Source organism: Melospiza melodia, chromosome Z (genome assembly GCF_035770615.1).
Source record: "Melospiza melodia melodia isolate bMelMel2 chromosome Z, bMelMel2.pri, whole genome shotgun sequence".
Classification (NCBI taxonomy): Eukaryota; Metazoa; Chordata; class Aves; order Passeriformes; family Passerellidae; genus Melospiza; species Melospiza melodia.
The window spans coordinates 22236895-22308983 of NC_086226.1; the positions used below are offsets into that span (position 1 = coordinate 22236895).

General features: G+C 40.3%; 1 protein-coding gene across 1 annotated transcript; it reads right to left on the minus strand.

The window, feature by feature from the left end:
- Positions 1-28672: 28672 nt before the first annotated feature.
- Positions 28673-56131, minus strand: LOC134431744 (solute carrier organic anion transporter family member 4C1-like). Its single transcript, XM_063179896.1, has 13 exons — positions 55795-56131; positions 50717-50980; positions 46780-46974; positions 44092-44188; positions 43078-43199; positions 42117-42232; positions 41692-41836; positions 39611-39806; positions 36319-36472; positions 34575-34762; positions 32957-33021; positions 31040-31177; positions 28673-29506 (listed from the first exon to the last, which is right to left on the minus strand). Exons 1-13 carry the CDS (start codon positions 56027-56029, stop codon positions 29382-29384), a joined length of 2040 nt encoding a protein of 679 aa, XP_063035966.1. The 5' UTR covers positions 56030-56131; the 3' UTR covers positions 28673-29381.
- Positions 56132-72089: the final 15958 nt, after the last annotated feature.

A 72089-nucleotide genomic window follows, 5' to 3' on the forward strand; every position in this document is an offset into this window, starting at 1 on the left:
ATGTCTTGATTTTCTGATATATGCTGGTGCAGTAGCAAAACACAAAGCAGAAATATAACGTCTGCTGGTGGTCCTCATTATCACACTGGATCTAACACAGAATTTTAGAATCAATTTTTTTATACATGAGGGAGAACATCAGTTGATCTGCTGACTTCAGATCTTGGCCCCTTAGTCATTACAAACACAGTGAAAAGACATCACTGCTTCTTCCCAGAATGCTTGTGTTGAATGAGGCTGAGAATCTGGTACATAAATTCAGCCATGCAAACCATGACTAATACAAAGAAGTTATTGTGGTTCTCTTACCCTTTTACAAAAGAGATCTGTACTCACCACTGTGGCCTGCCAGCTGCAGTGTCTGTTAGATGTTAACCTATAGACTTGAATGATGGTAAAATTGATTTTCAGATGACAGTAGGGCCTTTAAAAATCCATAAAATGCAAAACCAATTCATGTTATGACCTAACTATTTATATATTATTTGACATAAATAATAGCCAGCTACTTTTAAAATATTCAAAGTACTTATGCTGTAAAGTTGATAGAGAAGTTCAGTTAAGTTGCAATTAGGAGCACTATAACAGTATCTTGAGATAGCCTGAATGGACTGCTTGGAACTGAGCCAGCTACCAGCTTGCAGTGCAATCTATTAGAGTTAGCTTCATTACTGCATTTCTGTTTTACTGTCACAGTAGAGAATGCAAAATAATTCACAAGATGTGGTATTTCCTGGGGTCGCCCGTGGCAGGAAGGAATGACTCTGACTCCATGCTCTTAGAAGGCTAATTTATTATTTTATGATACTATATTATATAAAAAAAAGCTAAACTAAAACTATACTATAGAATAGAGAAAGGATATTTACAGAAGGTTTAAGAAGATACTAATGAAAAACTCGTGACTCTCTAGAGCCTCGTCACAGCTGGACAGTGACTGATCATTAAGTTAAAACAATTCACATGAAACCAATCAAATAATGACCAGTTGGTAAACAATGTACAAACCACATTCCAAAGCAGCAAAACACAGAAGCAGCGAATCAGATAATTATTGTTTTCATTTTTCTGTGAGGCTTCTCAGCTTCCCAGGAGAAGAAATCATGCCAAAGGGATTTTTCAGAAAATATGACAGTGACAACAAGACTCATACTTTCATTCAATTACCTGTGCAATCCATCTTCACTAGAGACCCTCCTGTGCTTTAAACTAATGCAAAGGACTTTTATGGAACCTCATAGAATTATTTATGTTGCACAAGACCTCTAAGATGATCAGGTTGGATTGGTAACTCAGTACCAATTCATCTGTGTTCATCACTAAACCATATGGCCAGGAGCCACATCCACATGTTTTTAAAAACCTCCCACAATGGTTATTCCACTGCTTCCCTAAGCAGCCTGTTCAAATTCCTTACCACCCTTTCAGTGAAGAAACTTATCCTGGTGTGTAATCTATACATCCCCTGACATAACTTAAGGCCATTTCTTCTCATCCTGGAAGGCCCTTGTAACTGCTTAAAAATACATCTGTTATGTTCATAAATGCCATTGTCTTTTGCTTATTAAAAGTAAAACATAATAAAAAAGTTAAGACAAATTTTCTATAGTTTTCTACTAGTGTTTCTCCTAACACTTTCTTTATCATTTAAATTACAAAGTCATTGGATTATTTCAGGTCAATAAATGAAATCATTGCTAACAAAGGACTGCTCAAACTCTGCTTAAACGCTCTGTCAGCATCATTTAATCTTGAGGGCAGTTAATTGTTTTTAATTCAGTGGTTTTATGGTCTCTGAATATGATAGACATGTCAGCTTGTTAGATTTTGCAGTGCGTTATTCAATAATACATAATTTTATACAACAATTATAATAGTATAAACCCTGTTTCTCGGAAGTTTACACACTTAAAAACATACAAACCATAAATAATTACCCTTTTAAAAATTAATTTACTTCTGTGCATTTGTACAAGACTTCAGCCTATAAATCTAGTCTTAGTTTGATGCCAAATTGATTTTTTGCCTTTTTTGCTTTTATATATTCTCTATGTTCTTTACACATATTTTGTACCTCCGTGGCCCCTTACTGTATTTGTAGATAGCCCCTGTACTTTCCCCTACCATCTCCCTACCCTGATGTGGCAGAACCACAGTCCAGAGGATCCAAGCTAAAGGTCCAAGGCCTCCCCAAGAACTGACCTTGCTTATTCCTGGGAGCCAAGGTTGAAACCAGCTCTTCAAGACACATATTCATAAACAAAGTTTAGTTCCTATCTGAGGGAGGAGGATTTAGAAGAGGGTTGAACTGGGAGGGAATTACTTCACCACTTATGCGTCTAATTGGGGATTTTTGTCAGTTATGCTAATTTGCTAAACTTTAAAAACTTTATTCACCTCCTGTGGGGATGTGCATTTGGGTACTTTCCATATCTTCTCCTTGGAGGTCTCCAATAAAGACCAGCCTTAGTACTACCTCCTGTACTAATACTATCTTGAAAGTGTATTGTTTAATTTCTAGGTTCTTTAAGGCATCAAGTTACTCTAAAATGCCACTCCTTTGACAGTCTGCAAATACTATTTCAGCATGCAAATTATTGCCAAACCATCAGTGTGAATGTTCATTCTTCACTGGCACTGCCTGAAAATGAAAACTCCATTATAAAATTTTCCCTTTTAGAGAGTGTCTTAGGTTGCAAATCCAAGATATGGTTGGGGGTGTGTATTCTACTGCCGTCTGTTAGAGCTGGGGGAGTTATCCTCTGTTAATTGGGCCACCTGTTAAAACCAGGTGTGGCAGTTTTCTTTATCTCTTCCACAACCCATCCTCCCTCAGGGGAGATACCTTATGTTAATGGTGCATTGAATCTCACTGCTTGACTGACAAAATTACATAGTGAGATGTAATCCCAGGGGGAGGAGACAAGCATTCCTACCTGGATGTAAACTGAGATTTGTAACCACAGTCAGCCACTGGATTCCCAGAGGGGCAGCTATCTTTTCCACTGGATTCCCAGAAGAAGACCAGGCCCATCTACACCACCACTGAATCTTCAGAGGAAAACTACAACTTCTGCAGGATCACTGCTTCAACAGAACCTCATCTGTCACTCCAGGAGGACTGCAGCCATCATTTAATTGGGCTGCTACCAACACCATGACCAAGAGGGTATCAGGTCATATCCTGACTATGTGTTTTTTTGTACTATTGCATTTTTATTTAAATTTCCATAATAAAGAACTATTATTCCTATTCCCATATATTTGCCTGAGAGTCCCTTAATTTCAAAATGATAATAATTTGGAGGGAGGGGGTTTACATTTTCAATTTCAAGGGAGGCTCCTGCCTTCCTTAGCAGACACCTGTCTTTTCAAACTGAGACAGATTTTGGTGCCTAACCATGGGGCCCGACGGCATCAAGAGAAAAACAGTGAAAAAAAGGAATAGCAGTTATTGAGTAACCTAATTTTTGTGTGCTGGATATAGAAACCTCATTAGGTGTCACCATGTGGTCTACCTTACCATGGTTTGGGTGACACATGGTCGTGGCTATATTTCTCCTGTTTGCAGACCCTTATCTAATCTTGGGTCCTATAACTAAGGCCGCTGTGGCTGTTATCCAGTTTTCTTTATGGATTAATAAGCTGAGGAATTATTGGATTTTTAACTTTCTGTGGAAGGCGGGTGCAGGGATTCAGAGTTATCACACATCAACTGTATGTTTTTGGGGTTACTTTAATAATGGTACCTACTGTGAAGAAATGACACTGGGCAAAATTTTCTCCCAGTCCTTCAACCAGCTCTTTGGGTCTGACACACCAGTTTTCAAAGGGTTCAGATCCTCTCGAAATGCTAATGTTATCGTAGAGTAGTTGGTGTTGCTGATACACCTGTTAGGCTTGTTCTATTTAGCATTCATAGAGAAGGGGAGATTGGCTTGGATAACCACCCTGATACCAGAAAATAGGGATGCTGCCCCAGAACCTGACACAGCACCAGAGACTAGGGAAGCTGCCATAGAGCCTGACCCTGCCCCACAGCCCACCTCAGAAGTAAACCACTCAGATTGGTGTGGGATAATAGAAGATACACCAGATACTGAAGGAATACATCTCCCCAGCTGGTGGAAAACCCTCCCCCCTGCCTCGAAGAGGGATAATCTAATGGTGCAGCAATGGGATCCTCAGATGTTACAACCGTCTAGCTTCCAGATGAATCACAAAGGCAGTCATAGCCAGCAGCAATTGCCCCTGTGAAAATGAGGAAGTCTAAGATGAAGTCAAAGACCCCACATAATAAGTACAAGAAAGGAGGACCCTCACAACTCGCAGGGGAGGCAACGGTTGAGATCATCACCAAGTCCCTGACGTACGAAAGTCTCTGTAATCCGCACAAGGACATTGTGTGACAGAGGTGTGAGGCATGTACAACCTTGATACTTTGAGTCTGGGAACTTAAGGGTACAGGCATGCAATAGGATGCTGATGAGGTAAGGAATCTGGGACCCTTGACCCAAGATTGAGGTGTGAATCAGGTATTTTTAAGGGAGCCAGGTTCCCTTTCCCTCTGGGAGTGGCTTTTAAGGAGTGTAAGAAAGAGGTTTTTCCACAGAGAGAATGCAAGACCATCATCATAGAATGCACTGGAAGACCCTTGAGGAAGGGATCCAACAGCTGAGAGAAGTGGCAGTATTGGAGGTACTCTTTGGGAGGAACGAACAGCATGAGAATGAGCCTGACAAGGTCAATACACCACCTTCATTGCAATTAATGCCAATACCAACCAAGAGACAGTGGGTTCTGTTGTCAACAAGCTTAGAAATTACAAGAGTATGATCAATGGCCTGAAGCAGGCTCATGTCTCTGCTGTAATTAAGAGCCTCCAAGGCAAGATGAGGGAGGAAGTGAGGAGGAACAGTTCTCATATGGCACCAATGTGAGTCACAGGCTCCAAAGTCAGAACCCAATGTCCCCCAGCCAGGGAGATGGTACACCTCACAAGCTGACCTGTGGTTCTTCTGCGTGACCATGGGGAAGACATGGAAAGGTGGGATGGGAAACCCACTTTTGGCAGCACAGGTGTATCAACCTGAGGGAACCACTAACCAAGGCAGTTCCACTAAAGTGAAGGTAGTCTCAACCTCCCATAACAGAGCTGCTGGGTATGATCTGTCAGAACCCCTTGAAGGAGCTTCTAGTATGTATGCCCAGGAAGAAAGTTATAACCAGGGCTAGAGGGGGCCTTCCTCTAGCCAGGAAGAGGCACAGGAAAACTGGGTCTTTTGGACAGTGTGGATCTGATGGCCTGGCACATAAGAGCCACAAAAATATGAAGCGTTAGTTGATACTGGTGAGCTGTGTACCCTAATGCCATTGGGACATGCTGGGGCAGAACCTGTTTCCATGGCTGGGGTGACAGGGGGATTGCAGCAATTGACCCAGTTGGAAGCTGAGGTGAGCCTGACTGGGAAAGAGTGGCAAAAACATCCTATTGTGACCAGCCCAGAGGCCTTGTGTATTCTAGACAGAGACTTCCTCCAGAATGGCTATTACAAAGACCCAAAGGGACGCAGGTTGGTGTTTTGAATAGCTGCTGTAGAGGCAGAGGGCATTAAGCAGTTGAACACCTTGCCTGGACTATCAGAAAACCCATCTTCAGTAGGACTCCTGAGAGTGGAAGAGAAACAAGTACCAATTGACACCTCGATGGTGCAGCACCGACAGTATGGACAATAGAGATGCCATGATCCCCATCCACAAAATGATCCATGAGCTAGAGAGCCAAGGGGTGGTCAGTAAAGCCCACTCAACCTTCAACAGTCCCAAGTTTGACAGAGAATGGAGATTGACAGTGGAATATCGTGCCTTGAATGAGGTAACCACCGCTGAGCGCTGCTGTGCCAGACATGCTGGAACTCCAGTACGTGCTGGAGTCCAAGGCAGCAAGGTGGTATGCCACTATAGACATTGCCAATGCATTTTTCTCCATTCCTCTGGCAGCAGAATGCAGGCCTCAGTTTGCTTTCACCTGGAGAGGCATGCAGTACACCTGGAACTGACTGCCCCAGGGGTGGAAGCACAGCCCCACCATCTGCCATGGACTCATCCAGGCTGCACTGGAAAAGGGTGAGGCTCCAGAACATCTGCAATATATTGATGACATCATTGTGTGGGGGAACACATATATGGAAGTATGTGAGAAAGGAGAGAGTAATCCAGATTCTGCTGGAAGCTGGCTTCGCCATCAAGAAGAGCAAAGTCAAGGGACCTGCTCAAGAGATCCAGTTTCTGGGAGTGAAGTGGCAAGACGGATGGCGTCAGATTCCCACTGAGGTCATCAATAAGATCACAGCAATGTCTCCACCTACCAGCAAGAAGGAAACACAGGTTTTTGGAGAATGCACATTCCTGAGTACAGCCAGATTGTGAGCCCTCTCTACCTGATCACCTGTAAGAAGAACAGTTTCCACTGGGGCCCTGAACAGCAACAAGCCTTTGCCCAGATCAAGCAGGAGATCACTCATGCAATAGCCCTTGGTCCAGTCAGGATGGGACCAGAGGTGAAGAATGTGCTTTACTCTGCAGCTGGGAACAATGGCTTGTCCTGGAGCTTGAGGCAGAAGGTGCCTGGGGAAACTCGAGGCCAGCCACTGAGATTCTGGAGCCGAAGTTACAGAAGGTCCAAAGCCAACTACAGTCCCACAGAGAACAAAATCTTGGCCACCTGTGAAGGAGTTCAAGCTGCCTCAGAGGTGATTGGCATGTAAACAAAACTCCTGCCACCTCGACTACCAGTGCTGGGGTGGATGTTTAAAGGAGAAGTTCCCTCTACCCACTGTGCCATTGGCACCACATGGAGCAAATGGATTGCTCTCAGCGCACCTGTATTAAAAACCCAAATTGCTCTGGGATTTTGGAAGTAATTACAAACTGGCCAGAAGGTGTAAACTTTGGTCTCATTGATGAAGAGAAGCAGGAATAAGTGATACGTGCTGAAGAAGCTCCACCATAGAACCAATTACCAGCAGAGGAAACACGCTATGGTCTTTTCACTGACGGTTCCTGTCGCATCATAGGGATGAACCGGAAGTGGAAAACAGCCGTATGGTGCCCCACACAACAGAAGCCATTGAAGGAGAGGGTGAATCAAGTCCGCTTGCTGAACTTAAGGCCATTCCAGACTCAGTGACTAGAAATACTAAAGGTAAACCAGAAAACAAACAAACAAACAAAACCCAAACCAACAAACAAAAAAAGAAACCAATAAATCATCTGCATACAAATGATCTCTCACAATGAATTGTAAGACAAAGTTTTCCTAGGCAATATTCAGGATCTCCTCCTGCATATGAGGAGCACAGCCTGCAGGTTGCTCAGAGAAATAGTGAGGTCTCTGATAAATGCTTTGGAAGGTGCTGGGGCCCATCATTGCTGGTCACTTTTTAAGCATCACTTTCCATTAGGACAAGATTTGGCAATTCCAAAATGCTGGAAGTCAAGCAGGTCAGAGAGAAGGTCTGCTTGGCAGAGCAGGGATCTTTGGAGCTAAGGTGACAAAAAGGAAAGTGAAAACAAGGTTGGATTATGTGGGAGGAGTACAGACGTGTGCTGGTCACCACTACAGCAAAAAAAACAGTGTATCCAAAGCTCAGTTGGAGTTGAAGCTGTCTAGGGCTGTGTCTTGGTTTACAAGAAAGGTGTCTGCTAGGGAAGGCAGAAAATTTCCCTTAGAATGGAAAAGGTAGAGTGTTACAGGGCTTGCAAGGGTTTTCAGGGTGAAGAGAGAGACGAGAATGTTAATTCCATGTTATGAAGGCTTGATTTATTAGGTTATGATATATATATTACATTATTACTGTACTAAAAGAATAGAAGAGAAAAGTTCTCAGAAGCTAGCTAAGCTAAGAATAGAAAAGGAATGAATAAACAAAGGACTGTGTCTCAGCAGAGAGTGAGACCCAGCTCTGCCATGAGTGGTCAGTAAATCCAAACATTTACCCAAGACCAATCACACATCCACCTGTTGCATTCCACAGCAGCAGATAACCATTGTTTACATTTTGTTGCTGAGGCCACAGCTTCTCTGAAGGGGGAAAAATCCTAAAGAAAGGATTTTTTACAAAAGATGTCTGTGACAATAAAGCCCCTCCCTCCAAATTATCATAATTTTTAAATTAAGGGCCTCTCAGGCAAAGATATGGGAATAGGAACAACAGTTCTTTACTAGTATTTATAACAAGGCAAAACAAAATGACAATATTTATGACATTAACAACAAACAGAACCAGGGACCCGGTAACAGTTCCCTTGCCGGCAGTCCCTCTGCCCCTTGGTACAGTTGCTATCAGAGCCGGCAGCAATGAGCAAAAATCCTGGGCAAGATATATCAGCACTTTCGCAGTAGCTGGAACTGTGGGGACATGCCAGCAAGGCAGCACGGTACAGGCTACAGCATGGAGAAAATGCAGAGCAGTAACGAAGAAACAGCGGAGGCGGGACAGCGGTGGCCCGGCTCTGAGAAGAGTAGGGAGAGGTGAAGTTCAGGATTCCACAAGCAGATAGTGATCAGTCATTCAGGGCTGAGATACAGTGGTGCTGGTGAATTCTCCTCACAGTAAGCTGTAGTAGTGTGTTTGTTAAGTTTATCACATAGCTCCCCCATTTTGTATTGTTCCTCCCGTTTTGTGTAAATGGTTTTGCCCTTCCCAGTTTTCCCGACATTGGCATTAACTGTCAGTTAAGTTTTATAATTCCTCCTCCCCCTTATTTCCTTATATGTGGACTTTCCCTCCTCCCTGGGCCCAGTCAATCACCCCCCACCCCTCCTAGCTTTCCAGAATCTTCTTCTCTCTGGGGGTTGTGGTTGGCTGTGGTCTTGGGGCCCCTCCTTTACTTTGTATTTATTGGTTTCCTGTTTATGTCAGTTATGTTAAGTTCATCCCTCCACCCTTCCTTATTGGTTCAGTGTAAACCCCTCCTTTGTACACCCACCCCCTTTATAACCTTGTTTCACCCCCATTTCGGGGTCTCTCCCTGGGGTTTCTCCCTGGATGTCGTCTTGGGTTGTTCATTAAACTGGACTTGACCCCATCGAGAGTCCAGCTCCTTATTCCAGTTGCGTTGGTGGTGAGATCGGTCTGCAGGCGAGCACAGCCCGAGGCCCTCAGACGCCGAGGGGTGCTCGCTTTGGATTGCAGCTGGGTGTCGGCCTACCCTCTGCTAGCCGGAGGCTGACCACCCAGGCCAGATACACCCCCGCCGCAAGTTGGTGCCCAATGTGGGGCCCAGCTGGACAGCTGGACGACTGGACTCCGGGTCACCGGACCCCACGGACCAAAGTTACAAATTCCTTTGGCCGCCAGCTACCCCTGGTAGTAGCAGACCCCGTTCTAGGGGTAGCGCTCCCAGGGTACCCGAAGCCGCAACTCCAGGCACCTTAGGAGGGCTTCGGCGACTGTGATCATCTGCCCGAGTTTTTGTTGGCAACACCGCTAGATCAGGTAAGCCCCGGCCCTGAGCTGGGGACTCTCAGGGCTTCCCCCCTGTCTTTTTAAGTTTCCCTAGGAGTCCATGCCCTGCTTTGGGGACCGCTCCCAACCTTTTTTCCTTTGAGGGCTGATCCCCCGGTCTTCCAGGGACAGTCCTCGCCCCCTATCATTTTTTGTTTTCTCTTTCCTGTGGGGTCTGTATCCCCAGACTTGGGGCCAGATCCCACCACCCAAAAATCCTTTCTTTCCCCTGGTTGAAACCCCAGACTTGGGGACAGCAGGGGGAGCAGGGGTCCGGCGGTGCGTGTCTCATTGTTTTAGTTCTCATTTCCCTCAGGTGGGTGGAGTTTTCCATCACGGGATCTTGCTCCTCCTAAGGCAACCTTGCTTTGAGATACCTTAGGAATAACCATGGGTGCTGGTTTGGGCAAATCCCAGAAAGGAGTTTATTACGTTGTAAAAGGTTTGTTGCTTGGGGGAGGGTTTGCTGCCCCCAAGAAAGAGTTGAAGTTGTTAAGTGGACTTTTTCTCATTTTCCCGAAGTCACCCCGGAAATTGTAAAGGAGCCACAGTTTTGGGCAGCTGTTGTGGCAAAATTAGATAGCGAAGTCAATTCCGGGGAGACACATCTATCCGCTGTGGCATATTGGGCGGGCAAAGTGCTAACCACACTGCACCCACCCGGGAATTTGAGGAAAAGCCCATCACGTTTTAGTTTGCTCCCCAGTTCTCCAGGTTTGTGTGTTCCTACCCCCCGTTCCTCTCCCTCTTCCCTTTGGCAGGAGCCCTCTCGAGGGATTCTTAAGGCCAGTAAGAAGCAGGGGGTCCACCCTGCCCCTGCTCCCTCGCGACCGGCTAGGCCTCCCCCTCCAAAGAGCCCTGGCCAAGCTCTTCGGAGCTCTCTTCCCGATCCTCCTGTTCCTCTCCCCAAGTCCCCGGCTGTAACTCCCAAGGTTGTGAGGTTTTCTGAAGTTGCCCAAGATGGCTCCCATGGAGTCCAAAATGGCAGAGACGGCATGGTCTTTCCTGCCTTTGCCCCTTCTTCTACCCTGAATCCCTTTCGCCCTAAAGCCAACCCCTTCCTTTCCCCTGACCCATCCTCTTTTCCCATAGCTCCACCCTCGGTTCCTCCCTCTGTTCCAACCCTTTCTCCGCCCTCGGTTCCTCCCTCAGCTCCTCCCTTCGCCCCGCCCACGACTCCACCCTCGATTGACCCCTCCCAGGTTCTACCTCGTTATTCCACTCTGCCTCCCAACTCCACCTTGGAGGCAGAGAAAAAAGAGTCGCCACACCCCTGCTGGTGCCCTGCCCAGGGACCAAGCCCCGCCTCAACCTCCTCCAATCCCGGTTCCCACGCTCCCCCTTCCGGTTCCCACGCTTCATATTCTGGGGGTGGGGGTTGGATGACCGGAAGCCGGGACAGGTGCCTTTATTGAAAGCCGCCCCGGTTACATACCACCTCAGCGGGGAGGGGAGTGCTCAGGCCCAATGGGTGCCTATCACCCAGGCCCGGATCAAGGAGCTGTGCAAGGCCCAGAGGGAGCACTCCCGGGAATCTGAGTATTTCCAGGGGCTCCTTCCCTTGCACAGGGAGTTCTGGTGCCCGCGGACCTGAGGGCTCTCTTCTCCAGCCTTTTAGGCCCAATGGAATTCAGGGTCTGGGCGGGAGAATGGAGGAGGGAGATTGTGGAGGTTCTCCCAATACTTTGGGTGAATCCCTCCACATCTCACGACACCAAGGGCTTGGTGATTTCTGAAGATCATCTTGTGGGCACCGGGCGTGGGTGAGCGGGGCAGCACAGGCCAAGGCGTTGTTTACCGAACAGCTGGTCGAAACAGGGAAGGCTGCAGAACATGCATTTTATAAACTAGCTACAACTACCTCCCAGATGGAGGAGGAAGAGATAAGGCAGGGCGCGCAGGAACCTTACCTGGCGTTCATGGAAAGGCTTTACAGGTTCGTCGAAGCGCAGGTTCCGGGGGAGAGGGAGAGAGAGGAAATGTTGAGACAGATGGCCTATTACAACGCCAACACAGCATGTAGGCGGGCCATCCGATCTCTCCCTCAAAACCCCTGACCTACTGTGGAGTAGATAATAGAAGTGTGTGCCAGGGAGGTTCCACTGCAAGATCTGAAAGTGCGCCCTAAGAGAGCGTCCGTAGCCTTTGCAGATTTCCAACGCTGGAAGATCCCAATGCCAAAGCTGCCGCCACCACCGGACCAATGACACCAGGGTCCGGCAGAAGAACAGTGGCGACTCTCCCTTGCTCGTTCAGGAGCAGCTACTTAAGGGCAACATCGTGGAGACTATGTCTCCCTGGAATTCTCCAGTTTTTGTCATCAAAAAGCCCAATAAAGATAAGTGGCGGCTCCTGACCGACCTTCACCAAATTAATGAAAAAATTGTAGATATGGGGTCTCTCCAGCCAGGGATGCCCTCCCCAGCAATGCTCCCCCGAAATTGGAATCTGGCTGTTGTTGACATCAAGGATTGTTTTTTCCAAATTCCTCTACACCCTGACGATGCCCTGTGTTTTGCGTTCACGGTTCCTTCCATCAACCGTGAGTCCCCAGACAAGCGCTACCACTGGCAGGTCCTTCCGCAAGGAATGAAGAACTCTCCAGTGATCTGCCAGTGGTACGTTGCTTCTCTGCTGTCCCCCATTTGTGCAGCCCTCGGAGATGCCGTCGTGATTCATCATTATATGGACGACATCCTCGTGTGTGCGCCCGATGATGATCTGCTTGCCCATGCGCTTGACCTGACAACCAATGCGTTGGTTGCGGCAGGGTTCGAGCTCCAGCAGGACAAGATTCAGAGGATGCCACCTTGGAGGTACCTGGGCCTTGAAATCACCAAGCAGACCATTGTTCCACAAAAATTGGCTATTCGGACAAAAGTCCAGACCCTAGCGGATGTACACCAACTGTGTGAGTCCTTAAATTGGGTGAGACCTTGGCTGGGCATTTCTACCGAGGACCTGGCCCCCCTTTTCAATTTGTTGAAAGGGGGAGAGGGGCTTAGTTCCCCTAGGGCTCTCACCCCAGAGGCCCAGGTAGCTTTGGAGAAGATCCAAAAGGCTATTTCAGCCAGGCAGGCCCATCGCTACCATCCGGGCCTGCCTTTCAAATTTATCATACTGGGAAAGTTGCCACACCTCCATGGCATAATCCATCAGTGGGACAAGACTCTAAAGGACCAAGGCTTGGGAGACAAACTCTTAATCATAGAGTTAGTCTTCCTGAGTCACCATCAGTCCAAAAGAATGACAAGGCCACAGGAGTTGGTAGCTGAACTGATCCTCAAGGCAAGATCGAGGATCAGGGAGTTGGCAGGGTGCGATTTCGCGTGCATTTACATACCAATTGAATTGGAATTGGGCCAACTAAAAGTGAAGACCTTCAATGAACTGCTGCAAAAAAATGCAGATCTTCAGTTTGCATTGGACAGCTACACTGGGCGTATAGCAGTCAATCGGCCGGCCCACAAATTATTTAATTCGGAATTTAAATTATCTCTAAAGAAGGTCCAAAGCAAGGAGCCCCTGGATGCAGTGACAGTTTTTACAGATGCGTCCGGAGCATCCCACAAGTCAGTGATGACTTGGAAGGACCCTCAGACTCAGCAGTGGGAGACATATGTTGCTGTTGTGGAGGGTTCTCCACAAATCGCTGAGTTGGACGCAGTTGTCAGGGCATTCCAGAGGTTCCCAGGACCTTTCAATCTGGTAACAGATTCTGCGTACGTTACCAGTGTAGTGTCCAGAGCTCAATTTGCGGTTCTCCTGGAGGTCTCCAATCAAAGATTATTTGACCTACTCACCAGGCTCGTCGACCTAGTGTCCCACCACGAGCATCCCTTTTATGTTATGCATGTGAGATTGCACACTGACCTGCCTGGGTTCATTACTGAGGGCAACCATCGAGCCAATTCCCTGGCCGCGGCTGCAGTCACAATGGGCCTACTCCCAGATGTGTTCGGCCAGGCTAAGATCAGCCACCAACTCTTCCACCAGAACACGCCTGGCCTGGTCCGGCAATAACACCTGACCCAAGACCAGGCCAAAGCGATCGTGGCCACATGCCCACAATGCCAAAAAGATCAGATGCCCGCCATTGCCTCGGGGGCTAATTCCCGAGGTTTGGCGAGCTGCGAGGTGTGGCAAATGGACATGACACACATCCCTTCCTTTGGTCGATTGTGTTACGTCCATGTCTCAGTGGATACCTTCTCCGGAGCTATCTACGCCTCTGCCCACACAGGGGAAAAGGCCGTGGATGTTCAGAAGCATCTGCTTCTGGCATTCGCTGTCTTGGGCATCCCTAGGGCCATCAAAACAGACAATGGCCCGGCGTACACGTCCAAGGAACTGCAGAGCTTCCTGCAGCAATGGGGAATAGTGCATAAGACCGGCATCCCCTATTTCCCGACAGGCCAAGCCATGGTGGAGAGGGCCCACCAGAGCCTGAAGATCTTGGCACGTAAGCAAGCGGCTGTGAAGGTGGAGACCCCCCACGTCCGGTTGTCAAGGGCACTCTACACCCTCAATATCCTTAATTGTTCCTTTGACAACCAGAATCCTCCAGTGGTCTGGCACTTTGGCAGTCACCAGCAGCTGCAGCCTAAAGCCAGGCCGCCGGTCCTTACTAAGGATCCGGAGACCTGGCAGATGGAGGGGCCCTTCGACCTGGTGACCTGGGGGAGAGGATATGCTTGTGTGTCCACTCCCTCAGGCCCACGCTGGATACCATCTAAATGGGTCAGGCCCTTCGTCCCGAAGCAGAGGACTCAGAAAGGGGCTGTGCCACAGGTAAAGGTAGCGTGTTGGCGGCGGTGAAGGAAACCCTCCCTCAAAAGGTCGTCTTACTCCTCCGGTCTTCTCCCTATTCCAGAAGAGCCCTCTCCTCCTTCTCCCCCTCCACCTACAGACCTTCCTCTGATTTTTGAGTCCAGACCCTCCTCTCCCGTTTTGTCCCCATTTTCTTCAGACCTAGATTTATTTTTCGGGGCAGAACCACGTGAGTGATTTCTTTATACTTTCACCGTTTCTCTTTTGTTTTAGTACATCTCCCTGATGGCCCCCACATCATCACCAATGGCTCCCAACTCGGGCATTCTGCTGCTACTGCTGATGACCTACGGACTCCTGCTGCCATCTTTGGAGCCATGGGTCATCCCCCAGCCAAAGGTCAGTGTCTGGCATGCCTTGGCTCAGTCCTTGGGACAGGACCATATTTGCCTCGACACTGGCGCAGCAGAGGACCCGATGTCGTCTTGCCTTGTGGGGATCCCTTTCTCTCCAGGCAAGTTCCCATCCGCCTTTCAGTCAGCCCTTTCCCCTATTTTGGCCCGGAGCCTTACCATCCTCCCTAGTTTTGATTCTAGCAATGCCTGGAGAGACGGAGTGGTTAGGCTGGATCCTTTACCCTCCGAGCCCACAGAACTACATCTTCTCGGTTCTGCCAACGCCTCTGTTTGTTTTCAATTTGATTACACCTTTGCCCCTATAGACAAGGGCAGTGATGTGGTCCAACAAACCAAAGAAGAATATCAAGCAAATCAGTGGTGCAGGGCCGTATTAAAGATCAGTGGCCCCACCACCACTGGACGGACCCCATATGCCCTTCCTAGGGGAGCATTTTTAATTTGTGGCGACTGAGCGTGGGCAGGCATCCCCTCTGGTCTGATCGGAGGGCCATGCACTTTTGGCAGGCTGACACTGTTACCCCCAACATCACCCAAATTGTCAATTGGAAAAAGACAAACATCACGTCCAAATTGGCCAGGTCTAAAAGAGATCTTAAGGATCTCACTGAGGACTGTGATGATGAAATTACTCATTGGTCTCATTCAAAATCCGTTGCTTTTACCATCCTATTACCATGGGTATCAGTGGCGAAATCTCTGGGTGAATTGGGCCGCCTGGAGTGTTGGGTGGCTAAACAAGCCAATCTTACCTCAACTGCTTTATACAACCTCCGCACAGACGAGGAAATAACAAGGAAAGTGACGCTCCAAAACAGGGCAGCAATAGATTTTCTATTGCTGCTCCATCACCACCACTGTGAGGAGTTTGAGGGCCTCTGCTGCATGAACCTGTCCTCCCGAGCCGAGGATGCCAGGCAGTCGGTGAAGCGCCTACAAGACCTTCTTCACAAAGAGAAGCAAGAAACATCTGATTGGCTGGGGGACATCTTCAAGGGTTGGGGCCTTAGCGGGTGGGCCAGTTCAATAATAGAATCAGTATGTAAAGTCGTTTTAAATTTGATTATACTTCTGCTTTTGGTTGCTGTGATCTGCGGACTGGTCAAAAGACTGATAACAAAAGTGACAGTGCCGAGAGTGAACCACGCCACCATTCCTTTAAGCGAGCCCATCGAGTTGGAGGACCTCTCCTCGGAGGCAGGGGAAGCCGTGGATGTGGAGGGGGCTACCGCACCGCCCTTTGACCACCTATCCGCGGATGGACTCCAACTTGAGGAGGGCGAGGCTTGGCCAGACCAGCCGCGGGTCCCTGCGTTTTAAGTTTTACATGGACTTTTCCGTTCTTTTCTATTTATTCGGTAAAAAATGGGGAGATGTAGTAGTGTGTTTGTTAAGTTTATCATATAGCTCCCCCATTTTGTATTGTTCCCCCCGTTTTGTGTAAATGGTTTTGCCCTTCCCAGTTTTCCCGACATTGGCATTAACTGTCAGTTAAGTTATATAATTCCTCCTCCCCCTTATTTCCTTATATGTGGACTTTCCCTCCTCCCCCTTATTTCCTTATATGTGGACTTTCCCTCCTCCCTGGGCCCAGTCAATCACCCCCCACCCCTCCTAGCTTTCCAGAATCTTCTTCCCTCTGGGGGTTGTGGTTGGCTGTGGTCTCGGGGCCCCTCCTTTACTTTGTATTTATTGGTTTCCCGTTTATGTCAGTTATGTTAAGTTCATCCCTCCACCCTTCCTTATTGGTTCAGTGTAAACCCCTCCTTTGTACACCCACCCCCTTTATAACCTTGTTTCACCCCCATTTCGGGGTCTCTCCCTGGGGTTTCTCCCTGGATGTCGTCTTGGGTTGTTCATTAAACTGGACTTGACCCCATCGAGAGTCCAGCTCCTTATTCCAGTTGCGTTGGCGGTGAGATCAGTCCGCAGGCGAGCACAGCCCGAGGCCCTCAGATGCTGAGGGGTACTCGCTTTGGATTGCAGCTGGGTGTCGGCCTACCCTCTGCTAGCCGGACACTGACCACCCAGGCCAGATACACCCTCGCCGCAGTAAGCAACAGCCTGGCAGTCCGCCTCTGATACTGCAAAGCGAGACAGGACTGCCCCCAACCCCGTCTCCTTTTTTACCTACTCCCATTCTCGCGGTGGTATCTCTGCCCTCCCCATCACCGCCCCCTGCGCCCCCCTACCCCCCCCCCGCCAGAGAAACTCCCAAAACCCAAAGGAGTTCCCCCTCCTCGCCATCTGTGCTTATTAGCAACTCAATGGGAACAAAAGTCCATATTTAACAAGGAAAGAAGGGAAATAAACCAACCTCCAACAGACTATTGCAACAATAAAAAGAACTTTTAAAAACATGTTAACAGGTAAATGTGGTGTAGAAATAGATATTAGAAATAACATTGACCAGTCACATCATGGAGAGGGTCACTTCACTGAACAGGGACTTACACAAATCAGAGATGGTTAAAGCCTTCTTTGCTTTGGAACCAAGGGAATAACACAAAGCTCTGTCAAGGAGGGTTAAGCTGTGCTGGGCCAGGAGTTGTCTCAGTGTTACCAGCCTTGTGATGGTACTGTAATCTTCTGAGACTGAGTCTGATTCCCCCTGTGTTCTCAATACCTTTATGAAACAGGAAAATATATTTCTGAATTACACTATTAAGGCATTAGAAATCATTATGGTATTAGAAAAGCTGAACTAGTGTTTTTATTATTTTTCTTATACTAAAGAGAAAGTGAGTATCTTCATCAATATACATTTTCATAGATATTATATCTACAATCTGGCATGAAACATGAAATTAAAACAGACTATCACTGAACTGAGACAAACACTGACCCATGGCTGCCCCCATGGTATTGGAAGCCTAGATAGTATTTCCACAAGCAAAGCATGAGATGTTTGAGTCACACTAAAGAATGAATAAAATTATCCCTAATCAAAACACAAATCTCTCCTCTAACTTTGTTTTGCAATGTGGAAACAGTGTTGTCTGCTGTAAAATGTAGATACTATAAACTTGTCTGTGGTAAAAGTATAAAATTATGCATCAATAGATGACTTAAATCAGCCAGGAATTAAGGTGGTCATTAGAGAAGGTTGGGAAAAAAAAGACAAATCCTGACTTTTCTTTAACCTCAGTCTTCAATCATGTGGTTTCACAGGAAAACACAGGACCAAGCAAAAGCAAAAATACTTCCAATCGTACCCAGAGATTGTTCCAACCTTTCAAAACAAGTTGATAATCACAATAAATTTGAATACACTTTCAGTATTCTGAAGATAAAACCATGAAAATACAAAAGTATTGAGAGGGAAGAACTAAGTGAGGGGGAAAAAAGAAGAACGTAAAGGGTGAAATGGCTCATCTCACTATTTTGAGCGTGGTAAGAACAGCTACAGATTTGTATTTTCTTGTCAACTTAAGGCCTATTATTCAGAATTCAACAATAATTTTAATGCAGAACACCAAACCTTTTGAATCCCTGCCAAGCATGCAGCATCAGGATGTGATGCTTTCCACAGCTTTTCAAGAGCCATTTGGACCCACTATATACACAGCACCTGACAGTGACTCAGCTTCCTGCTGGGAATGGGAACAGGACTATTGTGTGGTACTATACCCTTGTCAAAAGTTCTGGCACCGGTGCACTGTACGCCACCAAAATGTTTTGATTTGCCAAGGGAAAAGAGGCTGACCTGCCATGTTTCAGATTTTGCTTCTCTTCAGCCTATGAAAATAGTAAATCTCATTTGTAAGAATCTTTATAGAGGGAAAATCTGAGGCTAATACTGTAGAAAGAAAAGTGAATTTTGTTCAAGCACATAATTTTTTTATAACAGGCAACAGGGTTGAAGTGGAAGTATTAGAATAAGTAATCTTCATCATCACTTTCCCCGTGCAGAGAGAACAAGAAGATATAATGGTTACTGGTATATTGCTCTGCATCAGATGCTGACAGTTACAATTTTACTTCCATTTTAATTTTCTGCTATGAATATGCTGCTCTCAGCAAATGAATTTTCTGTTTGAAGAAATAAATTCCCATTAGGATCATATTTTAGGAGAGCAGCAACTGCATATTTTTGTACGGTTAAATTATGTAGTCACTACAGTCTAGTTAAATTAATAGTACAGAAGTATATGCCGGGGGAGGGGAAGAAGGGGATCTCAGTGCCCCTGTTTGTCCATCTCAATTACTCTTACGCTCTGAAGCAAGAGAAGAATATCCTTTCTGAAGAGAATTTACTTACTTCAACAAGACCTGGCTCCCTGTTATAATAACAAATAAACACTTAGAATGCCAGATAGTGGAATCACAGAAAACTTTGCTTTTAAATGGAAATTAAAACTCAGGATTACCTGAGATCTGCATTGAAAACTTCACCTCAAGTTGCCTGAACAAGCAGAAGTTGTTGGATAAATGCAGTTGCTTCTACCTTGAGTATTTAAAATGGAGCTCAGCTACCTGCATGTACTCCAGTTGGACACACACATGGGTAGTCCCTTCAGATATCTCATTAAGTGAACTTTATTTTTCAGATTGCTGAGGACATAAGTCTTTCAGTAGAGCTTCACCCAAACACTCTGAAGAATCTCCACAGGAAAACATGGCTCATGTTAAAATAAGCAATATGCCATTTTCCTAATGATGTTATTTAACCATCTACAAGTGATGTTAAGTACTATTCTAAAAGGATGTTATTGTTCAGAAAAATAATAATGGACCTAATGAGCACATTTTTCTAATGGTCCTTCTTCCTCATCCCAAAAAGTGAATTTTCACTTTCTAATCCAAATCATAAAATAGAAATGCAAGGAAAATATTTTGTCTAGCACAATGTGAAAAAGTTATGACATAAAACGAATAGCTAGCACTTTGCTAGTTTCAATATGAAAGTGAAGAACAGTAGAATACATATTGGGTGGACCAGGCAATTCATGCAAACCACCGTGGAGTTCAGGATGAATTAAATGTCTTCAAAGTAAGTCTAAACTATTCAAACAACAGAGTCTTATAAACAAGATACTACCTACCATTCACTATGTATAAGATTTCACACTTTTTCACAGAGCGCAGAATAACAGCATCCAGCCATATTGAGTCCAGGTCAGTTCTGCTGACCACAGTACTGGAAGACACTGACTACATATAAACAAAGTAGACAAACCAAAAAATGGAAAAATTAACTACATTGCTGTTGTCAGTCTGGTTTAGCTTGATAATTTTTCAAAATGAAGCAAACCTAGTCACTGTGACCGTACCAACTTCAATACTGCCCTCTATGTACACAAGGGATATAATCTTGAATTGAGACTTTAAGTATCAAATGCCATCACAAAACAATGTGCAAAACACAAGTTTCCTCAAGCACTGAAATTGAAGAGTAAGTTCCAAAAGACTCATTAACATGTAATTATAAAGATGCAAGGTATTACATACCAATGGAATATTCACCAAAACTATAACACAGTTTTTTTCCATAATCATTCCTGCACCAATTTAATTTCTTCTTTCTGTGACTTCTCTTGAAATTTACTTCATGGTACAATAATCTTCATTAGCACGTAGCAAATAATAGTAATAATAATATATTCTAGCAGAATAGGGAACAACACTAGTGTAAAGCTAATTGAATACAAACACCTAACTGGAATGTGTAAAAAAATTTCCTCCTTTTTACTCAGTTTTATTATCATGGGCATATACTTCTTGTATTCATGGACACTAAGTACTTTGACTAAGTAACAATGGGCTATAACTTACCTATGTGTTTCCCATTCTCCATTATTTATGTGGCTTTTGTATTTAGGTGACAAATATGTTTAAACTCCAGCATTTGGGACAGATGTTCTACTAGATCAAATTTTATCCAGTCCACATTTCTCATCATATTCACATGTTCAGATATCCATGTACTCTCACTGAAATCATGAAACCCATAGAAAAGACTATGAAAGCTATTGAAACCAATTGCAAAAGCAGTTAATTCATTTGCAGTAGTAGTAAGACTGCCCTGCCTTATGGATCTTACTGCATTTTTCAGTAGAAGAGTTTTTGGGATATATCTGTTTTCTTGAGTACTTGAGCTGATAAGGAAACTCTCAGAGCCTTTTGGAGTTAGAAATTTTTATTGGTATAGTAGAAAAACTACCCTTTTTTTTCATTGCCTGTTTTGCTAAAAAGCTCTATTGGACATTTTCTGAATACTGAAGTTACCATTCTGGGAATAGTTAAACAGACATTTTGTTTAGTTTTTGAATTATTTTTTTCAAAATTTTGATGCCAGTTATGTGAGCAGACCTAAGCAAGTGAGATTTATTAGGTTTCAGAATGACACAAGCCTAATGAAATTTTTTTCTCTTTAAAAGTTAGAGTTGGCCACTAAGGTGTTGAAAAAAAACTAAATGTCTTAGCTCAGTCTGTCTAAGAAGCTACTCAAAAAGTTTTAGTATCTTGTTACTTGGTCTCCCATGCAAAATATAAAAGTGCTCTACAGTTTCCAGAAGCAGTCCTCAAACTATCTGGAGGGATACTGACTAATGCAATGAAGGTTTTTCTGTGTTCTCATAGAATCAAAGAATTATCAAGATGGGAAAAGACTTCCAAGATCATCCAGTTCAACCAACACTGTCACTGTCACCACTGAACCACATCACCCAGTGCCAGATCCATGTGTTTTTTAAGTATACCTAGGGATGGTGACTCTACCACCTCTCTCAGCAGCCTGGTATACTTCCTGACCACACCAAAATTGTTTTCTAGTACCTAATCTGAATCTCCCGTTGTCATGGTTTAGGCCTGGAACAGAGCCAGTGCCCCCATGAGAATACCCTCTCCCTGGTGTCTGCTGTGAGATGTGACCAGGAATAAGCAAAGCAGGCTCCAGCTTAGAAATAAAGAAAACTTTATTAACTAAACTACAAGAAAAGAAGGGAAAAAACTATAAGGGAAAAAATTGAAAACCTTACAAAAAGCACTTTCCTCCTCCCCCCCACCAAATTTCCCAATCCAATACATTCCCCCAAATCACCAACTCCCAGTCCGGCACCACCCTTTAGAATACTCAGTCTTCAGTTCATAAAGAGGAGAGGAGTCCTTCTTGCACCACAGGCTTCCCCTGGAAACACGCTGAAACCTCGTGTGTTTCCATGTCACTCAGCACCGCCCAGAAAGTCCTTTTGCATCGTGACATCTGGCCTTCCATGCCCAGTGCTCTCACCATTGTGCATGGACCAGAGCTGCTTCTAGGGTTGTCTTTCAAGGATGCCTTGTCTCACTCCAAAAAAAAGGCACAGTCTCTCCTTCGGGACATCTGTCCCCCCCCAATTTTTCACCCCCTGGGGCCGAGGGGTACCCACAATGAACCCTCCTGCTTCTGAGGCACTGTCTCCCCCTAATTGCAGTCTCTGTGTCACAGGGAAAAAAAATGGTTCAGTCTATGGCCATACAAGAAAAGTCCAGCCAAAAGGCCACTCCGTCATCTCTCCCCCACTCAAGAGTCTTCTGCACTTCCCTTATGGCCCATTCCCTCTTATCTCTTATCTCTCTTCTCATTCAGCTCCAGGAGGATCAGCATTTTGCAATGTCTCAATCATGCAAGAAAAGGGTTAAAAATTTCAGTGTCTGCCTGTCCCAGAGCTCCGGAACTCCCATGCTGCCCTGGCCAGGCACCTTCTCGCCGCACTCCCCCCTTCTCCTCCTCGGCTGGCTGCTATCACATTCTGTTGCTGGCTCTCCCTCTCTCTCTCCTGGGGGGCCGAGGGTGGCTGCTCGATGTCTCTTGGTGCTCTTCCACCCTTCCTCAAGGGCCTCCTCACCCCCCCATCTCTGTCCGGGCCCAGGCCTACTGCAGGGATGCCCCTCCCCCACCCAGCAGCAGCAGCTGGACGGGGGAGGGAGATCTGACCTCTTCACCTCGAAGTCCCAAGAGAAACTCCCAGGGCTGAAGGTCTGGTTTTTAACCCCTGTGTGTTCTCAGAGGTGTGTCCAAACCCCACTGGCCACATCAGGTGCTAATATCAAAATCTGTGCACCCATTGGTTTGACCACAGCATCCCAGAATTCCTACTTCCTGGTCAAACCAGCACACCCGTGTATCAGCTTGAGGCCTTTGCCTCTGGTCCTCTCTGCAGGCACAGTAGCAGGGACCAATCCTTCTCTCACTGCAACCTCCTGAGCAAAGGGCTTTTTAGCTTCTCATCCCACCAGTGAGCAGGCTGGAGGTGCAAAAGGAGTTGAGAAGGGACACAGCCAGGACAGGTGACCCCAGATGACCAAAGGGATATTCCAGATCATATAGCATCATGCTTTACATATGAAGTTTAGGGAAGAAGAAGGAAGTGGAGGATGTTTGGAGTGTTTACCTTCTCATCCCAAGTTATCATTATAACTGATATAAACCTGTTTTACTGGGGATGGCTGAACACCTGCCTGCTTATGGGAAGGGGTGAATGAATTCCCTGATTTGCTTTCTTTGCATATGTGACTTTTGCTTTACTTATTAAACTGTAGTTTTCTCAATGCTAAGGTTTTTTCACTTTTGCCCTTCTAATTCTTCCATCCTCCCACCAGAACGGAGTAAAATAGTGGCCCTTTGTGGCTTAGTTGCCAGATGGAGTTAAACCACAACATCTACTACATACTGCAATGTTCTGACTACCAGGTTTGTTTCCAGGAGATTTTGTGCCTATGCAATTATCAACTGTATGTTCTTGTGTTCTGGTAGACAAAAATAACTGATTTACAAAGCTCTTCAAATGGAGGTCATTAACTTGACTATAATAAAATACATCATCAATGTAATCTTCTTAATATCCTATATGAATTTGCCTGTGTCAGATTTTCAGCCTGCACTTGTTTTGTTTCATTTCCTATCTCCTGATATAGCCTTTTCAGCATGTTTATTTGCCAATATCCTGCACAAACTGCTTTAGCTCACTTATTGCAGGTAATTACTTCAGTTTTGGAGCCTCCATTATCTGTAGCCTGACACCTTGCCATTTGAAGGAACAGCAAGACCTGCTTGAGTAATGTGAAGTGCAAAGGTAGAGATGTGGATTTGCTTTATAATGGAGGCTTTTCCTAATATTTGAAACCAAACTCTACATCAAGTGAATTAAAATGTGACAAGTAAGACACTTTTTAAAAATAACTAAGTAGGAAAAAAATTTCTGAAAAGCACTAATTTTCTGTCTCTAGCTTGCATTTCTGTCATAGCTCAGTCATTTCTTACCCGGTTTATAGGTTACTAAACCCTTTCAGTTTTGTGACAGAAACTTTCTCCAAGTAGATACATGGTACACACATCACACAACACACATCAAACAACTATTTTTGCAATTTATCTAAGCACCCTTATTCCCTTAAATAAAGAGCAAAACTTTCACAGACTTCAGACCCATACTTTATGATTTTATTTCCATACAAATGAGATACTTCCTTCATTTTGTGTCTTTTAAAGACAATCTCAGAATAAAATACTGGGGGCAAAACAAGGATCAATTGGGCCCAGAAATTTTTTAAGGTACCTGAATAATTTGGAGAGAATGATGATTTTTCTGGTTTATAGTTCACCTTTCCTCAAGAGCTCCACTTAATACTAAAAATTAATATGTTAATTACAAAAGCTCAAAGATTAATAATGATCAGAAAGAAACTTTATATGTACCACTTGTACTTCCATTTTGGGCATTTACTAAGGTATTCTGTAGACTGGAGAGGAATTATAACCAGTTACCAACACTCCCATTACACAGACTTTGAAAGGCATACACGTGTAGGCTATCCAAATTCGTAAGACTCCTCTGTATAGCAGACTCATTCTTCTGGCTGGATTTTCCCATGGAAGCAGCACACAAATAATTTATTCCCAATTTTTTCATCATATATTACTGAGATACAAGAGTAACAGTAACTTTCTAAAGCTTCTTTTAATCTAACATTGATCTTTTTTGCCTGTGGATTTCTGTCTTTTGGGGGAAAAAACCTCCACCCATATAAAAACAGAGCTGTACAGTGTGCTTCACAGACATGTCATGAAAAGAAAATAAGTCATAAACAAACATATTCCTTTATTTACCACAAAAAAGAGAATCCCTGCCACTGCAAAAGCAGAAATCAAACCAACAAAAGGCAAAGTTAGACTTTCATTAACTGAGTATTTTTGCAAAAGCTGCATATTATTGCTCTGTGTTCTAAAAATTGTGATATTGCATGCAAAACCCAACAAAATTGTCTGGTTTTAGCAGAAACAGAACCATCTGGTGGGGAGGGGGAAAAGCACACACAATAAAAAATCCACAACAAATAACTGAACAAAAAAACCTCCACAAACAAACAAAAAAACTAAAGTTTAATGTCTTACTGTATGTTTGTCTGTCTTAAAGATTAAGACAGTCTTTTATACTCACTAATTCATAAAAAGAAATACTACTTAACCCATAGCCCTTTTTGATGGATTTCAGACACAGATGTTTTTCAGTAATTTTCTTAACAGTTGCTTACACCTGAACCTACCTTAAGGTAACTGCTTTAACTACCAGTTCTTCATACTGTCATCATCTCAGTAATGGTCAACAAACATGTAAAACCAGCTAATAAGCTGCAGCATTGCTAAGGTTCCCATGTTTCTGTCCATAATCAGTCAGTAGATATACTTTTGTCTACTGTGTTCATAACCAACATATTTCAGGTTCTAATATTCTAACCTACTTCTAATCATGTGCAAAGAGACCTCACAAACCAGGCATGTATACAAAATATTTTAAAGTTTTAAGTAATTATATTTATGGTAGCCACATGCATAACAAAGTTCCTATTATGTTCCCCTTTCTCAGTATTCACAACACCAGAAAGAATGTACTCTTGTCATTGCAAGTAAATTTTGGTGTTAAGCTATTAAATTTAGAGAAGTTTTCAAACAAGAAGAATTAGCTTTTTTAACAGTGGCTTGCTTTTGCTGTCCAGACAGAGGCTGAGGTTACCCTATCATCATCCTTCCTCTTCAAATGAAAGAAAATGCAGTTTGCAGTCTTGGTTTTGAGATTAAAAATCCATATAACAACTAAGAAAGTTTAGATCAGTTTAGTCTCACCTCTAACAGTTAATTACAGTCACTCCCTTGTAAGACTCATGGAATCCTATATATTTACTGGACAGAGGCTCTAATAAACTTTTGGATAATTCATTTGCACTAGCCATATAGGGCAAGGTACCTCGTTTTAGAAGCTTACTTTTGGTTCACTGATGAATTACAATGTTTGTTCTACTACAGTGTTTAGTTAGACAGTCTTGTTTACAGTAGGATATGTTTCTAAAAGTAATCATGCTAGTTAGAAGACATAACTTTCAAAAAGTTATGTTAAATCATCCTTAGTTTGGACAAAACTTGAATTTCTAAAACCCCAAATCTGTGGTAATTCATATAACCTCAGAGTCCATGAATTTAACAGTTCAGCCATTCTAAATAGCAGTTCACAGAGCATGTAAAAATCACAACTTCTATTTGAAATGTTTTACCACTGCTACCATGAAAAGAACTATAATCACCCAGTGAGACATACACAGAATATTACTTGCTAAAGGGTTGTTTAATATCAATATGAAATACAGGCTGATGTTAAACAAACAACAAAACAGCAACAAAACCCAAGAAAATAAACCAAAAAACACTGTGCAAAACCAGATAAATCTCTGTCATTGTAAGAACACATATAGAAGGTTCACATCATAAGGTGAATGGGGCAAAAGTCTCACCAACGACCACCTCACAGAAACACAGAATCATTCAGGGTGGAAGACTTGAGATCATCTAGTCCAAACCCTGTGCTCAAGGAAAATCAGCCAGAATAGAGCACTCAGCATCATGGCCAGTCAGATTTTAAAAATCACCAAGAAAAGCTTCACAAATTCCTGAAAAAACTTATTGCAGTGTTTGACCACTTTCACACTTAAAAATTTCTTGTGTTCAGAGGAAATTTCAGGTGTTTACTTTGTGTGCACTGCCTCCTAGCTGTCCAGAAAGCTGAGAATCAACAACAGTGTAGTTTTTACCTCTTCAACTCCCTTTAGCTTGACCTGCTGGCCAGAAGAAACTTCCCTAGGTTGCAGTATGAATGATACTCCTGTTCCTTAATTTCCTCTGTAGTCCTGCAGCACACCCATTCCAGTGAGTCTGTAACACCTTTGTTCTGGAGAACCCAGAACTAGTCCCAGCATTCCAGATGTGATCACACTAGCACTGAGTAAGGACAGCATCACTTCCTTAGACCTCCTGTCAGCGCTTTGCCTAACAGATTAAAGACATCCCTGGCCTTTTTTTGCAGAAAGTGTGTATTGCTGCCTTGTGGTCAGCTTGTCCACCATGAACTCTTGGGCTTTCTCTAAAGGGCTGCTTTCCAGCTGGGTGGTCCCCTACATATTACTGCTACATGGGGTTATTCTTCCCCCAGATGCAGGCTTTGCTACTTTCTTGAAATTCATGAGGTTCCTGTTTGCCCCTTCCTCAGTTTTGTAAAAGTCCCTCTCAACAGTAGCAATCAGCCAGTCTATCAGTCACTTGTCCACTGCACAATATATCCCATCATTCAGGCCATCATAAAAGAGTTGAATTTTACTAGCCCCTGTATTGATCTGTGGGGTTCAGCACTAGTGACTTGATTCAACCTGGATTCATGCTTTGACACTCTGGGCACAGTTACCAGGTCAGTTTTTAGCTCACCCTCCCTGTCTGGATACACACAACACACTTCACTGTGATGTTTACCTTTGCTTTGTGAAACCTCTGGCCTCCACGACATCTACTTGCCTTCACTATGTATTTCTGTGAAACAAGGTAAATGGATATACTCCTATTTGGCCTGTCTTCTAGTTACTGTGATAATCCTAAACCAGCAAGGGAAATCTTTAATGGGTCATAAAGCCAGATTATAAATTACAAAAGCAATTATTCCTTCTTTCTCCCCCTAAATAACCACTCCAGAGCAAGACTGCTGATAACTTCTTCAGAACAGAAAGCTCTCATTGCTCTGTCCCACAAGTTTTGTAATTTATGCAACCACATTAAGCAGCAGAAACTAAACTATGATCTCAGAGTCTAGGACAGAACAAAAGAGACAAGTTTACCAGTTGAACTACAGTACTATATGTCTTTTAATGATCTGCTACACCCCACACAAACCATGTCAGACTTAGAAAATTAATTCAGAGTTTTAGGCCACACTGCCAAACATTAAGGAGGATCAATATTTCATTCTTTCAGGGCTAGTTAATCTCTCGCTAGGAGCCCATTCATCAGGAAACAAGCACAAAACTTATCAGGAGACATTCATCTACACTGAAGCAAACAAATCCTGCCCTTTTTCTTCTCTCCCTCAAAAGCCATCAAGTCTTGTGCTTTCACATAGGGTACAGTCAATTTTTTTTTTATTTCCAGACTCTTTCTTTACAAACAGAGGATCTTCTTCAGTTGCATATTTAACCTCTACCTAATTTAACAGCTATATTTAGAGAATTAGATGAAAGTTGAGCCATATGTCATAATCCTTTGTTCTAGCACTTGTTTAAAAATCTTGACTGAGTCACTGAACGCAGTCCTTGTAACCCAAGGAAGAAGGCACACAGTTTCATAAGAGTGACATGAACAGCCAATGCAACAGGAAAAAAAAATACTACCAAAGTAAAGCAAGTGTAGAGGGTAACTTACTCATTAAAATTTTCCTGTCAATGTTGAATGATACTTCAGAGATAGGCAACATTGTTTAATGTCTGGTAACAGTGGCTAACTTGTGACCAATTGCACTGTGCTATACAAATATGGCTTTAATAACATGACTCATAACTTAATAAAACTTAAGTCAGAAAGAAAATGAAGCCATATTTTAGTTTTGACGCTTCCATACACATTCTTGCTAGCCCTTCATCACTGTGTTTCTTGGAATCAAGAAGAACTCAGTCACATTTGGAAATGACAAAGCATACACAGATGCAGTAAGAAAATAGGTTTTATTTTAAATTTTTATAGAAGCATTTTTAGATTGCTTAAATAAAGCAGCTGGGCAGCAACTTTCTGTATATAATCCAGACAAACTCAAGTACATAAATTAACAAATACTTTGATTTTACAACCCAGCTATTCTATCATAACTATTGACATCCTCCTACAAATATTAAAATATGAACTTATGCCATTAAGATAACATGTAAAAATATTTCTAGAACATAGCCAAACTCACACTTTGCCAAGTGTTCCTACAGAAAAATCCCCAAAGGCACTAGCCCAAATTATGTGCACATTAAGTCCTCTCTAAACATACACAGTTCCCTTCAACATACCAAGTCAATTGTCTTCTCCCACTACAGTAACATTTAGGGATAAACACAGCTCAGTTCACTTTATTTTTCCTGTTTTATGATCAGACTATTCCATCTTACTTCAATTAAGTTTCATAGTAGACTTTTAAAATTAGACTGCAAATTTCAGTGTGACTTCTTTGGACAGCCACAATGGAATACTAAATGAATTAGAGAATAGCACAGATTCAAAATATTTCAAGTTCTTCAATGTTGAATATGATATTTTATATTTAGGCAACGGTGTACAAGAACTTTGGTACAACTGTTGTAATAATGCTTATTTTTACAGTTTTCTTTCAAAAGTCCCTGATTTGCTCATAATTCATGTGTGTACAGCAGATATCTTTTCTGAAGTCTTTTGTTGCAGGGCTTTAGTTAATGGTGGAGGCTTGTAGAAATACACTGCCATGACCACAAAGATGATTGTGATGATTTTGCAAGCAGTACCTGAATGCAAAGAACAGGAGAGTTTTTATCACACTCACTTTCAGCAGCAGAGGCAGTGTTTCACTCATTTATAAAGCTTCATATGGTGAGTTACATACACCCTGTAAGACTGAAATTCACAGCCTTCATTTAAATGTACTCTACATGAATGACAAAGGGCAGATAAAGACAGTCATACAGCTGAATTCAGACCACTCACCTGCCTGCCAATTTTTGCTTTGCTCCTGTATTTCTTAACCCCATTCTAGCCTGAAGTGCAAATCTTTCTTATTTCTTGTTTCAGTACTGCAATTTGTTGTATCAATATTCTCTTTTCCAGAAACTAAAGCTTCCCACATAGAATATCTCTTAAGTATTCTCTGGTCAGATGTCTTAGAAGACTATAGAAAGGTGTTTGCACAACTTGGAAGGCCAAGGAGAAGGGCAAAACCAGAGGGATTGTATTTGATCACAAATATGCCTTGAGATCCTTATGCTCAAGTTGTGACTGCTGCTTTTTCAGTTTCAGGATTAGACATCAATACTTCAGCTCACACACTGTAAATATCACGGTTGCTAGAAGACAGGACATCACCACTTAATCTCATGCAAGCTTAGCCTACACCCTCTCTCCCACTGGCATATATACCACACATTTGAAGGGAACAAATTGTTAAACAAGTCAGGATTTTTTCTGACAAGTGTTCAGACATATTTTCAAGAACTTTATATAAAGTTACAGAAAAGAACTGAGATACAAAAAGAGAAAGAAAGCTCCCCAGACCTTAACTGCTGACATGCAACCCAGATAATCACAGAATGATGTGAGTTGGAAGGGAATCTAAAGTCTGTCCAACTCTTGTGCTGGGGGCAGGCACACCTTCCACTAGATCAGATTGCTCAAGGCTCCACACCTTGAATACTTCCAGGCACGGGGCATCTATAACTTGTCTGTGAAACCTGTTCCGATGCCTCTCAGTGAACAGTTTCTTCCTAATATTTAACCAAAACCTACCCTCTGAGTTTCAGTCCACTACCCCTTGTTCCATCACTATTCTCTCTTATAGAGTCCTTCTCCATTTATCTTTCTTGTAGGCTCCCCTTCAGATACTGAAAGGCCTCAATAAGGTCAGCTTGGAGACTTCACTTTCCCAGGCTGAACCAACCCAATTCTCTCAGCCTTTTCTTTATAGGAGAGGTGCTCCATCCCTTTCATCATCTTCACACTCCTGTTCATGCTCACTGCCCTGAAGACAGACTGAAGTGTGAGCCAGTCCCTTAAAAATCTAGTAAATAAGTATGACAATGAAGCAAGATCAAAGACCAAAACTATTTTGTGTAATTTTTAAAGGAGTTTTTAAAGTAATGTTTAGGGTTTACTTACTGTGGTGTTTCTCCTTCCGCAATATTTTGCTGATCATTTATGAAAGTAAGTTAAAAAACACTGCTGCCAAAAATAAAAAGTGTAAGGTTTTATATCAAAATAATCCCCATCTAGCGGACAAGGTCAGTATATATATTACCTAGTATATGTATTTAATATAAAAGACTTACTTATGCCCATGAGCAAATAAGCCATTCTTTCATTGTCATATACCCAGCAAGCTCCTTTAGTTTCACATTCATCAATATCCCACAGAGTACAACTGTTGTCTATAGCAGCACCAAACAAAATTGGTCCAGGAATAGAACCTAAAAAACACAGCAACACATTAGAATGTTTGAGTTACTTGACATACTAGTTTTCATGAATACAGTGAAATGCTAAGCTGGTGGGGAAGATAAAATGGGAGAACCAGACACTAAATGTAACAATTTTAATCAAAGTCATAGGCTTCATATTACATAGTAAGTCTGCACCTAGCAATGCTCTCAGTTAACAGGTAGGATGCAGAGAGTTAATTCATTATACAGCTCTCACTTTGTTAAGCAAGAAATTTATTCAAAGACTTGAGATTCTTAACTTCCTCTGTATTCACTGGAAAAAAAAAATTAAAATCAATGGTGAAAAAACTAATCAAGAAATCAGGAATGTAACTGAAAGGAAAAAAGTTCCTTTCTTCTGACCATACACACCACCCTGTTCCAAATTATGAGAACTAAAATATAATTATGTTAAATGTTCAGTTACACATTTCTCCCTATTCCTCATATGTAGCAAAGCTTCCAGTAAAAATTTCACCAAAAAAAAAAAGCACTGTTTAAAATTATTCTTGTACAGATTTTATTAACTCCATGTGATTTTTATGTGTTATAATGCACAAGTGTATTGCATCCAAGTACAGCCAATTTTAGAATAAACACACACCAGGTACATCACTGCATGTCTACCCAACTACCCAAGGCCTAAACTCTCCTAGAGCTAACTAAGTAGCTATGTCCCTCACTAGGTCTTCAGCCTAAAACCCCTGTGCAATTCTTAAAGCCTACAGCAAAAAAAGGTCCCGGTAAGTAACTCTGGTACTGCCTTCTTCAGCCATAGTACAAGCAGTGCAAAAAGTTCTATCGCTCCACAGTGAAGTCAGGAGATCGATATCTAGCATAAATATCTGAACTCTGAGTTAAGTCAATCAGAGGGACCCTTATACAACACTGATCACAGACTTCCAGCTTATTTCTACCTGTGGGGATGTTTGTTTTATTACACTTTATCAGCAGAATAACTTATATTAATCACAGTTTGAATACAGCAAGGCAGAAATCATTACTGTGAGTGTTAGATATGTAATCTGAAAGGAGAGGGAATGGCTACAGTACTAAATATTGGCATGAAAGTCCAATCAGCAACTGTGTCTTGTCCCAGTCTTGAATTAAATATACCATTCTTAAACTGTCTACTACTAAAACAAGAATTTTCATTATGCCTGAGAAAATTCAAATGCTTGTGGACCAGAAAATACATATGCTTACCTTTGTTTTACTTAAAAAGATTCATCTGTCCTACTGAAATGCTGGAGATGCTTAGATATGGAATTAAAGTATTATACTTCCCACATTATACTCTGTAAATAATTATGTACAATTATCTATCTTAAGAAACGCTGAAGTTAGTAAAAGACATTTTAAAGGAAGAAGAAGAGGAAAGGCTCCACATATTCATTTTTCTTTTAAACTTCTGGATTTCAGATGTTACATGAAACTGTTTTCTATTACATCAGTTCTTCTTATCTCAGTTTTCAGAATAGGCCTTCTTCTGGGGAAAATAGCACCAGGTGTGTTTTACTTGAAAGAATGGCAGTTACCTCTATGTGGCTTGTGCTTTTAAGAGTGAGAAAGGCTAAAGAGAGCATGAATGCCCTATTAACAATGAATTTGAATCCAGATGTAACCTTACAAGTGTATTCCATAAGCCAATGACAGACTGCTTCAAGCGCCCCTGAAAGTTTTTTAAGGCATTATCTTAAAGTTGAGAAAAAAATGTCAAATAAGTAGATTACTCAAAGGCATTATGTTTCAACAAGAAAGTCATACCCAGTATTCGCAGAAACAGTAACTGTACTCCAAGAGCAAATGAACGCTGTTTATCTGGTACACATCTGTAAACAAGATTTGCAGTTTAAGACAGAGTAAACAATTTCTACTTCTCTGCTGTGTGAATATGCTTTCTCTATATACTCTTTTAACCTGTTAAATGCTGAAGGGTTTATAAATCCAGTGTGCAGAACAAGTAACCCAACTATTTAAAATGGTGTTTAGATAAAAGACTGAAAAAACACCAGTAGCCCATCAAGAAATTTTAGATTTAACTAGTTTAACAAAATAGTATAAATAAAAAGGAAGCTTGCTATCAGCGTCCTGATATAAACATTTTTTCCATAGAATAACCAAGGAAATTAAAATAGTGTTAGGATGCAATCCAGAGCTACTATACATAAAGAAGTAACTGTTGGATTCTATTATTTATAAAGGCACTTAAGAGAAGGAGAATGAGTTCCGCATCATGCAGTAGATTTTTTCTAGCAGTAGAACACTGTCATGAATATATGAATTTATGTTTGAAATTGCACAACAAAGGCTTACAGAAAAGACATTGGAATATACTGTAAAATTTACTGACATTTTAGCTATTTAAAATAGTCTTTGAAAATTAATCTACTTACAGTCCTTTTCTTCATAAAAAACTGTTCCACTATTTCAGGTGAATTATATAAGGATTCAAATATCCAAATGTTACTGCTTAGAATTGCTGAAATAAAACTATGTCAGCTCAAATTTGAAGATAATGCAGAACTTTATGCTATTCTGCCTCCACACTAATGACAAGCTGTTAATTCCAGATTTACACCAAACCTGGACACGAGGCTATTACAAAGCACTGTTGGTAGGATGTTACTGATTTCCTCAGCCTCTCGCCAAAGGGCATCTAGCCACATCCTCACAAAGCAACATGCTATTGCATCATGGTTATCTTTTCTCTGGAAGTATTAGAACTACAAGTCAAACTTGTAGTTTGACTTCAACAAACACAAAAGAGCTCTGAATTCAGAATGAGAAACACATTTTAAAAATAAAAACAAACAAAAACTATATTTCATGCATATAAGCTTCAGCAATTTGGAAGACAGCAAAACCTCTGGTTAACTCACTATCACATTTTATATTAGTGACCACCATACATACAAAATCAGTATCATGGGAAATAGTCTACAGTTCTTGACAGAATACAATTTTTCAAGCTAGAACTCTGAACTGAGACAGGAATCTAAGGTAGAAAATAGAAGACTAATTGTTATTTTGTCCTTTTGCTGACACAATTTGAAATGCCCACACTATCAATAGGCTAGACAAATATTTTCTTGATCAAAGCACAAAGCACATTTATTCCTTTTTGCTTCAACTAAAACAGTCAAGAGTGCTCAAAATTCATTAAATGGACTTTGCTTCACGCTATAGAGATTTATAAAAAAATAATTTCAAAACTCGTCTACTAACAAAAGTGAACAGTAGTATGACTATGCTCTGTTTAAAGTACTGCTTGCTTACTACATAACCTTGTTAAAATACTGCATTGCAAAGCAAAAGAACTAAGTATTTCACTGACAGTAGTTTTCAAAACAATGTCACCTTTCTTGCAGACCAAAAAACGTACCTGAGAATGGCCACGGTTGTTGGAGTAGTAGCCATAAATGTAAAAACAACAGTAAAAAAGAAGAAGACCAGGAATAAAGGTAAAAGTTTGCATTTTGTTGGGCATTTCCCAGGAACAGCTTCATAGAGAAAGTCTTCTGAACCATTTCTTCTTTTTGATTTCCCAATACAGGAACAGTTGTGGTATGTCTACGAATAATTTATAAGACAAAATTTAGCTCCCAGAAAGTCACAAAATGACACCTTTTGGTAAATTTTCATTACATTTGCATCACAGAAGACAAGAATAAACATTGACCTTACTATATGGGAAACAGTTAATTTCCTGATGAGCACATGAAAATAAGATTAATTTTTAAAACTGGCTCACCAGAATTTGACTGATCCACCTCACCTGAGCAAAAGGAATTTTTGGATTTTTGACCTAAAAAGACAGTGACAGCCTCCATTTTGTATGCTTTGTAAGCTTTTAGCTACACTCATAAAAAAGTTGCAGAGGTTAGAGGCAAACCATATGCAGAGAGGCAAGCACTACACTTCAGACTTTAACAGGAAAGAACAGAAGCAATATAGTACCACTTCTATATGCAGGTGAACAAATGGAACATGCTCTTTATCTAAACCCAGAGAGTTTGTTTTCAAAGAAAAATATAACATGTCAACAAAGTGGGAAATTTTGACTGCAAGAAGTAGTTACTCTCCTACATTTTCTTATGGATAATAGCTTCTCTCATTTTCCAATATAAAAGTATAAAGGCCTTTCCTGGGTCAGCTTGCTTTTTGGATCTCTCTATACTGCTCCCACATCCCTTCTCAAGAGTCTATTGTACTAGAAGAGATAAGCATAGAAAGCCCCTCAGTTCCAGGAAGGCTTGATAATAACCTAGGCACTTTCACAGCTTACCGTTCCTGCATCAGGCGCTACTAAGATTCAAGTTTTCAAAACTCACGGAAGCAGGTTGTCATGTATATGTATATGTATACAATAAACACTGCATTTTGCTTAAAGATCTAGATAAGAACTGCAGGTTCTTCAGAACCTCAAGACAATTGCTGACTTTTCCAATTGTCAATCCTATTTAAAGTACATTTAGATTTAACTTATTTTCAGCATTAGGAAGTCTGGTAGATGTACACTTGGAGAATGGCATCACACAAATGAGAAACACTGTGGCTAACCAGTAAACCCTTACAACAAAAGAAGGCCCGGAGGTGGGAAAGACTGTTGTGCCCAGAAAACTCACAGAACAACACAGGCTGTGAATGACCAGAAATGTTGCAAAGAAAGCTATATAGAAAACAAACAGCTGTGCCACTTCAGTGACTCAAAAGAGATGTAAATGCTTCTCTCTGAGTTCAGTACGAGAATGGAAACATTTTCCTAAGTTAGCCAGACCAGCATGAACATGGTGGGTGGTGAAGGGAAGGGAGTGTAGCTCACTCCAATACACAGTATAAAAAGCTAGACAACTACCAGCAACATTTCAGAGAGTAATGGGCTTGACCTGGCTTCAACCCATGAATACCTTCCCAATAACTGGGGAGGCCCAGCACTGTGCAGTGAACATGTTAAGAGATCAGCAGTGGGAGTCACACTGGTACCGTAAATGAACTGTGTATTGTAATTGCTGGATTTTGTTAAATACAACCTATATTTGGTATTGTAGGAAGGACATCTTGAAATACAGTGCATTTTACAGGAAACCAGAACAAACCATATCAGCTATCTTCATTGCATAAAGTACCTTTTTCATGTTGTTTAAAAGATATGAGGCACAACCCGCAAAACAGGGAGAAAAGTACTGGACTTCATCACTGCCACAAACTGGGTAGTATACGGAGCGCAAACACCGGCAGTTTGCATTGCATGGTGCTGTTAAGTTATACAGAGTGCCTGTTCTGAAAAGCAGAAGTTAATAGGCTTTTAAAAAAGCAATTGGAAAACAGAAGATATGTAAACAAGTAAAGCAATATTTATAGCATAATAAATTTTAAAATTCATGTTACTTATGCACTTAGTTGTTTAAAAATAAGCATAGTAGTTAGAGCTCTGGATTTTCCATTTATTATACACCTAGGGTTTTTATGCTGTTATTCTACCCAAAGATTATTCCTCCCATTTCCACTTAGAAAAAGAGATTACAAAATACTGCATCTCAGCCCAACTCTTATATCATCCTCCCCCTCCCACTTAGGTATTTGAATTTCTTCCATTTATAATTTCAAGAAAAAAATACAAGATTAAAACCAGTATTTGGAGTTGTTTATTCTACTGATCATACTCCAACATTCTTCCCCTTTTTTGATTTGAGCCCAGTTGCAAAGCCACCTTATTTTTACTATTTCTAACACTGCCATGGAGACATCTAAATTGTATGAGCACAAAGACAACTGTACACTTTAAATGCAGAGTGCAATGACACTATGAAGGACCTTAAAGATTTCCTCTGGCTGTTTAAGGAATAACTAATAACAGAGTTTACTTTAACTCTTGCACACTATATTTACTTTCAATTTACTTCCAATACAGGTAATCGTACTGTTTTATTTGAAGTAGTCCCACTGTACTATTAGCATGAAAGATCACATTGGTTTGTGTGAGGACTGTCCTAAGGCACAACCAGAGAGAATAAAAACATCCTTTGATTTTCAAATTGTAGTTCATTAATAAGTAAAGAATTTTCAGAGCTTAAAAGTTCAGTCAGCTAAAACCAAGTTCTGACACTGCCACTGGAGTTTAAATATTGTACTGTAAAATAAAGTTCCACATTAATTATCTAAAGGTATGTTTATTTGTGAGAATTTGAGATTACAAAAAAATAGTAATAGAAGAAATAGTTTATGTAGGAATTAACTTACATACAGTCAGACTTCAAATGGAATATAAAGGACATCATAACTACATATAAAATCCATTTTGCTGTAATTCAGCAGAACTCCACTAAATTAATTTAGGCTTTAAGCCTAAGCAAACTAACTTCAATTCTTCTAAGTACAAAGAATGAACTACATTGCACCATAAGCAAATTCACTAATCAGATTTGTACATTCAGTGCCTTCCTAGCCTGAGAGGCATGCAAAGCCTAGAAATATTTAATCAATTTGGTGGCATTTGTCCTGTTTACATGTGCAGTGTCTCTTTCCCTGACCTCCAAAGAGGGAATGAACACTTAGTTATACCCAGTCAGAAAAAAATAAAACAAAAAAGATACTCCTGGCTTTTCTAAAAAATCTAGCTGATGAGACCATCAATTGCTCATTAAAAAACTCTATAGGAGTTTTTAATCAAGAGACCCAGAGACACGTGGAAATAAAATACAGAACAGAAATAGTTCACTGCATTTCTGTTCCTTCAAGTTTTAAGGGAAGCACTGGGCAATAGAATTTGGCAAAAGCAATTCTCTGAAGTGCCTGTTGGACAAAATTATGTTAGTTCTGCTGATAGCCTATTTAGTAATAAATAGTGTTACTAAAAGTAAGATGCTGTTTTCATTAACACAAACAAGTGATCCTGTACTCATAATTCTAAGACAAAACCTGCAAAAGCTTCTCTCACCTTTCTGAGCTATTTTTCAATTAGAAGATAATGCTTGCCATGAAGGATTTCTTTAAATTCTTGAAAAAAATCTACATCAAATTCTAAGTCAACTCTCAGAGTAGTCTCACAACTTATTCATTCGGAAGCATTTGTTCAGTAGCATGAAGGCAAAGAACTTGGCTGCTCTTGCACAAGTTTACACATTTATTATTTTTTAAAATTACTGCTTTTAAAACATATTTTATTTCTGTATGGAAAACAGTTTAAGAACTGGCACTGTATTAATGCCACTAACTATTCTGATGCACACATCCAGTAAAGTATAAGCCAACCAGTAATACTGCATAAGGTAGAAATGAGCCATTTCTTATAATGGATACCAAGGGAAGAGATATATTGCAGGACTGGTTAACTTCCAACTTGGTTAACTTGCTGTAGCTAAGTAGCCTTTAGCAATTGTTAAGCTACTGATAAAGTTACACAAAACTGTAAAATACAAGTTAGTGGTATTTAACTTAGGATGAAAATCAGTTCAGCTGTAACTTTTATCTGCTGCCTGTTACCATAGGACCTGATATAAAAATACAGGTAATTTCATATACCGTTTTCTATACTGTATCTTCAGCATTTTATTGATGACTACAGATTCTTTCACTAAATATGTAATTATAACCTTGCTGTAGCCAAAATCTGAATTATGATTCACAGTTCTCAGTTGTCTAAGTCATCTGTCGCAAAGCCATATTTTAGTCATCCAATTTCAACACTGGCCTTTAAATATGCTGCCAATTTATATAACAAGTTGTAAAGATGAAATCAGAATGAGTCATAACTTGGGCCTTTGTGGGCTTCAAGGTTTTTTATTTTCTTTCAGTCACCAGTGTATGGAACTTTGTTGATTCATTTTGCATACTTTTGCATACCAGTAAATTTCTACTTTCCACCAACTTGCATGGGCATTTGAGGCTACAAAACCAATTTCCTCCCCAACCCATTTCCCCTGTTTTCATGGTACACATCATGCTAATGTGTCAGCAAACTGCACCACTCCTCTTCCCCATCTCATTTAGCTTCAAGTGTCTCTTTAGGCACTGGAGAAGAACTATGAGATTATGCTTTGATACAAGATAGCAGTATCTAGCCTTTGCGTAAAATGGGGAACTTGGGAAAACAATAAAAAGGTATTGGTAAGTTATTTGTCAACTTACACAGCATACAATTGACACCTATGATTTTTTTAGATGGCATCTATCAATTCCTAAGTACCAGACTACTTGAATTATCTTGCACAGCCCCATCTAGCTCTTTGACAGACCTTCAAACAGCTGCTCTTGCCTCTGTTAATTTATGATGGGATAACTGACCACTTGAGAGCAGACTTCTGGAATAGCTAGTTGCCCTCCTTCTGCTTTTAAATACTGCTGGTGTGTACTATTTGAAACTATGGCAATTGAATAAATATTAATATGAAAGCCAAGAGTGCATTAAAATATATTTACCCATTATATGTTTCAGAGACACCTGCAAAAGGCTCATTCCCACATTTAGCAAATAAGAACACTGTGTTTAATATTAAGGCCACTGTACAGGTGACTATCATGAACTTGATTATGCTTTTCAAATCCATTTTGCGCTTGGAAACCAAGACACCACTTATGACTTGGCCTAGTGCTGCTCCTGGAATTAGTACAAGTCCTAGAGGAAAACAAGACAAGGAGCAGTTACATAAAAGTACAAGACTTAACTGTGACGCAATTTTATGCTAAGAAAAACAAACATCAAAACAGTTACCTGCAAAAAGCAGTCCATGTGATATTGCTTTCAAACCATACTACCAGAATCTAACTACATGAGCAATTTATTGTACTGTTACATCACCTTTAGCCTTTCCAGAGCTTTAACTGGAAAGTATAATTTATAGTTGTCCAAAACTCAACTTCAATACAGCCAAACTAGATGACTTAGGAGCACTATGGGGTGGGAATCTCTGAACACCAGTAGGTGACTCCACGAAAACAGAAAATCCTGTTTCATTCTTTCAGTGGTTTTTTGACATGTCCATGTTCTTTCTTATACATCTGTTATGAACTTGTTAATAAAAGAACATAAACTCTGTTATACAAGAAACACAAGATGCAAGAAGACATCTACTGAAAGATTTAAAGAAGTCTAGATCAGTGGGTCAGATTTGCTGTCATAGTCTATATAGTCTACCATGATTTATCCTCTTTGCACTCCAGATAAATAACTGAGCATTTTTATATGGCTAATGTATAATACAACACAGAACTCAGTATAACTTACACCAACCTGAGACAGCTAACTTTACAAACAGTTCAAGTACAGTGACAAAACTGCCCAGGCCACAGACCTGGGAATTCCACAAACCACAGTCAATGACAGTTTAAATAGTTTCCACAATCATTGGTAATGCTTAGACTAATTAGTTCAGTTCAGGTATGGCCAGCTTTCAACATTACTGTAGGCATTTCTTTAAAGCTGTACATTTAATAGGCACTCTCAATATTTTCAACTCAAAGACATTCAATCAAGGTCTATGGACAAAAAATGCAACACAGCTTTTCACTTCACTCCTAGTCTTTGGCTAACAACTGAGCATATATTCCAATGTGTTTTTATGTAAAATTACAGATTATTTGTTTTGATGCAATGATACTATCTAATATTGCCCAGAGAAGTAATTTAGGAAGTCTTTCCCAAACACATTTCTGTTGGAAAAAGAGCAGCTCAACTACCACAGTTACAGTGCAGCACTCTACAGCTCAGCAAGACACTTTCTATGAATATTAAATCTGCATATTGCAAGCATCTGTTTGCATTATGGACATTTCTGACTTGATCTGGTTGCTATTCTTCAGAATTAATTATGTCAATAACGTGAGTCTACTGAGCACAGCTCTTCCATCTGATGTTTTCTGTTCCTCCAATACTCAGTTTTTCATAGAAGCTCTCTCCTGTTCTACATATAACTTCTGCATATCAGATAAAAACAGGTGACAGTAACCCAACTACAGCAGAGCCAGTTATATAACAGACTTACTACATATTCTGATCAGTCATTTTATTGCAAACTCATTGTAATGTCAGTGTGGAATTAAAGAAGAGAAAGGCAAAATCAACTTCTAATTTGTGATAAGCACTGCTTTTTTTCCCTAGTTGCCCTTCATCTTGATTGTTTAGTTGGGACTAAGATACTACTGCTCCTTCAGGCAATTTCAAATAAAGGAAAATTAAATGTTTTTCACCAAGAATAAGAAAGGAATAAACTACTAGTAAACTAAAAGTTTACTAAAAGGAATAAACTACTAGATAAACTAAAAGTTTCATCAGCACTGAAAATCCTCAGTCTACTCTGAATACGTAGAGTACTTAAGTAATACCAGAATATTTAAGGGCAGGCAAGAATAACAGAAATACTGCTCTGATTACTGCATTCCACCTAAGTACATTCACAAACATCTCAAACAAAAAAGATACCCATATAATCTTCCACCTCTAATGTTAATGAAGTGTTCAACACAATATATATATAAGATTTAAAATTAAAAAGCCATATTACCTCCAAGAGTTGCTGAAAAACTTGATGACTTTCCAAACTGATTTTCTATAAACTTAGGTAGAAATGTGGCAAATCCAGTGGCAACTAAAGCTTCTGAGGAGCTGGCTACTATTAGACTCATGAGCACTGGATTCCTCAAGAGTATCTATGGGGAGAAATTATCATAACACTCTGGAAATTATTTGATTTTGGTACCAACTAAAGTCATTATATTTTAAAAGGAGATCCTCTGAAATGGAACTTCAGTAATATGCCTTTCTAACAATCTCAGGCATCAACAAAACGAATGTGCATTAAGTTATCAGTAATATTGAAGTTTTCTCTTTCACAACACAATAAGCCATTTCTATAGGCCTCTAACATCTGGAAAATAATTCCATTTCTCCGAATATATTCAGTTTTAGCAAATTTGAAATTTTTCTTACCAGGAGAGCCACAGGAAAGTCTTTTAAACTTTGTCCAATATCATTGGTCTGAACCAGTACTTGACCTCCATCATCATGAGTTTCAGGGATTTTTTCAGCCTGAATTTTTGCAGTTCCTACAAATGGTCATATTTATCAACAATGAAAATACTGAATACCTGCACTCTTAGACAATGTGAACCACAAAAACTTTTGTTTCCTTTAGTTGGGAAAGTGCTTTCAGATATTACAGGTCTTCTTGCCTGTTTTATTGGCACAGATTTTTAAAGAGATCAATACTGTATTGTTGAACAAAGATGTTTGTTGAAAGCATTGTACTTTCATTAGACGTTGGAAGGTCTTGGCTGCAAGAAGATATTATCAGGGACATCCTAAAAACTTCAGAGTATGCTGAAGCCCCTTTTTTTTTAAATCATCCTCACATTCTCCATTTCCTACTTTATTTTTTCTTTTTCTTTTCCTCTATCATTTTTCTCCTTCAATATTACCATAGTAAGTCCCTTTGGATGCTCATGGAATTTCTACACTGTTCTTGCTGGGTAACACAGAAGCTTTAAATACAGTCTTGGGTGCTTAGCTACAAGCACCTTTCAAACTTTGACCACCAGTCTCCACACTTAGGTGTTTGTTTCCAGTCCTGTCCATCATTACAGAGAATCACAGAATCACGGACTGATTTGAAAGGGGACCTTAAAGATCATCTATTCCCAACCCCCTGGCCATGGACAAGACCACCATACACGACATCCTCCCTCTAGCTGATTCACCTTGTTTTAAAGGCTGCATATTGGAGGGGGAAACAAAACAAACAAACAAACAAACAAACTTGTCCTCAGATTTTAGTCAAAGACAGTTAACTGAGAAACAAAATCAAACAGGAAACATTTGGTTCAGTACTCTACAACCCAAAAATATGAACAAATATCTCTTTCAAAGTGGCCAAGCATTGCTAAACCTTTACCTGGTAGGTGCTTTGGAAAGCATGAAAACGGTATTATAAGAAGCCAAACTGCAAAAAAGCATGCAAGAAATCCTATCCACCATGCTCCAAGCCAACGTGGGTCATCTTGATCCATCTTTGTACTGGAAAAGTAATTCAGAAAAAGCAGGTTTACCTTTCTGAATTTCACAATTTAGTGAGTTGGAATATTTCGTTTTAATACATTTTAAAATAAAGCCTTTTAATATTGCTATTTTCCTTAGTTTTATATGTATTAAATTTATTGTTTGCTTGTTTAAACCACCTTCACTGGGCAATTATAAAAATACTGAATTCTACCAAATGTAGCCTTCAACTCATTAGTCAATGTCATTCCAATTTAAAGACTATTCTATGGCCCTGATTTCAAGATTCTGAGGCATTATGAAGGTACTGGGAATGCTGGATTTAGAAAGATTCCTCAATCAATGAGTTATACCAAAACCAATTCAGAAGTTCAGAATGCCATTGCATCAATCTGAAGGCTCTAAAACACAGGAAACAAAAGTGTAAATGAAGCTGCTGATTTAACTATTAGTACAATTTATAACACTTCTTTAAAAAATGGACGATTATTCAACACAAAGATTTTCTAGCAAGCTCTTCTCTAGGAGTTAAGAATCCTAATCCTAATACTCCAGCTCAAGGAAACAGTTCCACAAGACATCAGTAGATGGAGGTTTAACCCCGAATATACAACTAAGCAAAAGGAAAAGCATTTTTTGCTACTGAGGTTTAGAATAGCTAATATTTAAATGCTAGAACTAACTATTTGCACTACAGAGAAACTTCCACACACAATGGAGTCACTACTCACTTTAGGAAGTAACTCACTAGCATGAAGCCTTTTCAAGTGCAACTTGTTTCAAGTTAATGAAGCTTTTGAAAACACAGTATTTTCTGAAAAATTTTCTCCTCACAGGGAGAAAAGCTGAATATTTTAGTAAAAATATTAGAAAAAGAAAATAGGAAGCAATAAACTAAGTTGTATCTTGCCTTTTTGGGATCTGGATATCAATATAAACTTGAAGCAGCTGCCCTCCTAAGACATAGCCAATAGCAGGACCCAGCAGAGACATGGCATAGCCAACTCCTAGAAGAGAAAATACATCAAGTTCATGAAAACTTCTTTATTTTTTTAAGCTCTCTTTTAATAACATTTTTAAGTCAACTTCAGACCAAAGGGTTTCTGTAAGTCAACCTGTTCTTTTACTGTCACTACAGTTGTAGCACCTAGAAGACAAAATTTATAATTAAGCCTCAACAAAGAAATTCACAGCTCTCAGAAGCTTCAGGTTCAGCAAAAGGCTGATTGCACCTTTAAGCATTATTAGATTGCTTTTTTCCCCATTTTGTGCCTACATTTAAAAAATAACTAGTGAAAAAAATAGTGAAATTATGAACATTGGTTGTTAACTGCATTAACCACAATCTTTAAGAGCTTTCTTATTTCTATTTTTCAATCTTAAGTTGTTTTCTAGATTTTCTAAAACAAGAAGATAGTTACATCAAAGTGTGTGACTGGAGTAATATCTGCCTTAAAACACAAAGCCAAGGCTCTTAACAGCTCCTGGCAGTTTTAAAGAAAAAAACTCAAACAAGCAACAAAAACAAACACCCTAACTCCCTCCCCCTAAAAAAGAAATCACCAACCTGCAAAGTCACAGGTGTAACCATACCCTACAAAAGAGTATAAGACTTTTTTGATGTCACAATAGCATTCCTGGCCTATCAGACACATTTCTGTTAGGCAGTTTAGCACTCACTGACAGCAGGAACACTGTCTCTGCAAATTAAGGCTTCCAATTAATAGCAACTAGATCCATCTTTAATTAGTAAACATGCATTCCTACCATTTCCCCAGGTTGAATAATCTGGATTTCTCATTTGTTTCTGAAGTGCATGGATCACAAGTACTTAATTTTCCTCTAGTTAGTAAGAGGAAATGATGGGGGAGCCACGAGGGTGACAGGGGTGCAAGAGGACAAAGCAATGCAGAATGTGACAGTCAAGTAAGTAAAATTAAATACTGAGTAGATATGTCCCAGGTTTTCCTACATTTCAGGAACAGTGACATGGTCACAGGAACTTTCTAAGTTAAGTTCATATTCATCCTATAGAACTTCAAACTGAGCTTACAAAGTGCCTATTTTCTCCCACACACTCAATTTAAATACATTTGGAATTGTTTAGCTTTAGTTGTAGATGTACCAGTCCTCATGAACATGCACCCAATATAGAGGATAAAGAAAATACCAACTTGTAAGTTGCAGGCTTACAGCAAAAGGTGCTGGCAGCTATTTACGGACCATTTTAGGGGTGGGTTCTGGGATTATTTTGCTTTTGTTTTGTGGGTTGGTTTTTTTGGGGCTTTGTTATTTTTTCTGCACTGCATAAGCCTTCTTGTAAAAGGTAAAGCAACACAATATACTTAAATACTTAACACATTGCATGAAGCAAGGAAAATAATCAAGGCTTAGTTACCTACCCACTCACTTGCATTCCAGTTTTGTTATATCAGGCAGAATACACTGCTCTTCTGAAGTCAACTCAGTTGCCTGAAGACTGTGCATGAATTAGTTTTTTGTACTGATCTTTTTCTAAAAGTATAAACACTGACACCGTTCTCCTGAGTTTTCATGTCACTTCTTGTTTCCGCATTTATGCAGACAACCCTAATTCTGCTCTATTTATTTCACTGGATTCAGGGGAGGAAGAAAAAACGCAATATCATCCCTCTCAAAATAAAGAAACAGCAAAAACAAAACTTGTCTTTTTCATCTCAGAGTTGTCATAGGCACCTATCCTGTTTGTTGGCATCAAATCAAGTAGCTTGCCTGGGAAAACTGTGAAAAATTTGCATGCAAAGAGATAATTATTTCAATTTTGCCCCTTAAAATATTGTTCTAGTCTGAATATAATCCTGGAACCTGAGATGTTTTCACTTCCTCCTGCAAGTAAGAAGTATAGATAATATGTTTTGAACCAGCTTACATATGAGGTAGGGGAAATAAATATCTTCATACCCACAGAAAACACACTTGAACTTGGCAATAAAATGGCATGTAACCTAGAGAATGGTGACTGAAAAAGATTAAAAACCTTTGCTAAGTATTACTACTCCTTAGCTTTTAAACACTCCCAGTGAGGCAATCTCTGTACTTCCAGCCAAGTGCCAAATTTGTATGTGGCTAGAGAACGGGATTGATCAGATGAGACACACCAGTGTTTATGCACTGAGTGGATATGCAATGAGTGGACAGCCTACTATGAGAAGGTAAGTAAATTAAATTATTAAAGGATATAATATGATCTAGCTACTGACCTGACTGATACTTTTTAGTCACAGGTGTTGAAAAATACTGTACAAGTTTTTTGCAACAACTTATTCTGTCATTTACAGACAAGCTACATGAACCATTTAACAATTTTCAATTACTGACATGAAAAGGTAACACAAGGATGCTCAAAGAAGTTTTACCATGCTCTATAAAATGAAAATTGATAAGACTTGGTACTTAGAGCAGATTAGTATCTAAATTGCATTGTAACTGATGTAGAAATACTTCATGCACATAAGTAATAATCACAAAATTTTTAAATTAGACGAATTCATAAAAATACTTAAAATGCATTGCAGTCTATAATCTATGCAGACAGTGTTCTATAAAGTTTTAAATTTACCTATGTAAAGGGAAGATTTATGTTTTGGGACACTCTCATCAATAAAAGATGTCCCCAAAGTATACAGAGGAGTTCCTCCAACTCCCAGCAGCAGCTGTCCGAGGATGAAGACGTACAGATAGTTGCGAAGTGGAGAGCTTGTGCTGGCACTGCAAGTGGCATTAGCAAAGGTGGTTTCTGCAGTTTGACATGTGTCTGAAAAACAGAGACAGCAAGACTTTACAACTCTGTTACCTAACTCACAGTCCAACTTGAAGAATAATCTGTACTAAAAGCTAAACTACAATGAATGCTGTTATGCCAGGCTCCTATTTTAATTTTCACACCTATTAATATATCCAATATTGCAGTGCCAAGCCTTCTGTGATATCATATCCCCCAAAAGATTTATTAGCAGGGCTTGGGTTTTTTTTCCTCTCTATGAAGAAACAGGATTGAAATAGCCTTATGAATACGCTTTGGCAACAGGAATCAAATGGCCCTATAAATATGCTTTGGCTTACTGAAAGTATTATTGACCAGAAATTATTGTATGAAAAAAACCAAACAACCAACCACCTGTCAAATGGTCATTCCAAAGGTTATGAGTACTCCCATGTAACAGACACTTCATTGTGTGCCTGCACCTTATAACAGTTCTGAGGAGAACTAACAACTCCCACTCTTAGATGACAGAGCAGCCTGCACAACCTGAGGAAATCTGCCTGACAGAAAGTGAAGTCATTAGCAAAGATAATCCTTCTTTACATTCAGTCTTTTTAAAGTGTTCACCTATGAAAACCTTAAAAACCTACACCGCTCTCTCTCAGAACACACACTGCTATGCCTCTAAAAGGAGAAGTTAACGTAAAACCTCTGCATTTATGCACACACACAAAAAGAAAGCAGTGGTACAGCAGCATAAGGCTGTGTCTGCTGGTGTAATATTTGGCACTACAAGGAGGGAAGAGAAAAGAGGAACTGAAAACAGGTAGTACCGTGTTGTCCTCTCCTTTCTCTTGCTATCATTGCACTCTTGGTAGCAGAATACCAAGAGACAAGATGTAGGAGAAACATTTCCATGGTTCTCCTCATAAGAGCATAAAACCCTAAGAAGGAGGATAAACCCATTCATTTGGTAGTAATGAGCCCCACTAAACAAATATATGAAAATGTCATCCAGATCAGATAAGTAAACTAATTCACACTATTTCACTACAAAATTATTACAGCCTTTATTTTTCTTAGATCCTTTTACATCTGAGAACACTTTTTACTTACACATAGAAGAGCCAAGATCAATCCACACTATGGTCTCACAAAACAAAGCTTAAGAAAGTGCTAGCCATGCACCAGGTATTTAAAGAAAACTTATCTAAATCATTACTTCCTCTAGCAGACATAGGCGATACAGTGCCATTGCACAGAAACAGGTCAACATGTGGGATAAGAAAACCTCACATCAAAAGGAAGAGTCTTTAAAGTTTTCCTTCCTTTCAACTTAGGAACTATCCTGAGTACGCTTGTCCCAATGTTTGACTGTCTTCACAATGAAGTTATTTTCTTTGTGTCAAGTGAGAAACTAGGATTCTCATTTGCTGCCACAGACATATTGAAACATGTTTAATTTTTAAAATAAAATCCGAGACTGAAGTTTAAAGGTACACTCCTTATAATATTTGTGGTTCTCACAGTCCTCCGTGCTAATTAATCAAATTAAATTGATCCTGTTAAGGCAGCAGGGGGAGCCCTTGACTGCACATACCACAGCCAGCTGAGGCACCAGCAGCCCATGCAACCTGGAAATTTACCAGAACAAACAGCTGGTTGTACCTGGGTTACAAATTTGAGTCTAAAACCTTTCTGGAAAATAGAAAACATATTTTACGGTGTCTTAAAAAAACACAAAACCCCAACAACCAAAAAAAACCAACTCCGCCGCTCCACCCCCTCCCTCCAAAAAAACACAATTCCAAAGAAACAAAACCCAACCCCAAACAATAATTGGCAGACAACTGATTAGCAGATCTTTCAAAATGAAATGGATTAGACTATTTCTAGGAAGTAGTATTATGATAAATAAATTGGCCTTATAAGGCCTGTTCAGAAAAAATTCAGTGGTGGATTTTAACACAAGCATAAAATACAAGCTTAATTAAAAAAAAATTAGGATCTCTATAAGCAACTCGCACAAATAACTAAAAGGAACACTTTTGGGGTGTGGTGCTATTAAATCCTGCAACTAATTGTATCGCTAAAATGTTTCATCAACCTCAGAACTAGTTAAACCAGACAACACATAAACCTGTGCTGCGGTTCACTTGACAGTTAAGAGATGCTGTTGCACTGCACCTGAAGATTTATTTTGACTGCCCCAGTGCTGACATTCCCTGCACTCTCAGTCATTTATTTTTGACAGTGTTTTGTTTAAGTTAGCTTAAGATCTGGAATGTGTTCACCACCAGCACAGCATAGGCACCTGCATTACAACAGTCCAAACAGCAGGCAAGCTGTCACCTGACAGTGCTATGGTGAAGAAACACATGCCAATTCAAAAATTCCCCACTCCTTTTAGGTTTCAAAACTCCATGGGGAACATGTACCTAATAAAGCTATCAATATATACAGCCATCTTCAATGATGGATGCTGGATAAAACAGTAACATGCTCCTTGGAATTTCAACTAAAATTGTTTGAAAGGGGGAAAATCCGTTGGAATAACTGGTAATGTACTCTCTCACACTGTCAGTATCTTGTTCCAAATGAAAAAAAAAATGAAACCTTTATGTATTATGTATTAAATTCAGCTTCCCCTTCATCAAAGTGCAGTAGAAAGGTGAATACTGAAACCAGAATTACAGGGCAATGGGACTGTAACAGAGCCAGGACCCTTTTGTCCTTCTCCCAAGAGCTAACAAGTAATTATCTGCTCATAGCCCCCAAAACAGTAACGATGTTTTCTTCTGACCTTGTTCAGTTAACTTCCATTTCAGATCCTCATTAATTAGATAGGAAAAAATAGCTTGCCCACCCTTTTAGACTAACAAGTAGACAGCTCATAGAAGGGGACAAAATTACTACTGATTACTACTGAAGATATCAATTTGAGGATCAACAACCTTTCATCATGTTTCTTCATAGCTATTGATTTTTTTTTTAGTGAGCACTCTATGTTTAGTCATTGAAGGCATAATTTTGATTAAAGACTGCAATAACAAGACAATCCTAAAAGATTAAGTCACCCCGCTTTAAACATATCTGAACATTTCTGTATTATAGGTGTGCCACTAAATTGAAATACAAATAGTTGGCATTAATCACACTGTGCTAAGTCTTGTTTTGTGAACAAAGTTTAAGAACTGAGGGATAGCTACACCCATGACTTAAATACTGCTTTGTTCAGTACAGTTCAGTACTGCTTGTTCCCTCTCTATTTCAAGTAAATCCTTAAGTTAAAATCAACATCTTTTAAAAGAACTTAGAAAAACTTGTTAATGAATTAATCAACATGCCTTTAATAGTTCAAAACCACAAAGAAATGCAAGCACTAGTCACCTTCAGGTAAGATCATAAGATTAACAGCTTTAACATTTCCCCTACCTTGCTAACCCAGCTTGATTCCATCTCCTAAGAGATGCCACATAATTTTTTTCTTTAGTGAATTTTAATTGCATTCATCAAGGCAAGAAAAAAAAGCATTTTATTCAAATGTTGCTTAATAGCAAGAACCGATATTGACACTCATATTCCTTCTGGAAAAATAAAGTTCACTGTGCAGAGAGGCAGCTCTTGAACTTCCAGATTTCAAAGAATCAATTTTCAGTTACAGATAGCACCCTGTTTTAGGACATTGAGAGAGATCAACTATGTTGTAAGGAGTTGAAAATAAGGAGTTGCACCAAGTTAATGCAGAGATTTAAATTTTTTAGTTTAACTTTCAAAACAACTGTAAGCTTACCTTCAATTTTACTTCCATACTGGTATTTTCCACTGCTGAAGTGTGGTAAGGAAAATACAAGTGAGCCCAGTCCTAACATAAATGCTGAGAAAGCAAGCCATCGTGGTTTGTGCCCTCTTTCTCCCAAGTAAGATACAAACAGTGACAGTAAACAAAAAGCAATATCATAGCTTGCAGAGATTAAACCAGTGAGGGAACTGTTCAACTCGTAACGCTTCTCAATTGTTGAAATACTAATGTTAATCAGGCCATTTACCACAATACCTACAAAAATAAAAAAAGGAGATAATTAGTCAAAGATGTTTTAACTCAATAGAGTTGCAGAGCTAACTTTATATATATTTATACAAGGCTGCTTTATAAGGTATTTACTAGCTATAAGATACAGGTACATAGTAGGTAATACAGTGCCAGCTTAGCCAGTCAAATTGTACAGGACCTATGTATTTGTCTGAAGCACAGCTTTCAAACAGAATGCTTTACGGTGTCACAAGACACTTTAAAAATTAAAGGTATTTTAGTCAAAGTTATAACTTGCATTAGAATACATGCTATGGCTGAAGCAAGTTCAGGACATAGTTTTCCACTTACTGCAAACACCCAACTTCCCTGCCACCACAAAGGGAAGATAAAAGAAGGTGAACAAACATGAATCCTCCATAATATAAAAAAGTGTAAAGCTATTCAATAATTCTTTGCAACTGTGTCAGAGCAACTGAGGTGATTTACTTCAACTAAGCAAAGAAGGTTTACCCCTTGAATCTGTAACTTCCCTGAAGTTACAAAACAACCTGGAAAGAAATCACTGCACAAGCTGCCCTACCAAAACACAGATGAACTGCAAAAAAATTAACCAAAAGTACAACTAAGCTTTTGCACACAATTGCCAGTGCATGCTTAAACACTCCATGTCCATTTTTACATGAGCACTGTTTGTAGACTAACTTAAATCTTCTACACTGCTTCACACTGTGTTTCTGTGAAAAAGACTAGGTAGTTAAACTTTGGTAAGTTTGGTTTCAGCAATCCCAAAATAGGATTCAGTTACAAGATAAACAGTTGTAACTATAACACTGTCAGATAACTGTATTATAGTCTAATTAAATTGTACCTATAATAAAAGAGATACCTGAAAAAATAGTTGTGAAGTCTTAGAGTCAGAAGTACAAAAATGTTTGAGTTCTATAACCTTACAGATGACTGATGAGGATCTTCCCTGACACAAGCCCTTCAGTTACTTTAAAATTAAAACATGCTTTTCTATTGTCTATCTAAGAAAAGAATACAAGACTAATGACAGAAATGTGTTTAAGTTAGTTTTCAACAAGCTTTGCACCATCCATAAGTACAACTACTTGAGCTAAGTTTCAACATCTCATTAGAGCACTTTAATTTATTTTTAAAATTACTCCAAATAAACCAGCCATTTTCTAATAGCCAAACATCAGCTTTCTATATGGAAACAACTCTTCGCACAATCTTAGTTCCAATACCCTACTATGGCCTCTTTATTAAGGCTGACAATTTCACCCGTTAGTTTAGTCATCACACTTAAACTCATTTGGGATTGACACAACTATACAGGTGTCCTTCCAGTGCCATTAGTTATACATCCAGTAACTTTATTTTCCTCTTAAGAAGCATTAACCAAATAACAATACCAGCATGAAGGAATGAACAAACAAGTTTTTCCCACCTGCCAGAACTTCAACACCTACTAAGGCTTAAAACACTTGAGTGAAGGTGTGCTACACAGCAAGTGGATTACAGAGCTAGAAGGCATTGTCTTTTACAGGTATTTAAAGTTACTACCTTTAATTTACATTCTAAAACCCATAAAGCCTTCCATTTAATTATATTGGATAATTAGACTTCATCTGTAAAAACGCAGATGTGATGAATGCAGCATAACTTCTCCAATTACATCATCCAGTGATTAATCACTAAAGTCTCTTCAAGAAAGACAGAATCTGACTGATAGTAGTTTGATCAGAAAAACAAATTCTGTAAGGACATCCCAACACCTAAAACTGTAGTATAGAAATTACCAACCAAAACCTTGTTGTCCTGCCACATCTGTTAGGGATTTAGGTAGAGTGTGTACTGACACAAAATCCAGATTAATTATACACCAACTTTATTTGCTATCACAAAACACAAGAGTATTCTTTTTCTTCATCCATTCAACAAAAAACACGTGTTTTGCAGTTGTCATAAGAATGGTGGCTTTAACAACACATAAAAGTAACAATTAAAAATGCCTTGGTAAAAGTACCAGGTCTCATCAGCCTATAAAATCTTACTGATATACAAAGATTTTAGATATATTAGACTGAACAGTCTTAAACTGTGCTTCAGTTTTTTTATTTACTAAAAATCATTAACAACATGAGAAATAAACAGTCCTTCTTGTACTCAAAATAGTGAGATAATCTCTGCCTTGTTTTCTACTACAGCTATGAATTGCAGCATATCCAGTTAATGTATTACTAGATGCAATCATACATTTCAGCAATTCTAAGTGCCATAGAGAAAGCAGGTATTAGTCATGTAAAAAATTCTAGGCAAACAAGTGTTTTGTGCTCTGGAAATACAAGTTTCACATGTACTTGAAACAGAAATGGCAAGAAATTAGAGTTAAGTTCCACCTGAAATCTTCTGAGAAGCTGCAATACAGCATATCAGGTGCTAATGACAACAATCTATTTTTGAGAGCAGCTAGAAAATAAGCTGACAAATACATGCTTTCAGTTAGATTCACAACATACCAGGTCACTACAGATAATCATCCACTATGTTCTCTCATTTAGAAAGACTAGGACAACAACTTACATTCAGCGAAAGTGTGTTATGGATTACTTCATTAACCTTCAATGCATTAGGAAACATCTTTTCTAGAGGCACATTAGGCAAGTTTAATAGATACATCTTATCTTCCTCAGTGATGGTTTCTGTAATTTGGAGGGTAGACCCAAACTAGAGTACAGTGTTAGGTCACATAACTTCAAAATCCTAGGTGTGTTTTGTGTGCTTTTATCTAAACTCTGAAGCTGCAAGACCTGAATATTTTCACAAAGTTTCACACACAAGCCTGAATTTCTTATTGATGAACCTAGTTTTACACATCTCAAAAAGAATTGCAGCTAGTCTTCAGCACCCAGTTTCCTTTACATTTTATGCAAAGATTCTTGTCAGAAAATCCAGGTAACACATCAGGAATGTCACAAGATCTGTAATAGCCATGCCTACACCTGCTTCCAAAACAAAAATTATTCAATTTCTATCCTTTAAGGCCTTAAGCCTGAACTACATTCATTAGGTGCCTGGCGTACATATAGCATTAAATAACCAAAGCAATATTTGGGCAAGTGGCACAAGCAACACAAATAACCTCCTAAGGGGACAGAGATTCTTATAATACAAGTTGTTTTTACAGTTGAAAACCTATCCAGTCTACAACCAAGATTTTAAAGTATGCTGAGTTTGTTATTCAGCTCAACAATCAGATCAGAACAGAAGGACTGATTTTAAGAAATTGAGACACATTAGAAATATTCAAGACACTATATTTAGTTTTAACAATCTTTTCAGTGTCATATTAAGGCATTTTTAATTGCCCATCCCTATTCTTATGCCACCCAAAAAATTTTATATGTGTATTCTGAAAGTATTTTACTATTTTACTACTCAGCTATTATTGAAAGCTATGATGTAAGAAGTTTTTCCACAGACACACCCCACCCCCCACCTCTTTGTGTTTATAGAGAAAACAAATTTGGCAGGACAACTGCAACAGGAATAATCTCCTGACCCTACCAGCCATAGCATGACCTTCCAAAGTCAAGCAAGAAACAACAGGCTTATCCCAAAACTTTCTAAATACTTCTTTTCTAAAACTAAACCTATATGCTAAGACAAGATCAGAATCTGAAGGGGATTAAACCAGAAAAAGTTCTCAGAAACACATACTAAGGCACTACTTCATGCAAGGAATCTCCAAGCATTACAAGGAGCGTTGTAATCTTCTAGGTTTTAAGCAGAGTCTCCAATTCTCTTCTCCTCATACCATTCCGGCTGCCTCAGTGTGGTTCCCCATGGAATGGAGCCATCCAAATAATGCATTTCTTTGGTACAGGCTGCTCTCTCCTCTAACATCAAATATCCAAATATTCCCCTCCATGCCTCTGTAGAAATCCCTTTATGAGTAACAACAAGGAGCTTCAAAGCAAATTGTCCAGGAAATACCCTTTTCTTTCCTAGCTAGTCAAATAAAGTTGAAAGGTTATGAATATAGACCCAGTCGTTCCCTTTGGCAGACATGCATCCAAGTTCCACAAATCTCATTTTCTAATTTTTTTACAGTAATTCTTCTCCTCCCCTCAGTGAGCATTTCTACTTTCCAAGTCTAAGGCTTGCTAAGGCCCTAACCAATGATTACAGGAAACCAAAAGTATGGACAAGAATCTCTGAAGCTGAAAAACAGGAATTTAGGCCAAGCTAAACTTCAGGTTACTCCCAAGGTCAACTTAAATCATTAGTTAAGTTTTAAGAAGACAGCTGCACTATGATTCACAGAACAAAATCACATTTTTTTGCTGTTTTCAAATTTACCTGAAGTCCTACACAACCAGGCCAGGATTCAATTCAATTAGCAAGCAGGTAAGAAAGTAGTGGGGTGCTACAATTTTATATTGGTGTTTTAATCCCAAGATTTCAAGCCTTTGCCTGTGTGTGCACATGAAGAGCTATTTCCCTGTGGGCAGTGGGGATGCAGCACTGACAAGTGCGTGAAGCAAAGAGCCTGGACTTCGTGGTCAATAAAGTACGCGCGAAAAGAGGAAAAGGACAAACGGAATGAAGTACAAGGAATACTGTGGAACGTCCCCATCCTGGGCACAGAAGAAGGTATACTTTCGTCCCTTAGTCAAACCATTACCGTCACTGTTCAGCCACAGCACTAGACGAACCCACCACCCATGACCAGTCCTTCGCCGCCCTCCCCAGCCCAGGCTCCCGCCCGGCTCCCCCAGCCCCGGGAAGGGGAACAGCGTGTGCCCTGGGCAGCAGGGACAGGTTACCTTGGAAGACGGCCAACAGGCTATAAGCAGCCAAGTACCCCTTGGCATTGTTGCAGAACTGCAGAGCTCTGGGGGCGCAGGGACCCCACCCGCAGGGCCCCTCCTCGGGGTAAGGGCCAGGCCCGGCGGGGGCCGCGCCGCCGGCGCCTGCCCCGGCGGGGCCCGCGTGGTACTGCTGGCCGAAGTCGGAGGAGGGTGTGTCGAATGCTGGGTTGTCGATACCACCGCCCTTCATGGCGCCCAAAACAGCTGTTGCCAGCCACGGTTGCAACCGGCACCCGAGCCCAACGCTCTGCTAAATACCCCGACAGCGGCCCAGCTCCGTCGTGCATGTGGCGGTGCTTCCGCCGCCCCTCCCCGGCCCGCCTCGCTCCTGCCCCCACTCCTGCCCCGCGGCCAACCCTGCAGAGACTTTTCCCCGCACCGCGGCCTCGTAACATATACAGCTTTGAGAGATTTACTGAACGTGGGCAGGTGGACAAGCATGTAGATGTTCTCCAACAACATTCTTCTGAGGGGAAAAAGAAGTAATAGTAATAATAATAAATCCCGTACCTGAGAAAAATCATCAGGAATGTTCCTTTCGAGAAGCAGAAAAGAAACCAAAGACATTAAAATGTTCTGTGTAAGTGTTGCAAAAAAGGGAAAAGTTGCAAAATGTACCAGATACAGTACTTTCCCACTTGAGGCAACATGATTTGCCCACAGCAAAAACTCTGGACACTTGCAGATGCTATCCTTTTGAAATACTATTCTCGTCCTGTACCTCAGAAACTTTCCACATGCCGGCATTCCCAGTCATTAAACACATCGGCTCAGTTACAGACATCAATCGTGAGAATTTGTCAAGGGCATAAGAAAGTCTGAGTTTGTTTGCATTTAGTATAAATTGACTCATCTTCACAAGCATAACTGGGAGAGAGTCTGGGGCTCCAGACTGACAGCTTTCACTACAGAGGTTCATCTCTGGGCAGTACAAGACAGTCCTGAAAAGTTCTTCACTTTTAAAGAGTCCAAGACGTTTTAGAATCAAGAGGAAGAGGATTGAAACCAGAGGCATCAGCAGTGACTTTGGTTTCAGAGTAAAAGCCAGGGCATCACCTTGAATTCCCAACTGTTCTTAGATGCAAGCAAACATTTTCCAGTATTTAGATAACAACACAGAAACTTAATGGAGTCAGTCTTCTGTAAAATGAAAACAAGTAAGTTAGATGAGAGAATATGTTTCTATTTATTCAAATAGGTTGAAAATGGGAAATCAGCTGTTATTGATGTTTCTGCAGCATCTTGTAGGAACAGTGTGTGGTGGCTGGAGCTGGAGGGGCATGGACTTCCCTGAGTCTTCTGCACCCTCTTCCTTGGCCACCTCAGGGTCCCTCCAAGGTGCTGTCCCACACCCACAGCCAGAAGTCACCTTCCCAAGCCAACAGGAGTGCAGAAAGCTGCTTCCCAGTGAAGCATTCCTCTGCTGGTCACTGATGATCCCAAGCCCTGAAATTTATTATAATTTCAGGCTTTAATCCCAGAATGTTGTTTCCTTAAGTGGCTATCAAGATATATCCCAGTTAACAGCTTCATGAGATGTCTAAGAATATACCTAAACCAGCTGGCACACCAGTCTGTTTAAAGGAACTTCTTTTTGTGTTTCCATTTTTTTTTTCTTTTATATCCTCCTAATTAAAGTAGGAGATGCCATTTGAAATAACATCCTGATATTTGCTAGAGTTCCCACATGCTTGTATAGTAAGAGTAACCCATGAAATTGCTTAACTATTATACTGCTAATAAGACATTAAAACCTCCCTTGATCTGCCACATCAGCTAGGTTTGTTGTTGCCTTCATCTGGTTGTCACTGTGTCAATTGGTGGCATTGTTTTATCACCACAGGAAGGTGACAGAACGGAAGACAAAAAGAGAAGCTAGTGGAGCTTGGTATGAAAAAAAAAAGAGTGTTCATATGAAGCAAACAACATTTTTAAGAAAACTGGTGAGGAGGGTAGCATTGTGGTGTCCAGTGTAAGTCTAATCTAAAAATTAAATAGGGAATTGAATAATCAAGGAAATTAAATTGGGTCAACTTAGAAGAGTACAGATTTTAGGAGAAACCTACAGGAACAGGAAGAGAGAGACAGAGAATAAAATATGTGTTTTTGTGCTGGTTATGTCCCCAAAAGCAATTTACAGAGAAATGAGGAAGATTTAACCAGCTTTTATAAACTGCTTTCTCTGAGACAGTATCTAAAGCCATAACAGACGTTTAAGTTCGTGGCATTTAAGACTGGATACAAAACCTACCTGAAAATGGCAAAATATAAGTGGTTTCTTTGATAGTATCTAGAGTGCTCAAATTAAAAAAAAGACTGTGATGTGAATTTGGTGAGGTATTTGCCTAGACCAAAGATGCTCATCAAAAGGGCAAATATGACCAACAGTTTATGTGTGTATTGAAGTCAGAGGTATCTGCTAAAATTCTTTTCTATGTTATTCTATATAGTGTACTACTTGTATCCTCAACTTCAGACGGAATCAATTTTGCAGGATAAAATGTGCAGAAATATTACAGAGAAGTTTGTTTTCTACAAAAAGGTGAACAAAAGAAGTTTGTTCAATCTAAAAAGTTGAAGTGTTTAATGAAATATGCAACCATAAGGAAAAAGATAAAATGCAACAGACACTTTCAGAACAAATGAGCAAACTGACTACAATTAATTTTCTCTTTTCCAACTAATTAATTTTCTCTTTGACATTAGAAGCCTTTTAATCTTCAGTAGAGTTGAGTTTTTGGAACACAGTAGTAATGGATTTACAGAACTTTAAAATTCCAAATGAAGATGTATCAAGTTAAAACCAGGATAAAGAAATGAGAACTGATTATCTAGGAAGTCCCTTTCAGTCCCTAAGTGTAAAGGAGGAATAGGAAACCATATTCTAGGGGAAAAATAAGGACATTTATTACAGAAGAATATAATAAAATTTAAACTGGAATACCTTGCAAAGACCCTATTTTAAAGAAAACAAGCATTTTATAGAAAAAATTTGCTAAATTTCTAGAAGAATTATAAAATTGTGGCCCTTCTAACTTCACAGTATTGTGTTTGATCAGCTACTGAGTCTGCACCCTCACAAGTCATGGTTGTCCAGTCGCATGTTATCATGCCATGTCACATTGCTTGCAGTCATGGGAATGCCAGATAATACCTGTGGTTATGTTTAAGAAATATTAATTGTATTATGAAGTCTCAGAACTGCCATTCTCTGAATTTCAAGTAATTGAGATTTTGCAATCAGATAAGGCAGATAGGGGAAAATACATATCCAAAATATTTTTTTCAAGGATCTCAAAGCCATCCCCTGTCATATAAAGGCCAAGTGGAGCACAAACCCACTCTCATATTGCAAGATTATATCCCAGAAACTCAGTAAAACATTTTTTCAATACAATATTTCCTTTGAGTCAGCCAACTATAAAATAAGATGCAAAGTAGATTACCTGGGGTCCTTAGAACAAAGTTTCCAGGCAGCTTTTGAGTGTTTGCTGAATGTTTCAGACTTCAAATGCTTGCACAACTTTATTTCTGATACCTTGCCACTGGCAAAAATCCTCCTTTTTTAGTTCTTTTGTCACTAGCTCTCTCTACATAATTTTCTACAGTTTGGGCTGGGTCAGAATTCATGCAAAGAATACTATGAAAAAACAGTATTACTTTTTTTTTTTTTTAACAAAGAATCTCCTCTTGCATCTTCTTTTTAAATTTTTTCTAGTTATGAAATTTGGTCTTGAATTTTTACATACTTTTTGCTATTTAAAGATGGAGCTAGCAGTTTTACCAAGTGTAGTTCCTGTTTTGAAGAGGAATTTTAGTAACCAGAGAGACTCAGAATGAAATAGAAATTAGCCTGCTTGATTGACTTGTAGAACTAGGAATTTTATATATTAGTTATTTTTTCTAGACTATCTTCATTTGTTTGTAAGATCTTAATCCTTTTCCAGTCCTGATGGTGTGTTTGTTCTCAAAATAATGTTTAAAAAATGCATTTTTATTGCCCATGTGTAGTTTTCTACTTATTTATGTAAAAATTATCTGCTTTGGTCTCCTTTTGAAAACCCTAATATATTTTTAAGGGAAAAAAGAAAACCTACAGCTGTGTACACTTCTGTAGGATCTAAATAGTTGTCTGTATCTCCAAATCCCATTGTGCCTCAGGGAAATCATATTCTTCCGTCACCACAGTAGTGCTTATTTAGAGTCTTGTATCTACATAAATTACAGCAGTGTAGCTTTTAGTTTGGACTGTACCTATTTTTGACATAGTATGAGCCAAAGGAAGCAATATCAACTTTCCTATTTTGAATATATGACAAATGAGATATTTTCTTGAATCTTTTTTAAGACATCCCATTTTAATTCTTGGTAAGTCCAACCAACACATCCTGAACTGTAACACATTTAAGTCTGTGCTTGTTTGATTACTAGATTAGTGATACTAAGAGGGTTAAAGTGATATCCTACAATTAATACCTATAGTTCCATAATTCCCATAATTTATTAAGCTGCCTAACTAATATGTCTCAATATGGAAACTTAAGGCTTCTCCTGTTTTTGTCTCAATGCCATAATCTTTTTGTTTCAGCCAAACCTCACCTGCTTTCTGTAACCTTCATGTTGTTTGAGCTGTAAACATACTCAGGGCCACTATCTAATACGATACTACTACCACTACCAGAGGGATTGATTTTTCATACAGTAAGTTTCATCCTTGGAATTTTCCTAGCCTTGGAATTTAATGAGTAGATCAACAGAGAAGAATGAATTATTTCTTTTCAGAAACATTAGTTTCAGTATTTTCTAAATACTCTTCTCTTTTCTTTTTGCCTGGTTCACAGATTGAACAAAACAATTTTACAGAATTTGGTTGCTTTGTCCCTTTTTTGACCCATGCTTTTATAAAACAACTGACCTCTCTTAACTATGAAGCCCAAATTTAAGTAATGGTGGCAATTGCTGCTGTGCTTGTGGGTATGTTGCCTGCAAGCTATGGCAGCTAACAAAAGTTTGCAGGATTTCATTGTACTGCAGTCAGACTGGTTGTCATTTAATTGTTTTTGCACTATTGGACTTGACACAAAATTGTTCTGTTTCCTCAGCTCAGAATGAGGTTATGGCCAGAAAAGGTTATGGCCAAAAAATTGGATCTGCTTCATTGTTTGTTTCATCAGCAAATAGATGGCCTGTAGTGGCAGGCAGCTAGTAAAGTTTTATGACATACAGTAAATTCTGCATATCCAGAGCAGGAACATTCACAGCATTTCTGTCTTACATACAATGCTTACAATAATGGCAGTTTCTTTTTTTTTAGCAGTGAATTTGATCTAAATATAATGTTCATAATACAGCCCCTCTGTATTAAATTTGCTTCACTAGTTTCATTCCCAGGTAAGTTCTACTCATCATGGGTGAGACCACACTCATGGAGCTGTCCAGTTTGTGCCACAGCAAGAGAGAAATGGAGCTGAAAAATGTGCAGTGAAAGCCCACTGCAATGTTGAAGGGACTGGAGAATCTCTCTCATGTGGAAAGGCTGAAATAGACAGGACACTTCAGCCAGGAGAAGAGTAGGCTCTGGACAGGGATCTTATCAAGGTACCTGAAGGGAGGAAGCAGAGAAATCAGGGCCAGACTCTTCAGTGGTGCCCTGTGACCAAAGGCATCAAAGGCAATGGACACAAATTGAGACACAGGATGTAGTCGGAACATCAGTTAATTGTGAGGATGCTCAAGTGGTTTCTCAGGTTTCTCAGAGAGGTTGGGGAAATATCCGTGCTTACACATGTTAAAATGATGACTGGATATGGTTTTGGCACCTGGTTGTAGGTGATGCTTGAGCAGGCTGTTGGACCAGACTGGTTCCAGAGGTCCCTGCCATGTTTGATCAGTCTGTGATTCTGTGCTCTGTTGCATAAACACATATTTCAACAGCAGAAAAAAAAAATGTGCATATTTTGGAGTAGCATGGAATAATTCTCTTTTGTCAGAGTTCTAGTTATTAGTCTAGGAAGTAGTCTAGTTGACTTTTCCTCTTTATTAACTGAGAACACTGCTGTAAATGTGCATGCAGAAAGAGAAATTATCAATATCTACACTTGGGCTGTTAAAAAAATTCCCTGACAGAAATGTGTAAAAAAGAAACTTGCTAATATCTTAGAGACAGGGCTACAAAAGAAGTCCAGTCAGTACTAAGTACAGCCCATATAGTTAACCTTTAAAAATAGATTATAAAATCAGTTTTTTATAAGATTTGAGTTCTAAATTAAATTGGCAGAGACTTGAGACTTTGGTCTATTAATAATAAATAATTAATATTTATCTATTTCTCTTTCCTGAATCTCACATTTTTCTAAAAAAATCGATGGTTTCAGTTTTGGAAAACCCATTATTTTGTAAGGGATGGGTCAATTGATATGACATTCTTTGTAATTCAAGTCATCAAGATTATATAGGTGTCACAGTCAAGGCGGTCATGACATTAAAGCAGAGACCACAAGCACTCTCGGTCTCAGTCTCAGTTGTCAACTGTTAGCAATCGTTTGCAACCGTTGGCAACCATTGGCAACCATTGGCAACACTTTATTAGTGAAAATGGCTGATCTTTTATACACCGTCCAGTTGTTTCCCATCCAGCTGCAGAATGCTCTTATCTTTCTTGTCTCGATCTCCTTGGTTCAGCTTCTTCTTCTTACTTCTCGCTCCTTTAGCTAACAGGCCTGCTGCTAGCCCCTTCCACAATTCCAACTTTTTTTTGTTTTTTGAACTGTAAATACAGCTGCTATGGATTTTTGCAGGGCCCTTTGCAAAAACCCAAGCAGAGAGGGGACACACAAAATCACAATCACAACCATCAACAAAATTCCCATTCTTAATACAATCGTTCCTGTCCTTCATCCATCTTTAAGTACTGATATATGGTCTTAGCCAGTGTCATCCACACGTTCTGCTTCAGCTGCAGAACCATCGATCCCGTCCTTTCCCGCATGCTCTAGGTAAGGTTTGACACAGCGAGCAGGAACCCATTGAGGACCATTATCTATCAAAACAAAAGCATACCCCCTCCCCCAGGTTATCAGTTCCACTGGACCAGACCATATACCAGTAATCAAATTCTTGACCCATACCTTAACATTTCTATGGAAATTTGGTTGCTTAGAATTCAGAGAAAAAAAATGTCAAAAGATTGGAGATAACTGTGAGTCAGGTAGGGGACGCAAGAAGTTTAACACATAAACAGCTTTATCTAATCTCACTTGAGATTTAAGAAGTCCGTGAGCTCATTCAATAATTGCTTGGCCCGTGGGGACATGTGGAATACCTGTTGAATGCTCAATGCCCCAGGCACAAAAGAATGCTTGCATTTTCTGTGAAGCATATGCTGGGCCGTTATCTGTTTTTACGTGACATGGAACACCTAAAATAGAAAAGGCATGATAAAAATGATGAATAGCATCTCAAGTTTTTTCTCCTGTGAATACTGAAGCAACCATTGCATGAGAAAAAGTATCAACTGTAACATGAACATACTTAAAGCGACCAAATTCTGGCATTTTTGTGACATCAGTTTGCCATTCTTCTAACGCAGGAAGACCTCTAGGGTTGGTACCATTATTCTGAGTGACGTGAGTCATATGACAGTCAAGACAAGAGAAAAGAATAGTTTTTCCAGGGACTGAATGATTCCTTAATGTGTCCTGTTTGCAATTGTTCTGTAACTAATTCTTGCAGGGCAGTAAGCTTTTCAGTAGTCGTGGCCACTGGCGAACCCAGACAGGCTTATCTGTCAACCATGTCAGGGGTACAACTGGACGTTCATTGCCCTGCAACACAGTGGCCCCCATTAAAAATCCGTAGTAATTTTGACACCCCATTGAGATAAACAATCTCGTCCCCACAAACTTTGAGGAGCATCAGCAACATATGGTCTGATGTTAGTTTGTTGGCCATGAGGATGTTTCACATTAATTACAATGGCTGACAGGCCACCTGTTGTAGCACCACCCATTCCCAGGAGTCCAAAACTTGCATGAGTGAGAGGCCACAATTGAGGCCAGCAAAGTCGCGAAAGTATTGTGACATCTGCTCCAGTGTCAATCAAACCTGTTACTGATATAGCTCCTGGATGACATCCACTGGCGGTGAGAGTGCATGTCTTTTCTGGACGGCTCTCTGTTACTTTCTCAGTCCAAAACACTTGAGGTACTCCTGTCGATCCAAAGCTTCCTATGCTGCGACTTCAGTCCACTGTATTTGGAACAGAACTCACAAAAGGTATAAGCTGAGCAATGCAAGTTCCTTTCTGAATAGTGACAGGAGGATCATCAATGGATACCATGGCATGAATCTGCCCTAAATAATCAGCATCAATAAGCCCTAGATGTGTAGTACTACTAAGTGTAGTACTTGAGCTCCCTATCAAAAATGCACTCAATCCCCGTCCTATCGGACCATAGGCATCAAGGGGTACCTTACATACTTCTTTTGTTAAAATGGTTACTGTGTCAGCTGTGGGTACATCAATCCCTGCGGACCCGCTTGTTGCCCCTGAGTATTGTTCGCAAATGGGTAGCTTTGCAGGGCTGGGAAGGCCCGCATTTGCTGTTGTGGTTGTTGGGGTATTTGTTTCCCCACGCACCCCCTCGCGCTCCTCTTTGGGTTTCCCGGCAATAGCTGACCATTTGCATGATATTTACTCCTGCATTGTTTCACATAGTGCCCAGATTTAGCACAACGGTTGCATACAACATCACTGCTTGCACTTGGCCTAAATGTTGTTTTCCGGACAGTACACTGTGACTTTACGTGCCCCTGTTGTCCACAATTATAACACTTCGCTGAAGGTCTTAGCACTGCAGCAAGAGCTGCCATTTTATGCTCAACTATACCAACTTTCGAGCAAGCAGTAACCATTTCAGACAAGGTGGGTTCCCCAGGCAAAGTGTCAATAATTTTTCTGCAATCTGGGTTTGCATTTTCTTTAGCCAATTGTACGCACAATTTGTCTCGCAAAGTTTCATCATCTACCTGTTTCTCAATAGCGGCAGCAAGTTTTTCTGCAAACTGCAAAAAATGGTTCTCTCGTCCCTTGTTCTATAGTGATATATTTCTGTTTTGGAGCTGCCATTTCCATTGTTTTAGTTAAGGCACTCATGCCAATTTGCTGAGCTTGTGCCAAAATTGAAGGATCCCACCTTGCCTGTAAATCTGGATTAGCAAAAGGCCCAGTGCCCAGCAGGGCATCAACACCCACAGCATGACGAGGGTCATGTTGAGGCAACTGCATATTTGTTAAAGCGGTGCGCTCAGCCACTCGCCTCCAAGTTTCTTGAAATACACCATATTGTACTGGCTGGAATAGAATTGTAGCAAGATGAGTGATGTCATAAGGTGCAAGCAAATCTGCATTAATCACACATATTAATTGCATTACCTCTGAGGAATTAATACCATACCGAGCTACTTTCGACTGGAGGTCTTGCACAACCCTCCAGGCAAAGACGTGATGACTGTCGTTCTGTCCTGTTCCAGGAGCTGCTTTGAAAACTGGAAAAGCCATAGGGTTATCACAAGCAACATTGGCAATGGCACTGTTCTCCTGAGGTACTCCTGGAGCACCTAACCTTTCTATGATGTCCCAATTCTTTTCTTCAACTGCTTTCCTCCTAACAAATTCCCAAAACTCCTGAGGGTGTCGAGGAAGCACAGTGACTTGGCATGGCGGCAAAGTCCATGGGGCAGTAAGGCTAGAGCTCTTAGGAGATGAAGGGACCAGAACTCCTTGCCCCAAGTCAGGTGTTACTGCGGGCGACTCATCACTTGATTCGCTGTTGCTGTCACTGTCAGGTAAAGGAGGATATGGCCTTGCAGGTTGTTCAAGCATCTCAGAGGGGAGCGGGGGGGCGGACGGCTGGACCAGAGAGGAGGGAAGTGGTGGGGGGCAGATGGCCGGATTTCTCTCTCTGCTAGAGACATTTCAGCTAACTGGCGTAGAGGTGTAGTATATACAGGCACTATTGTGAGCTGCTGCGCAGGTGTGAGATAAGGAGGCTTAGGGGTCTGATAAGAAGAGGCTAGGCAGGTTGTCCAGAAGTTTTGGCAGCTTTCCCAGAAGCCTTGGCAGCTTTCCCAGAAGCTTTGGCAGCTTTTCCCTCAGAGCCCCCTTCTACCTCAGAGGCCCTCCCGTCAGGTTCTGTTATCAGGCCTGACTCTTCGTCAGCATCTTGCTCCATTTCTCTCTCTATTTTCCATTCCTTTAAAGCCTCAAAGAGCGAGTTCCAAGTAACTGCTAGATCAACAACTGTTTTATCTCCCGCTCGAATGACTTGCCAAAGTCTGTCCCCGACCTTTTTCCATGCCTTAACACTAAATGCTGTGTCGGGATCAGTGCCAAAATTCTGTGATTTAGCCCACAGCACTATATTACGAAGTGCATAGTCTGGTATATTAATTCCCTTATTTCTTAACAAAACTTTCCATGTAGACAGAACATATTCTTCCTCTTTAGATAAATTTTGTCCCATTGTTACCAGTTGGTGGCTCACCTACTTCCAGGTGTCTTGATTTGAGAGAATCAGGTCCGGACCTCCCTGTGGCTTCCACCTGCCACTCTCAGCTGCACCAACGCCGCCTCCCCCACCACGTCCCAGTGGGTCACGGTTGCCAATTGCTAGGACCCCGTATGGGCCCCCACCAACTATGTTCTTATCACTTCGGGGATCACCAAAATGTCGCAGTCAAGGCGGTCATGACATTAAAGCAGAGACCACAAGCACTCTCGGTCTCAGTCTCAGTTGTCAACCGTTAGCAACCATTTGCAACCGTTGGCAACCACTGGCAACCATTGGCAACACTTTATTAGTGAAAATGGCTGATCTTTTATACACTGTCCAGTTGTTTCCCATCCAGCTGCAGAATGCTCTTATCTTTCTTGTCTCGATCTCCTTGGTTCAGCTTCTTCTTCTTACTTCTCGCTCCTTTAGCTAACAGGCCCGCTGCTAGCCCCTTCCACATATAGGGTGGTTGTAGCAAATCATAGCCACACATTGCTTGAAAACATCTTACTAGCAGATATTTCTGTCTAGATGCCAGGAGTATATCCAGATAAATATATAAATTCTGAATTTGTTGCTTTGATTTTCAGAATGTCAAATATTTCCAACTGTTCTAGCCTTTTACCGGAAAATTTTAACATTAAGTATAATAAAACTAAAATTACACAATTTTGCCCCATGATTTTATTGATGCAGCATAAACCTGCCTGGGTTTTTCAGGGATTTTCCCATTTTTCTGAATTTATAAAGCTTCTGTTTGTATAGGAGATTTTTAGTATGATTTCATTCACTTATCCTCCTGGCTAAAAATGTTTCCAGGTTTATTTTTATATGTGCTTAGTCATGATAATTGTATACGTGGTATATAAAAGGTGACCAGTAATATATATTACAAACTGAAAAATCTGTGCCAGAAAATTATTAATCTGGACAACACCATAAAATATCTCTATCACAAAAATCTATTAACAAATTAAGCCTTCAAATGTTTCCTTGATGGCCTAGATTGCAAGGCAATATGTATTCTATTTGCCATCTGTTAGAAGTGTGGCAGTTCTCTTCTGTTATTCAGGCAGTCTTCTTTATCTCTTCCACAAACCAACCCTCCCTCCAGGGAGATACCTGCTGTTACTGGGCTGTTGAGTGTCACTGCATGACTGATAAAAATTACATCATCCCATTGTGAGATGCTCTGCCCAGAAGGAGGAGCCAAGCCTGCCTAACTGGATATAATCCAAGTTTTTGGGACCCCAGAACAGCCTTTCCACTGGATTCCCAGAGGAACAGCTGCCTTTTTCCACTGAATCTTCAGAGGAAGACTACACCCTTCTACAGGATCACTGCTCCAATCAAACCATATCTGCCGCTCCAGGAGGACTGCAGCCATCATTCCAATTGGACTGCCACCAACATCCTGACAACAGGGTGTCAGGTTGTATTCTGACTCTGTCAGTGGTTTTTCTTTTGTATTATTGCATGTATTTTAGGCTTTTATTTTCCTTTTCCTAATAAATTGTATTCCTGATTTGGAGTCTCTCACTGGTTTTGCTTTCAAACCAGAACATTTGAACAGAAAAATACTCTTTTTTACAGAAAATTTAAGCTTTGCACGCATTAATTACTTTTTTTTATTTCTTTTAAACAAGAAAACAACAAAATACTGAAAATAACATTAAAAAGCAAATGTATAAATTAAAAGCTCTAAATGGAAAGAAAAAAAATAGAGAACTTGACAACTCAAAGTCAATTGAAAAACCGCACTGGAGTTCAAATAATTTTAGCTAAAAATTAAACAATTAACCTACTCAGCAGCCCACTGAATACCACGTTCAGCAAGTAGATATAATTCATGGAGTATATCAAACAAATGTAAGTGAAGAAAAACCTCAAACCCTTTGTATGTTAGCTCTTAACAAAGGCAGTAGCCAAATTATGAAGTTAAATAATGAGAAGACTTTTTTATTTTTTGCAAAAATGCTCAAGTGATTATTTGACTGGAAAAGAGTGTTGTTCTTCATTCAATGGTTTATTTTCAAGTACCACTTTAGAGGTCCATAGCACAATAATTAAAATTGCAATTAATTTATACATAAAATTATATGATAGGTGTTGGTCACAATAAACCATAATAATACATTTCTATTTCTTTATTTTTGATTGAGAGATTGTATATACCACATTTAAAATTTGCTTCATATACAGTCTAATTTTGTACTAGATTTTTTTTTTACTTTTATAGTGACTAATGCAATGGAATAACAAGATTTCTGTTTCAGATCATACAAGTAAAGTATCTGGGTCAGAGCTACCTAATTTGCTGAAGATTACGTGATTAGGAAGCTGAAGCTCTGAGAAAACAGAAATAAGCTAAACTGATGGTCTTCTATGAAATAAATTATATTTACATTTTTGTATAATGTATAGTTAATAAAGTAGGTGATGTTAAAGTACCTTGCAAAAAGAAAAGGCTGTATTCAACACAAGATTAAATACCAAAACCTTACAGTCAATCCATTTAACAGCCTCAAGAGTGACAAAAGAGCTATAGGGTGAAAAAGGATTAGAGGATTTCCCACTAAATGCAACAGGAGAGGGCATAACATACCCACCAGAAGGTTCAGGAGACATGGCACTAACAGAAAGGCATGGGAAGATTTTGACAGATCTACAGGCCCATCTTACTATCACCAGGTTATGGGATCCAAGTTGGAATAGCTTCCTTGAATTTTGAATAGTTTGTTAAGCTCATATTTCTAGGGGAAACACACTTAGACCTCTAATCAAGGAATTATTGATAGTCCAATGGCGATGCTTTTAACATTTCGAGTCTAAGTTGTGTATAGCTAAAATGACATGCAGAAGCCTCTTGTGTTTCCCAACATGGCTTGAGGCTTCAGTTTGGGTGATGGGAGAGAGGTTGCTATCATCTTTTCACTTATGTAACTTGGAAAAGGACATTGTAAAGGTAGGCAGGAGAACAGCCCATGAATCTTCTGCTACTAGTCGTCATCTCTCAATAGCTAAGGATCAGCTGAAGAGTGGCTTAGTCAAATTTCTCCATAAACACCCTGAATTCTCCAAGTAGCAATTTCAGCACTGACACACTGAGACTGTGAAATTTCAGGAGACCTGAGGGGGCAAAAATCACCTCCAGCCTCCCAGAGAGTTGTGAAGTAATCAATGACTGTAGAGGGATAGAACATAAGTAAATAAAGATAGTATCAAAAATAATCTTACCTCCCTAAAGAGTTGCAGCTGAGCCAATTATTAAGGATTAGGAGCAGGCCTGATGTTAACAGGCCGCAGCTGTAGCTAATAAGAAAAGTGTTATAAAAGAGTAGATTGGTTGGTTGAGGGGAACTGGAGTTGGTTGGCTGCTGTGAGGACAATGCTTAGAGTCAATGCTTAGAGGAGATGCCTACAAGGAATATCAAGGAGGTATGAAGCTCTAGCAGTATGGAAATCTTGCAGTGTAATGGCAATAGAACTCTTGCACTATAATGACAACAAATGACTGTGTAAGGAGTAGCATTTTTTTTGAGACATCAGGTAGTATAACCCCTAATCTGAGGTCAAGGAATGAAAAGGGCCAGTGAGTGGGCCGGGGAGTAGGAGCTAAGAGGAAACTCCAGAAGCACAGCCAGGAAGGCAGGGCAGGGGCCTCTCCCCTGTTCTCCCCTGAAGCTCCAGGCTGCAGGCAGGAAGGCAAAGGTGTGGGTGCAGATCCCATGTGAGGTTTTCGAAGCCTCAGACTCAAAGTGTCTTAGAGTGTGTCACGAGAGGAAAATCAAAATCTCAGGAATAATTGTGGGTAATATGAAAGTGAGAGAGCATCCATCGTGTTTTCCACTTGGCAATCAGAAGCACAGGGTGGACATTTGCAACCTGTCATAAGAAAAAGGATATTGAAGGTTATAAAAAAAGGTGTTACAGAGGGCAAACGAGTGAGCAGTAGTTGAGTTTTGGAGGCAGTACAGCTCCATCACTGTTAGACCTGTGAGCATGATGAAAGTATGTTCATGACTGGTTTTGTCAAGCAGCAGCACTTGCTGCTGTGCAGTTTCTGGGGCGCCAGGCACTGAGAGCATCAACACCACAGGTAAGGAGACCTGAGCATGATGCAGCTCCCAGGGGAAGCAGAGACAGCCCCTGGGTTGTAAGGTATGTGTGTATTCTATTTGCCATCTGTTAGAGGTGAGGCAGTTCACTTCTGTTAATTGAGCAATTTTCTTTATCTCTTCCAAAACCAATCATCCCTCTGGGGAGATATCTTCTGTTAATGGTCCATTGAGTCTCACTGCATAACTGATAAAATTACATTGTCCCATTGTGAGATGCTCCACCCAGAAGCAGAAGCCAAGCATTCCTACCTGGATATAGTCTGAGATTTAGAACAACAGACGCAGCCTTTTCCCACTGGATTCCCAGAGGAGAAGCTTGCTTCTCTGTTGGATGTTCAGAGGAAGACCAGGCCCACCTACACTACCACTTGGCCTTCAGAGGAAGACTACACCCTTCTACAGGATCACTGCTTCAACAGAACACCCTCTGTCACTCCAGGAAGACTGCAGCCAACATTTAATTGGACAGTTAGCAACACCCTGACCAACAGGGTGTCAGGTCGTATTCTGACTCTGAGAGTGGTTTGTTTTCTGAGTTGTTTGGGTTTTTTTGTACTACTGTGTTTATGCTTTTTAATTTTCCTAGTAAAGAACTGTTATTCCTACATCTTTTCCTGTATCAGTTCCCATATCTTTGCCTGAGAGCCCCTTAATTTCAAAATTATAATAATTCAGAGGGAGGAGGTTTGCATCTTCCATTTCAAGGCAGGAGCCTAGACACTAGGGTAGCACAGCTGCACCATCAGAGCTTGTGCAAGCACATCCATGGAAACCTGAAGAAGAGATAAATGGGAGTAAGGAGTCCAGAGCACTGGACATCCTTGTTGACCTGGTTAAAGAACTCATATTATGAATATTTGTTCTAATTTTCTTGAACTACTTCACTTCAAATAGCACCAGCTGTGCATCTTTCCCATCTTTAATTGCTATCACGTGTCTTTCTTCTTTTGTTTCTCACCCTTGTTTAGATGGTAATGGCAGCTAGGGACATACACATTTTTTTTGTTGTGTCAGTATCCTATTATTTTACTTCCAAAAAGAATGTAGTAGTAGTCTTATTTGAACCTTAGATAGTCTTTTTCTTGTTCCAGGCACGCAGCCCACATCTCTGAAGATGCAGAAGCCTTAAGTAGTTCTTAAAATTCATTCTGACTTTAGAAATTTTTCAAATTACTAGATTACAACCAAGAAGAAAGTGTACAATTTTTTGTACTTAAAATATATTCTCTTTGGAAGAATGTTAGTCATCTGAGAAAAATTTTGAGAAGGAATTGAACAGATTGGATAGCATTCTAAATGAAGACCAGCAAGTAATCACTTGTGTGAGTAGGAACACTACAACGTGTATTCACTGTCAAGAGTGTATGAACTCTCAATAACTGCAATATTCTGCCATCAATATAGATTTAAATGCTAAGGAAATATTTTTAGAAGATGTAAAGGGTCACTACATGCTGAAACTGATAAAAGACCCATGTGCCTCTAGTAGTAGATGATGAATGAATTCTAAATGGAAACATAAACATAAAAGTTGGTAGTTTTCAGGATTTAAGTTTAAGCCAAGTAAAATACAATA

Bases quoted from the DNA above. Each gene is read 5' to 3' on its own strand.
- LOC134431744 (XM_063179896.1), bottom strand. From the start codon at position 56,029: ATGAAGGGCGGTGGTATCGACAACCCAGCATTCGACACACCCTCCTCC. The intron at 44,189-46,779 runs GTAAATTTAAAA...TTTCTCTTCTAG, and splicing joins TAAATCTTCCCTTTACATAG to GAGTTGGCTATGCCATGTCT. The intron at 34,763-36,318 runs GTACTTTATGCA...AATTATTCGTAG, and splicing joins TTTTAAACAACATGAAAAAG to ACATACCACAACTGTTCCTG.